We start from the raw sequence: 72,089 nt of genomic DNA, 5'->3' as shown, positions 1-72,089 counted from the left end.
CTTCCAGCTAGTAAGGATCACATAATTCCTAACAAAGTTTTGACACAGATTCCCAATTCGGGCATTCAGAACATATAGCACGTTGCTGTAAGCAAGCACATTCTCATTCAAAGATGCAAGTTACTATGTAGGAACAAGTTTGTATAGGTATTTCAAAGATGCCCAGAACTGAGCTAAACTTGGTATGTGTCCAACTCCTAGAAATAACTTCATGCTCCATCTCCCTTACTTCCAGCTTGTAAGGATCACATAATTCCTAACAAAGTTTTGACACAGATTCCCAAATCGGGCATTCAGAACATATAGCACGTTGCTGCAAGCAAGCACATTCTCATTCAAAGTTGCAAGTTACTATGTAGGAACAAGTTTGTATAGGTATTTCAAAGATGCCCAGAACTGAGATAAACTTGGTATGTCTCCAACTCCAAGAAATAACTTCATGCCCCATCTCCCTTACTTCCAGCTAGTAAGGATCACATAATTCCTAACAAAGTTTTGACACAGATTCCCAAATCGGGCATTCAGAACATATAGCACGTTGCTGCAAGCAAGCACATTCTCATTCAAAGTTGCAAGTTACTATGTAGGAACAAGTTTGTATAGGTATTTCAAAGATGCCCAGAACTGAGCTAAACTTGGTATGTCTCCAACTCCTAGAAATAACTTCATAACCCATCTCCCTTACTTCCAGCTAGTAAGAATCACATAATTCCTAACAAAGTTTTGACACAGATTCCCAATTCGGGCATTCAGAACATATAGCACGTTGCTGTAAGCAAGCACATTCTCATTCAAAGTTGCAAGTTACTATGTAGGAACAAGTTTGTATAGGTATTTCAAAGATGCCCAGAACTGAGCTAAACTTGGTATGTGTCCAACTCCTAGAAATAACTTCATGCCCCATCTCCCTTACTTCCAGCTAGTAAGGATCACATAATTCCTAACAAAGTTTTGACACAGATTCCCAATTCGGGCATTCAGAACATATAGCACGTTGCTGTAAGCAAGCACATTCTCATTCAAAGATGCTAGTTACTATGTAGGAACAAGTTTGTGTAGGTATTTCAAAGATGCCCAGAACTGAGCTAAACTTGGTATGTGTCCAACTCCTAGAAATAACTTCATGCCCCATCTCCCTTACTTCCAGCTAGTAAGGATCACATAATTCCTAACAAAGTTTTGACACAGATTCCCAATTCGGGCATTCAGAACATATAGCACGTTGCTGTAAGCAAGCAGATTCTCATTTAAAGATGCAAGTTACTATGTAGGAACAAGTTTGTATAGGTATTTCAAAGATGCCCAGAACTGAGCTAAACTTGGTATGTGTCCAACTCCTAGAAATAACTTCATGCCCCATCTCCCTTACTTCCAGCTAGTAAGGATCACATAATTCCTAACAAAGTTTTGACACAGATTCCCAATTCGGGCATTCAGAACATATAGCCCGTTGCTGTAAGCAAGCACATTCTCATTCAAAGTTGCAAGTTACTATGTATTAACAAGTTTGTATAGGTATTTCAAAGATGCCCAGAACTGAGCTAAACTTGGTATGTGTCCAACTCCTAGAAATAACTTCATGCCCCATCTCCCTTACTTCCAGCTAGTAAGGATCACATAATTCCTAACACAGTTTTGACACAGATTGCCAATTCGGGCATTCAGAACATATAGCACGTTGCTGTAAGCAAGCAGATTCTCATTCAATGATGCAAGTTACTATGTAGGAACAAGTTTGTATAGGTATTTCAAAGATGCCCAGAACTGAGCTAAACTTGGTATGTGTCCAACTCCTAGAAATAACTTCATGCCCCATCTCCCTTATTTCCTGCTAGTAAGGATCACATAATTCCTAACAAAATTTTGACACAGATTGCCAATTCGGGCATTCAGAATATATAGCACGTTGCTGTAAGCAAGCACATTCTCATTCAAAGATGCAAGTTACTATGTAGGAACAAGTTTGTATAGGTATTTCAAAGATGCCCAGAACTGAGCTAAACTTGGTATGTGTCCAACTCCTAGAAATAACTTCATGCCCCATCTCCCTTACTTCCAGCTAGTAAGGATCACATAATTCCTAACAAAGTTTTGACACAGATTCCCAATTCGGGCATTCAGAACATATAGCACGTTGCTGTAAGCAAGCACATTCTCATTCAAAGATGCAAGTTACTATGTAGGAACAAGTTTGTATAGGTATTTCAAAGATGCCCAGAACTGAGCTAAACTTGGTATGTCTCCAACTCCAAGAAATAACTTCATGCCCCATCTCCCTTACTTCCAGCTAGTAAGGATCACATAATTCCTAACAAAGTTTTGACACAGATTCCCAATTCGGGCATTCAGAACATATAGCACGTTGCTGTAAGCAAGCACATTCTCATTCAAAGTTGCAAGTTACTATGTAGGAACAAGTTTGTATAGGTATTTCAAAGATGCCCAGAACTGAGCTAAACTTGGTATGTGTCCAACTCCTAGAAATAACTTCATGCCCCATCTCCCTTACTTCCAGCTAGTAAGGATCACATAATTCCTAACAAAGTTTTGACACAGATTCCCAATTCGGGCATTCAGAACATATAGCACGTTGCTGTAAGCAAGCACATTCTCATTCAAAGTTGCAAGTTACTATGTAGGAACAAGTTTGCATAGGTATTTCAAAGATGCCCAGAACTGAGCTAAACTTGGTATGTGTCCAACTCCTAGAAATAACTTCATGCCCCATCTCCCTTACTTCCAGCTAGTAAGGATCACATAATTCCTAACACAGTTTTGACACAGATTGCCAATTCGGGCATTCAGAACATATAGCACGTTGCTGTAAGCAAGCAGATTCTCATTCAATGATGCAAGTTACTATGTAGGAACAAGTTTGTATAGGTATTTCAAAGATGCCCAGAACTGAGCTAAACTTGGTATGTGTCCAACTCCTAGAAATAACTTCATGCCCCATCTCCCTTATTTCCTGCTAGTAAGGATCACATAATTCCTAACAAAATTTTGACACAGATTGCCAATTCGGGCATTCAGAATATATAGCACGTTGCTGTAAGCAAGCACATTCTCATTCAAAGATGCAAGTTACTATGTAGGAACAAGTTTGTATAGGTATTTCAAAGATGCCCAGAACTGAGCTAAACTTGGTATGTGTCCAACTCCTAGAAATAACTTCATGCCCCATCTCCCTTACTTCCAGCTAGTAAGGATCACATAATTCCTAACAAAGTTTTGACACAGATTCCCAATTCGGGCATTCAGAACATATAGCACGTTGCTGTAAGCAAGCACATTCTCATTCAAAGATGCAAGTTACTATGTAGGAACAAGTTTCTATAGGTATTTCAAAGATGCCCAGAACTGAGCTAAACTTGGTATGTCTCCAACTCCAAGAAATAACTTCATGCCCCATCTCCCTTACTTCCAGCTAGTAAGGATCACATAATTCCTAACAAAGTTTTGACACAGATTCCCAATTCGGGCATTCAGAACATATAGCACGTTGCTGTAAGCAAGCACATTCTCATTCAAAGTTGCAAGTTACTATGTAGGAACAAGTTTGTGTAGGTATTTCAAAGATGCCCAGAACTGAGCTAAACTTGGTATGTGTCCAACTCCTAGAAATAACTTCATGCCCCATCTCCCTTACTTCCAGCTAGTAAGGATCACATAATTCCTAACAAAGTTTTGACACAGATTCCCAATTCGGGCATTCAGAACATATAGCACGTTGCTGTAAGCAAGCAGATTCTCATTCAAAGATGCAAGTTACTATGTAGGAACAAGTTTGTATAGGTATTTCAAAGATGCCCAGAACTGAGCTAAACTTGGTATGTGTCCAACTCCTAGAAATAACTTCATGCCCCATCTCCCTTACTTTCAGCTAGTAAGGATCACATAATTCCTAACAAAGTTTTGACACAGATTCCCAATTCGGGCATTCAGAACATATAGCACGTTGCTGTAAGCAAGCACATTCTCATTCAAAGTTGCAAGTTACTATGTAGGAACAAGTTTGTATAGGTATTTCAAAGATGCCCAGAACTGAGCTAAACTTGGTATGTGTCCAACTCCTAGAAATAACTTCATGCCCCATCTCCCTTACTTCCAGCTAGTAAGGATCACATAATTCCTAACACAGTTTTGACACAGATTGCCAATTCGGGCATTCAGAACATATAGCACGTTGCTGTAAGCAAGCAGATTCTCATTCAATGATGCAAGTTACTATGTAGGAACAAGTTTGTATAGGTATTTCAAAGATGCCCAGAACTGAGCTAAACTTGGTATGTGTCCAACTCCTAGAAATAACTTCATGCCCCATCTCCCTTATTTCCTGCTAGTAAGGATCACAAAATTCCTAACAAAATTTTGACACAGATTGCCAATTCGGGCATTCAGAACATATAGCACGTTGCTGTAAGCAAGCACATTCTCATTCAAAGATGCAAGTTACTATGTAGGAACAAGTTTGTATAGGTATTTCAAAGATGCCCAGAACTGAGCTAAACTTGGTATGTGTCCAACTCCTAGAAATAACTTCATGCTCCATCTCCCTTACTTCCAGCTAGTAAGGATCACATAATTCCTAACAAAGTTTTGACACAGATTGCCAATTCGGGCATTCAGAACATATAGCACGTTGCTGCAAGCAAGCACATTCTCATTCAAAGATGCAAGTTACTATGTAGGAACAAGTTTGTATAGGTATTTCAAAGATGCACAGAACTGAGCTAAACTTGGTATGTGTCCAACTCCTAGAAATAACTTCATGCCCCATCTCCCTTACTTCCAGCTAGTAAGGATCACATAATTCCTAACAAAGTTTTGACACAGATTCCCAATTCGGGCATTCAGAACATATAGCACGTTGCTGTAAGCAAGCACATTCTCATTCAAAGATGCAAGTTACTATGTAGGAACAAGTTTGTATAGGTATTTCAAAGATGCCCAGAACTGAGCTAAACTTGGTATGTGTCCAACTCCTAGAAATAACTTCATGCTCCATCTCCCTTACTTCCAGGTAGTAAGGATCACATAATTCCTAACAAAGTTTTGACACAGATTGCCAATTCGGGCATTCAGAACATATAGCACGTTGCTGCAAGCAAGCACATTCTCATTCAAAGATGCAAGTTACTATGTAGGAACAAGTTTGTATAGGTATTTCAAAGATGCCCAGAACTGAGCTAAACTTGGTATGTGTCCAACTCCTAGAAATAACTTCATGCCCCATCTCCCTTACTTCCAGCTAGTAAGGATCACATAATTCCTAACAAAGTTTTGACACAGATTGCCAATTCGGGCATTCAGAACATATAGCACGTTGCTGCAAGCAAGCACATTCTCATTCAAAGATGCAAGTTACTATGTAGGAACAAGTTTTTATAGGTATTTCAAAGATGCCCAGAACTGAGCTAAACTTGGTATGTGTCCAACTCCTAGAAATAACTTCATGCTCCATCTCCCTTACTTCCAGCTAGTAAGGATCACATAATTCCTAACAAAGTTTTGACACAGATTCCCAATTCGTGCATTCAGAACATATAGCACGTTGCTGTAAGCAAGCACATTCTCATTCAAAGTTGCAAGTTACTATGTAGTAACAAGTTTGTATAGGTATTTCAAAGAAGCCCAGAACTGAGCTAAACTTGGTATGTGTCCAACTCCTAGAAATAATTTCATGCCCCATCTCCCTTACTTCCAGCTAGTAAGGATCACATAATTCCTAACAAAGTTTTGACACAGATTCCCAATTCGGGAATTCAGAACATATAGCACGTTGCTGTAAGCAAGCACATTTTCATTCAAAGATGCAAGTTACTATGTAGGAACAAGTTTGTATAGGTATTTTAAAGATGCCCAGAAGTGAGCTAAACTTGATATGTGTCCAACTCCAAGAAATAACTTCATGCCCCATCTCCCTTACTTCCAGCTAGTAAGGATCACATAATTCCTAACAAAGTTTTGACACAGATTCCCAATTCGGGCATTCAGAACATATAGCACGTTGCTGTAAGCAAGCACATTCTCATTCAAAGATGCAAGTTACTATGTAGGAACAAGTTTGTATAGGTATTTCAAAGATGCCCAGAACTGAGCTAAACTTGGTATGTCTCCAACTCCAAGAAATAACTTCATGCCCCATCTCCCTTACTTCCAGCTAGTAAGGATCACATAATTCCTAACAAAGTTTTGACACAGATTCCCAATTCGGGCATTCAGAACATATAGCACGTTGCTGTAAGCAAGCACATTCTCATTCAAAGTTGCAAGTTACTATGTGGGAACAAGTTTGTATAGGTATTTCAAAGATGCCCAGAACTGAGCTAAACTTGGTATGTGTCCAACTCCTAGAAATAACTTCATGCCCCATCTCCCTTACTTCCAGCTAGTAAGGATCACATAATTCCTAACAAAGTTTTGACACAGATTCCCAATTCGGGCATTCAGAACATATAGCACGTTGCTGTAAGCAAGCACATTTTCATTCAAAGTTGCAAGTTACTATGTAGGAGCAAGTTTGTATAGGTATTTCAAAGATGCCCAGAACTGAGCTAAACTTGGTATGTGTCCAACTCCTAGAAATAACTTCATGCCCCATCTCCCTTACTTCCAGCTAGTAAGGATCACATAATTCCTAACAAAGTTTTGACACAGATTCCCAATTCGGCATTCAGAACATATAGCACGTTGCTGTAAGCAAGCACATTCTCATTCAAAGTTGCAAGTTACTATGTAGGAACAAGTTTGTATAGGTATTTCAAAGATGCCCAGAACTGAGCTAAACTTGGTATGTGTCCAACTCCTAGAAATAACTTCATGCCCCATCTCCCTTACTTCCAGCTAGTAAGGATCACATAATTCCTAACAAAGTTTTGACACAGATTCCCAATTCGGGCATTCAGAACATATAGCACGTTGCTGCAAGCAAGCAGATTCTCATTCAAAGATGCAAGTTACTATGTAGGAACAAGTTTGTATAGGTATTTCAAAGATGCCCAGAACTGAGCTAAACTTGGTATGTGTCCAACTCCTAGAAATAACTTCATGCCCCATCTCCCTTACTTCCAGCTAGTAAGGATCACATAATTCCTAACAAAGTTTTGACACAGATTCCCAATTCGGGCATTCAGAACATATAGCACGTTGCTGTAAGCAAGCACATTCTCATTCAAAGATGCAAGTTACTATGTAGGAACAAGTTTGTATAGGTATTTCAAAGATGCCCAGAACTGAGCTAAACTTGGTATGTGTCCAACTCCTAGAAATAACTTCATGCTCCATCTCCCTTACTTCCAGCTTGTAAGGATCACATAATTCCTAACAAAGTTTTGACACAGATTCCCAAATCGGGCATTCAGAACATATAGCACGTTGCTGCAAGCAAGCACATTCTCATTCAAAGTTGCAAGTTACTATGTAGGAACAAGTTTGTATAGGTATTTCAAAGATGCCCAGAACTGAGATAAACTTGGTATGTCTCCAACTCCAAGAAATAACTTCATGCCCCATCTCCCTTACTTCCAGCTAGTAAGGATCACATAATTCCTAACAAAGTTTTGACACAGATTCCCAAATCGGGCATTCAGAACATATAGCACGTTGCTGCAAGCAAGCACATTCTCATTCAAAGTTGCAAGTTACTATGTAGGAACAAGTTTGTATAGGTATTTCAAAGATGCCCAGAACTGAGCTAAACTTGGTATGTCTCCAACTCCTAGAAATAACTTCATGCTCCATCTCCCTTACTTCCAGCTTGTAAGGATCACATAATTCCTAACAAAGTTTTGACACAGATTCCCAAATCGGGCATTCAGAACATATAGCACGTTGCTGCAAGCAAGCACATTCTCATTCAAAGTTGCAAGTTACTATGTAGGAACAAGTTTGTATAGGTATTTCAAAGATGCCCAGAACTGAGATAAACTTGGTATGTCTCCAACTCCAAGAAATAACTTCATGCCCCATCTCCCTTACTTCCAGCTAGTAAGGATCACATAATTCCTAACAAAGTTTTGACACAGATTCCCAATTCGGGCATTCAGAACATATAGCCCGTTGCTGTAAGCAAGCACATTCTCATTCAAAGTTGCAAGTTACTATGTATTAACAAGTTTGTATAGGTATTTCAAAGATGCCCAGAACTGAGCTAAACTTGGTATGTGTCCAACTCCTAGAAATAACTTCATGCCCCATCTCCCTTACTTCCAGCTAGTAAGGATCACATAATTCCTAACACAGTTTTGACACAGATTGCCAATTCGGGCATTCAGAACATATAGCACGTTGCTGTAAGCAAGCAGATTCTCATTCAATGATGCAAGTTACTATGTAGGAACAAGTTTGTATAGGTATTTCAAAGATGCCCAGAACTGAGCTAAACTTGGTATGTGTCCAACTCCTAGAAATAACTTCATGCCCCATCTCCCTTATTTCCTGCTTGTAAGGATCACATAATTCCTAACAAAATTTTGACACAGATTGCCAATTCGGGCATTCAGAATATATAGCACGTTGCTGTAAGCAAGCACATTCTCATTCAAAGATGCAAGTTACTATGTAGGAACAAGTTTGTATAGGTATTTCAAAGATGCCCAGAACTGAGCTAAACTTGGTATGTGTCCAACTCCTAGAAATAACTTCATGCCCCATCTCCCTTACTTCCAGCTAGTAAGGATCACATAATTCCTAACAAAGTTTTGACACAGATTCCCAATTCGGGCATTCAGAACATATAGCACGTTGCTGTAAGCAAGCACATTCTCATTCAAAGATGCAAGTTACTATGTAGGAACAAGTTTGTATAGGTATTTCAAAGATGCCCAGAACTGAGCTAAACTTGGTATGTCTCCAACTCCAAGAAATAACTTCATGCCCCATCTCCCTTACTTCCAGCTAGTAAGGATCACATAATTCCTAACAAAGTTTTGACACAGATTCCCAATTCGGGCATTCAGAACATATAGCACGTTGCTGTAAGCAAGCACATTCTCATTCAAAGTTGCAAGTTACTATGTAGGAACAAGTTTGTATAGGTATTTCAAAGATGCCCAGAACTGAGCTAAACTTGGTATGTGTCCAACTCCTAGAAATAACTTCATGCCCCATCTCCCTTACTTCCAGCTAGTAAGGATCACATAATTCCTAACAAAGTTTTGACACAGATTCCCAATTCGGGCATTCAGAACATATAGCACGTTGCTGTAAGCAAGCACATTCTCATTCAAAGTTGCAAGTTACTATGTAGGAACAAGTTTGTATAGGTATTTCAAAGATGCCCAGAACTGAGCTAAACTTGGTATGTGTCCAACTCCTAGAAATAACTTCATGCCCCATCTCCCTTACTTCCAGCTAGTAAGGATCACATAATTCCTAACACAGTTTTGACACAGATTGCCAATTCGGGCATTCAGAACATATAGCACGTTGCTGTAAGCAAGCAGATTCTCATTCAATGATGCAAGTTACTATGTAGGAACAAGTTTGTATAGGTATTTCAAAGATGCCCAGAACTGAGCTAAACTTGGTATGTGTCCAACTCCTAGAAATAACTTCATGCCCCATCTCCCTTATTTCCTGCTAGTAAGGATCACATAATTCCTAACAAAATTTTGACACAGATTGCCAATTCGGGCATTCAGAATATATAGCACGTTGCTGTAAGCAAGCACATTCTCATTCAAAGTTGCAAGTTACTATGTAGGAACAAGTTTGTATAGGTATTTCAAAGATGCCCAGAACTGAGCTAAACTTGGTATGTGTCCAACTCCTAGAAATAACTTCATGCCCCATCTCCCTTACTTCCAGCTAGTAAGGATCACATAATTCCTAACAAAGTTTTGACACAGATTCCCAATTCGGGCATTCAGAACATATAGCACGTTGCTGTAAGCAAGCACATTCTCATTCAAAGATGCAAGTTACTATGTAGGAACAAGTTTCTATAGGTATTTCAAAGATGCCCAGAACTGAGCTAAACTTGGTATGTCTCCAACTCCAAGAAATAACTTCATGCCCCATCTCCCTTACTTCCAGCTAGTAAGGATCACATAATTCCTAACAAAGTTTTGACACAGATTCCCAATTCGGGCATTCAGAACATATAGCACGTTGCTGTAAGCAAGCACATTCTCATTCAAAGTTGCAAGTTACTATGTAGGAACAAGTTTGTGTAGGTATTTCAAAGATGCCCAGAACTGAGCTAAACTTGGTATGTGTCCAACTCCTAGAAATAACTTCATGCCCCATCTCCCTTACTTCCAGCTAGTAAGGATCACATAATTCCTAACAAAGTTTTGACACAGATTCCCAATTCGGGCATTCAGAACATATAGCACGTTGCTGTAAGCAAGCAGATTCTCATTCAAAGATGCAAGTTACTATGTAGGAACAAGTTTGTATAGGTATTTCAAAGATGCCCAGAACTGAGCTAAACTTGGTATGTGTCCAACTCCTAGAAATAACTTCATGCCCCATCTCCCTTACTTTCAGCTAGTAAGGATCACATAATTCCTAACAAAGTTTTGACACAGATTCCCAATTCGGGCATTCAGAACATATAGCACGTTCCTGTAAGCAAGCACATTCTCATTCAAAGTTGCAAGTTACTATGTAGGAACAAGTGTGTATAGGTATTTCAAAGATGCCCAGAACTGAGCTAAACTTGGTATGTGTCCAACTCCTAGAAATAACTTCATGCCCCATCTCCCTTACTTCCAGCTAGTAAGGATCACATAATTCCTAACACCGTTTTGACACAGATTGCCAATTCGGGCATTCAGAACATATAGCACGTTGCTGTAAGCAAGCAGATTCTCATTCAATGATGCAAGTTACTATGTAGGAACAAGTTTGTATAGGTATTTCAAAGATGCCCAGAACTGAGCTAAACTTGGTATGTGTCCAACTCCTAGAAATAACTTCATGCCCCATCTCCCTTATTTCCTGCTAGTAAGGATCACAAAATTCCTAACAAAATTTTGACACCGATTGCCAATTCGGGCATTCAGAATATATAGCACGTTGCTGTAAGCAAGCACATTCTCATTCAAAGATGCAAGTTACTATGTAGGAACAAGTTTGTATAGGTATTTCAAAGATGCCCAGAACTGAGCTAAACTTGGTATGTGTCCAACTCCTAGAAATAACTTCATGCCCCATCTCCCTTATTTCCTGCTTGTAAGGATCACATAATTCCTAACAAAATTTTGACACAGATTGCCAATTCGGGCATTCAGAATATATAGCACGTTGCTGTAAGCAAGCACATTCTCATTCAAAGATGCAAGTTACTATGTAGGAACAAGTTTGTATAGGTATTTCAAAGATGCCCAGAACTGAGCTAAACTTGGTATGTGTCCAACTCCTAGAAATAACTTCATGCCCCATCTCCCTTACTTCCAGCTAGTAAGGATCACATAATTCCTAACAAAGTTTTGACACAGATTCCCAATTCGGGCATTCAGAACATATAGCACGTTGCTGTAAGCAAGCACATTCTCATTCAAAGATGCAAGTTACTATGTAGGAACAAGTTTGTATAGGTATTTCAAAGATGCCCAGAACTGAGCTAAACTTGGTATGTCTCCAACTCCAAGAAATAACTTCATGCCCCATCTCCCTTACTTCCAGCTAGTAAGGATCACATAATTCCTAACAAAGTTTTGACACAGATTCCCAATTCGGGCATTCAGAACATATAGCACGTTGCTGTAAGCAAGCACATTCTCATTCAAAGTTGCAAGTTACTATGTAGGAACAAGTTTGTATAGGTATTTCAAAGATGCCCAGAACTGAGCTAAACTTGGTATGTGTCCAACTCCTAGAAATAACTTCATGCCCCATCTCCCTTACTTCCAGCTAGTAAGGATCACATAATTCCTAACAAAGTTTTGACACAGATTCCCAATTCGGGCATTCAGAACATATAGCACGTTGCTGTAAGCAAGCACATTCTCATTCAAAGTTGCAAGTTACTATGTAGGAACAAGTTTGTATAGGTATTTCAAAGATGCCCAGAACTGAGCTAAACTTGGTATGTGTCCAACTCCTAGAAATAACTTCATGCCCCATCTCCCTTACTTCCAGCTAGTAAGGATCACATAATTCCTAACACAGTTTTGACACAGATTGCCAATTCGGGCATTCAGAACATATAGCACGTTGCTGTAAGCAAGCAGATTCTCATTCAATGATGCAAGTTACTATGTAGGAACAAGTTTGTATAGGTATTTCAAAGATGCCCAGAACTGAGCTAAACTTGGTATGTGTCCAACTCCTAGAAATAACTTCATGCCCCATCTCCCTTATTTCCTGCTAGTAAGGATCACATAATTCCTAACAAAATTTTGACACAGATTGCCAATTCGGGCATTCAGAATATATAGCACGTTGCTGTAAGCAAGCACATTCTCATTCAAAGTTGCAAGTTACTATGTAGGAACAAGTTTGTATAGGTATTTCAAAGATGCCCAGAACTGAGCTAAACTTGGTATGTGTCCAACTCCTAGAAATAACTTCATGCCCCATCTCCCTTACTTCCAGCTAGTAAGGATCACATAATTCCTAACAAAGTTTTGACACAGATTCCCAATTCGGGCATTCAGAACATATAGCACGTTGCTGTAAGCAAGCACATTCTCATTCAAAGATGCAAGTTACTATGTAGGAACAAGTTTCTATAGGTATTTCAAAGATGCCCAGAACTGAGCTAAACTTGGTATGTCTCCAACTCCAAGAAATAACTTCATGCCCCATCTCCCTTACTTCCAGCTAGTAAGGATCACATAATTCCTAACAAAGTTTTGACACAGATTCCCAATTCGGGCATTCAGAACATATAGCACGTTGCTGTAAGCAAGCACATTCTCATTCAAAGTTGCAAGTTACTATGTAGGAACAAGTTTGTGTAGGTATTTCAAAGATGCCCAGAACTGAGCTAAACTTGGTATGTGTCCAACTCCTAGAAATAACTTCATGCCCCATCTCCCTTACTTCCAGCTAGTAAGGATCACATAATTCCTAACAAAGTTTTGACACAGATTCCCAATTCGGGCATTCAGAACATATAGCACGTTGCTGTAAGCAAGCAGATTCTCATTCAAAGATGCAAGTTACTATGTAGGAACAAGTTTGTATAGGTATTTCAAAGATGCCCAGAACTGAGCTAAACTTGGTATGTGTCCAACTCCTAGAAATAACTTCATGCCCCATCTCCCTTACTTTCAGCTAGTAAGGATCACATAATTCCTAACAAAGTTTTGACACAGATTCCCAATTCGGGCATTCAGAACATATAGCACGTTCCTGTAAGCAAGCACATTCTCATTCAAAGTTGCAAGTTACTATGTAGGAACAAGTGTGTATAGGTATTTCAAAGATGCCCAGAACTGAGCTAAACTTGGTATGTGTCCAACTCCTAGAAATAACTTCATGCCCCATCTCCCTTACTTCCAGCTAGTAAGGATCACATAATTCCTAACACCGTTTTGACACAGATTGCCAATTCGGGCATTCAGAACATATAGCACGTTGCTGTAAGCAAGCAGATTCTCATTCAATGATGCAAGTTACTATGTAGGAACAAGTTTGTATAGGTATTTCAAAGATGCCCAGAACTGAGCTAAACTTGGTATGTGTCCAACTCCTAGAAATAACTTCATGCCCCATCTCCCTTATTTCCTGCTAGTAAGGATCACAAAATTCCTAACAAAATTTTGACACCGATTGCCAATTCGGGCATTCAGAATATATAGCACGTTGCTGTAAGCAAGCACATTCTCATTCAAAGATGCAAGTTACTATGTAGGAACAAGTTTGTATAGGTATTTCAAAGATGCCCAGAACTGAGCTAAACTTGGTATGTGTCCAACTCCTAGAAATAACTTCATGCCCCATCTCCCTTACTTCCATCTAGTAAGGATCACATAATTCCTAACAAAGTTTTGACACAGATTCCCAATTCGGGCATTCAGAACATATAGCACGTTGCTGTAAGCAAGCACATTCTCATTCAAAGATGCAAGTTACTATGTAGGAACAAGTTTGTATAGGTATTTCAAAGATGCCCAGAACTGAGCTAAACTTGGTATGTCTCCAACTCCAAGAAATAACTTCATGCCCCATCTCCCTTACTTCCAGCTAGTAAGGATCACATAATTCCTAACAAAGTTTTGACACAGATTCCGAATTCGGGCATTCAGAACATATAGCACGTTGCTGTAAGCAAGCACATTCTCATTCAAAGTTGCAAGTTACTATGTAGGAACAAGTTTGTATAGGTATTTCAAAGATGCCCAGAACTGAGCTAAACTTGGTATGTGTCCAACTCCTAGAAATAACTTCATGCCCCATCTCCCTTACTTCCAGCTAGTAAGGATCACATAATTCCTAACAAAGTTTTGACACAGATTGCCAATTCGGGCATTCAGAACATATAGCACGTTGCTGTAAGCTAGCACATTTTCATTCAAAGTTGCAAGTTACTATGTAGGAACAAGTTTGTATAGGTATTTCAAAGATGCCCAGAACTGAGCTAAACTTGGTATGTGTCCAACTCCTAGAAATAACTTCATGCCCCATCTCCCTTACTTCCAGCTAGTAAGGATCACATAATTCCTAACAAAGTTTTGACACAGATTCCCATTTCGGGCATTCAGAACATATAGCACGTTGCTGTAAGCAAGCACATTCTCATTCAAAGTTGCAAGTTGCTATGTAGGAACAAGTTTGTATAGGTATTTCAAAGATGCCCAGAACTGAGCTAAACTTGGTATGTCTCCAACTCCAAGAAATAACTTCATGCCCCATCTCCCTTACTTCCAGCTAGTAAGGATCACATAATTCCTAACAAAGTATTGACACAGATTCCCAATTCGGGCATTCAGAACATATAGCACGTTGCTGTAAGCAAGCACATTCTCATTCAAAGTTGCAAGTTACTATGTAGGAACAAGTTTGTATAGGTATTTCAAAGATGCCCAGAACTGAGCTAAACTTGGTATGTGTCCAACTCCTAGAAATAACATCATGCCCCATCTCCCTTACTTCCAGCTAGTAAGGATCACATAATTCCTAACAAAGTTTTGACACAGATTCCCAATTCGGGCATTCAGAACATATAGCACGTTGCTGTAAGCAAGCACATTCTCATTCAAAGATGCTAGTTACTATGTAGGAACAAGTTTGTCTAGGTATTTCAAAGATGCCCAGAACTGAGCTAAACTTGGTATGTGTCCAACTCCTAGAAATAACTTCATGCCCCATCTCCCTTACTTCCAGCTAGTAAGGATCACATAATTCCTAACAAAGTTTTGACACAGATTCCCAATTCGGGCATTCAGAACATATAGCACGTTGCTGTAAGCAAGCACATTCTCATTCAAAGATGCAAGTTACTAGGTAGGAACAAGTTTGTATAGGTATTTCAAAGATGCCCAGAACTGAGCTAAACTTGGTATGTGTCCAACTCCTAGAAATAACTTCATGCCCCATCTCCCTTACTTCCAGCTAGTAAGGATCACATAATTCCTAACAAAGTTTTGACACAGATTCCCATTTCGGGCATTCAGAACATATAGCACGTTGCTGTAAGCAAGCACATTCTCATTCAAAGTTGCAAGTTACTATGTAGGAACAAGTTTGTATAGGTATTTCAAAGATGCCCAGAACTGAGCTAAACTTGGTATGTCTCCAACTCCAAGAAATAACTTCATGCCCCATCTCCCTTACTTCCAGCTAGTAAGGATCACATAATTCCTAACAAAGTTTTGACACAGATTCCCAATTCGGGCATTCAGAACATATAGCACGTTGCTGTAAGCAAGCACATTCTCATTCAAAGTTGCAAGTTACTATGTAGGAACAAGTTTGTATAGGTATTTCAAAGATGCCCAGAACTGAGCTAAACTTGGTATGTGTCCAACTCCTAGAAATAACATCATGCCCCATCTCCCTTACTTCCAGCTAGTAAGGTTCACATAATTCCTAACAAAGTTTTGACACAGATTCCCAATTCGGGCATTCAGAACATATAGCACGTTGCTGTAAGCAAGCACATTCTCATTCAAAGATGCTAGTTACTATGTAGGAACAAGTTTGTGTAGGTATTTCAAAGATGCCCAGAACTGAGCTAAACTTGGTATGTGTCCAACTCCTAGAAATAACTTCATGCCCCATCTCCCTTACTTCCAGCTAGTAAGGATCACATAATTCCTAACAAAGTTTTGACACAGATTCCCAATTCGGGCATTCAGAACATATAGCACGTTGCTGTAAGCAAGCATATTCTCATTCAAAGATGCAAGTTACTATGTAGGAACAAGTTTGTATAGGTATTTCAAAGATGCCCAGAACTGAGCTAAACTTGGTATGTGTCCAACTCCTAGAAATAACTTCATGCCCCATCTCCCTTACTTCCAGCTAGTAAGGATCACATAATTCCTAACAAAGTTTTGACACAGATTCCCAATTCGGGCATTCAGAACATATAGCACGTTGCTGTAAGCAAGCACATTCTCATTCAAAGTTGCAAGTTACTATGTAGGAACAAGTTTGTATAGGTATTTCAAAGATGCCCAGAACTGAGCTAAACTTGGTATGTGTCCAACTCCTAGAAATAACTTCATGCCCCATCTCCCTTACTTCCAGCTAGTAAGGATCACATAATTCCTAACACAGTTTTGACACAGATTGCCAATTCGGGCATTCAGAACATATAGCACGTTGCTGTAAGCAAGCAGATTCTCATTCAATGATGCAAGTTACTATGTAGGAACAAATTTGTATAGGTATTTCAAAGATGCCCAGAACTGAGCTAAACTTGGTATGTGTCCAACTCCTAGAAATAACTTCATGCCCCATCTCCCTTATTTCCTGCTAGTAAGGATCACATAATTCCTAACAAAATTTTGACACAGATTGCCAATTCGGGCATTCAGAATATATAGCACGTTGCTGTAAGCAAGCACATTCTCATTCAAAGATGCAAGTTACTATGTAGGAACAAGTTTGTATAGGTATTTCAAAGATGCCCAGAACTGAGCTAAACTTGGTATGTGTCCAACTCCTAGAAATAACTTCATGCCCCATCTCCCTTACTTCCAGCTAGTAAGGATCACATAATTCCTAACAAAGTTTTGACACAGATTCCCAATTCGGGCATTCAGAACATATAGCACGTTGCTGTAAGCAAGCACATTTTCATTCAAAGTTGCAAATTACTATGTAGGAACAAGTTTGTATAGGTATTTCAAAGATGCCCAGAACTGAGCTAAACTTGGTATGTGTCCAACTCCTAGAAATAACTTCATGCCCCATCTCCCTTACTTCCAGCTAGTAAGGATCACATAATTCCTAACAAAGTTTTGACACAGATTCCCAATTCGGGCATTCAGAACATATAGCACGTTGCTGTAAGCAAGCACATTCTCATTCAAAGATGCAAGTTACTATGTAGGAACAAGTTTGTATAGGTATTTTAAAGATGCCCAGAACTGAGCTAAACTTGGTATGTGTCCAACTCCTAGAAATAACTTCATGCCCCATCTCCCTTACTTTCAGCTAGTAAGGATCACATAATTCCTAACAAAGTTTTGACACAGATTGCCAATTCGGGCATTCAGAACATACAGCACGTTGCTGTAAGCAAGCACATTCTCATTCAAAGATGCAAGTTACTATGTAGGAACAAGTTTGTATAGGTATTTCAAAGATGCCCAGAACTGAGCTAAACTTGGTATGTGTCCAACTCCTAGAAATAACTTCATGCCCCATCTCCCTTACTTCCAGCTAGTAAGGATCACATAATTTCTAACAAAGATTTGACACAGATTCCCAGTTCGGCATTCAGAACATATAGCACGTTGCTGTAAGCAAGAACATTCTCATTCAAAGTTGCAAGTTACTATGTAGGAACAAGTTTGTATAGGTATTTCAAAGATGCCCAGAACTGAGCTAAACTTGGTATGTGTCCAACTCCTAGAAATAACTTCATGCCCCATCTCCCTTACTTCCAGCTAGTAAGGATCACATAATTCCTAACAAAGTTTTGACACAGATTCCCAATTCGGGCATTCAGAACATATAGCACGTTGCTGTAAGCAAGCAGATTCTCATTCAAAGATGCAAGTTACTAGGTAGGAACAAGTTTGTATAGGTATTTCAAAGATGCCCAGAACTGAGCTAAACTTGGTATGTGTCCAACTCCTAGAAATAACTTCATGCCCCATCTCCCTTACTTCCAGCTAGTAAGGATCACATAATTCCTAACAAAGTTTTGACACAAATTCCCAATTCGGGCATTCAGAACATATAGCACGTTGCTGTAAGCAAGCACATTCTCATTCAAAGATGCTAGTTACTATGTAGGAACAAGTTTGTATAGGTATTTCAAAGATCCACAGAACTGAGCTAAACTTGGTATGTGTCCAACTCCTAGAAATAACTTCATGCCCCATCTCCCTTACTTCCAGCTAGTAAGGATCACATAATTCCTAACAAAGTTTTGACACAGATTCCCAATTCGGGCATTCAGAACATATAGCACGTTGCTGTAAGCAAGCACATTTTCATTCAAAGTTGCAAGTTACTATGTAGGAACAAGTTTGTATAGGTATTTCAAAGATGCCCAGAACTGAGCTAAACTTGGTATGTGTCCAACTCCTAGAAATAACTTCATGCCCCATCTCCCTTACTTCCAGCTAGTAAGGATCACATAATTCCTAACAAAGTTTTGACACAGATTCCCAATTCGGGCATTCAGAACATATAGCACGTTGCTGTAAGCAAGCACATTTTCATTCAAAGTTGCAAGTTACTATGTAGGAACAAGTTTGTATAGGTATTTCAAAGATGCCCAGAACTGAGCTAAACTTGGTATGTGTCCAACTCCTAGAAATAACTTCATGCCCCATCTCCATTACTTCCAGCTAGTAAGGATCACATAATTTCTAACAAAGTTTTGACACAGATTCCCAATTTGGGCATTCAGAACATATAGCACGTTGCTGTAAGCAAGCACATTCTCATTCAAAGATGCAAGTTACTATGTAGGAACAAGTTTGTATAGGTATTTCAAAGATGGCCAGAACTGAGCTAAACTTGGTATGTCTGCAACTCCAAGAAATAACTTCATGCCCCATCTCACTTACTTCCAGCTAGTAAGGATCACATAATTCGTAACAAAGTTTTGACACAGATTCCCCATTCGGGCATTCAGAACATATAGCACGTTGCTGTAAGCAAGCACATTCTCATTCAAAGTTGCAAGTTACTATGTAGGAACAAGTTTGTATAGGTATTTCAAAGATGCCCAGAACTGAGCTAAACTTGGTATGTGTCCAACTCCTAGAAATAACTTCATGCCCCATCTCCCTTACTTCCAGCTAGTAAGGATCACATAATTCCTAACAAAGTTTTGACACAGATTCCCAATTCGGGCATTCAGAACATATAGCACGTTGCTGTAAGCAAGCACATTCTCATTCAAAGTTGCAAATTACTATGTAGGAACAAGTTTGTATAGGTATTTCAAAGATGCCCAGAACTGAGCTAAACTTGGTATGTGTCCAACTCCTAGAAATAACTTCATGCCCCATCTCCCTTACTTCCAGCTAGTAAGGATCACATAATTCCTAACAAAGTTTTGACACAGATTCCCAATTCGGGCATTCAGAACATATAGCACGTTGCTGTAAGCAAGCACATTCTCATTCAAAGATGCAAGTTACTATGTAGGAACAAGTTTGTATAGGTATTTTAAAGATGCCCAGAACTGAGCTAAACTTGGTATGTGTCCAACTCCTAGAAATAACTTCATGCCCCATCTCCCTTACTTTCAGCTAGTAAGGATCACATAATTCCTAACAAAGTTTGACACAGATTGCCAATTCGGGCATTCAGAACATACAGCACGTTGCTGTAAGCAAGCACATTCTCATTCAAAGATGCAAGTTACTATGTAGGAACAAGTTTGTATAGGTATTTCAAAGATGCCCAGAACTGAGCTAAACTTGGTATGTGTCCAACTCCTAGAAATAACTTCATGCTCCATCTCCCTTACTTCCAGCTAGTAAGGATCACATAATTCCTAACAAAGTTTTGACACAGATTCCCAATTCGGGCATTTAGAACACATAGCACGTTGCTGTAAGCACGCACATTCTCATTCAAAGTTGCAAGTTACTATGTAGGAACAAGTTTGTATAGGTATTTCAAAGATGCCCAGAACTGAGCTAAACTTGGTATGTCGCCAACTCCTAGAAATAAATTCATGCCCCATCTCCCTTACTTCAGGCTAGTAAGGATCACATAATTCCTAACAAAGTTTTGACACAGATTCCCAATTCGGGCATTCAGAACATATAGCACGTTGCTGTAAGCAAGCACATTCTCATTCAAAGTTGCAAGTTACTATGTAGGAACAAGTTTGTATAGGTATTTCAAAGATGCCCAGAACTGTGCTAAACTTGGTATGTGTCCAACTCCTAGAAATACCTTCATGCCCCAACTCCCTTACTTCCATCTAGTAAGGATCACATAATTTCTAACAAAGTTTTGACACAGATTCCCTATTCGGGCATTTAGAACATATAGCACGTTGCTGTAAGCAAGCACATTCTCATTCAAAGTTGCAAGTTACTATGTAGGAACAAGTTTGTATAGGTATTTCAAAGATGCCCAGAACTGAGCTAAACGTTGTATGTCTCCAACTCCTAGAAATAACTTCATGCCCCATCTCACTTACTTCCAGCTAGTAAGGATCACATAATTCCTAACAAAGTTTTGACACAGATTCCCAATTCGGCCATTCAGAGCATATAGCACGTTGCTGCAAGCAAGCACATTCTCATTCAAAGTTGCAAGTTACTATGTAGGAACAAGTTTGTATAGGTATTTCAAAGATGCCCAGAACTGAGCTAAAAGTTGTATGTCTCCAACTCCTAGAAATAACTTCATGCCCCATCTCCCTTACTTCCAGCTAGTAAGGATCACATAATTCCTAACAAAGTTTTGACACAGATTCCCAATTCGGGCATTCAGAACATATAGCACGTTGCTGTAAGCAAGCACATTCTCATTCAAAGTTGCAAGTTACTATGTAGGAACAAGTTTGTATAGGTATTTCAAAGATGCCCAGAACTGAGCTAAACTTGGTATGTGTCCAACTCCTAGAAATAACTTCATGCCCCATCTCCCTTACTTCCAGCTCGTAAGGATCACATAATTCCTAACAAAGTTTTGACACAGATTCCAATTCGGGCATTCAGAACATATAGCACGTTGCTGTAAGCAAGCACATTCTCATTCAAAGTTGCAAGTTACTATGTAAGAACAAGTTTGTATAGGTATTTCAAAGATGCCCAGAACTGAGCTAAACGTTGTATGTCTCCAACTCCTAGAAATAACTTCATGTCCCATCTCCCTTACTTCCAGCTAGTAAGGATCACATAATTCCTAACAAATTTTGACACAGATTCCCAATTCGGGCATTCAGAACATATAGCACGTTGCTGTAAGCAAGCACATTCTCATTCAAAGATGCAAGTTACTATGTAGGAACAAGTTTGTACAGGTATTTCAAAGATGCCCAGAACTGAGCTAAACTTGGTATGTGTCCAACTCCTGGAAACAACTTCATGCTCCATCTCCCTTACTTCCAGCTAGTAAGGATCACATAATTCCTAACAAAGTTTTGACACAGATTCCCATTTCGGGCATTCAGAACATATAGCACGTTGCTGCAAGCAAGCACATTCTCATTCAAAGTTGCAAGTTACTATGTAGGAACAAGTTTGTATAGGTATTTCAAAGATGCCCAGAACTGAGCTAAACTTGGTATGTCTCCAACTCCTAGAAATAACTTCATGCCCCATCTCACTTACTTCCAGCTAGTAAGGATCACATAATTCCTAACAAAGTTTTGACACAGATTCCCTTTTCGGGCATTCAGGGCATATAGCACGTTGCTGTAAGCAAGCACATTCTCATTCAAAGTTGCAAGTTACTATGTAGGAACAAGTTTGTATAGGTAATTCAAAGATGCCCAGAACTGAGATATCTTGGTATGAGTCCAATTCCTAGAAATACCTTCATGCCCCAACTCCCTTACTTCCAGCTAGTAAGGATCACATAATTACTAACAAATTTTGACACAGATTCCCAATTCGGGCATTCAGAACATATAGCACGTTGCTGTAAGCAAGCACATTCTCATTCAAAGTTGCAAGTTACTATGTAGGAACAAGTTTGTATAGGTATTTCAAAGATGCCCAGAACTGAGCTAAACTTGGTATGTGTCCAATCCTAGAAATAACTTCATGCCCCATCTCACTTACTTCCAGCTATTAAGGATCACATAATTCCTAACAAAGTTTTGACACAGATTCCCAATTCGGGCATTCAGAACATATAGCACGTTGCTGCAAGCAAGCACATTCTCATTCAAAGTTGCAAGTTACTATGTAGGAACAAGTTTGTATAGGTATTTCAAAGATGCCCAGAACTGAGCTAAACGTTGTATGTCTCCAACTCCTAGAAATAACTCCATGCCCCATCTCACTTACTTCCAGCTAGTAAGGATCACATATCTCCTAACAAAGTTTTGACACAGATTTCCTTTTAGGGCATTCAGAGCATATAGCACGTTGCTGTAAGCAAGCACATTCTCATTCAAAGTTGCAAGTTACTATGTAGGAACAAGTTTGTATAGGTATTTCTAAGATGCCCAGAACTGAGCTAAACGTTGTATGTCTCCAACTCCTAGAAATAACTTCATGCCCCATCTCAATTACTTCCAGCTAGTAAGGATCACATAATTCCTAACAAAGTTTTGACACAGATTCTCAAATCGGGCATTCAGAACATATAGCACGTTGCTGCAAGCAAGCACATTCTCATTCAAAGTTGCAAGTTACTATGTAGGAACAAGTTTGTATAGGTATTTCAAAGATGCTCAGAACTGTGCTAAACTTGGTATGTGTCCAACTCCTAGAAATACCTTCATGCCCCAACTCCCTTACTTCCATCTAGTAAGGATCACATAATTCCTAACAAAGTTTTGACACATATTCCCAATTCGCGCATTCAGAACATATAGCACGTTGCTGTAAGCAAGGACATTTTCATTCAAAGTTGCAAGTTACTGTGTAGGAACAAGTTTGTATAGGTATTTCAAAGATGCCCAGAACTGAGCTAAACTTGGTATGTGTCCAACTCCTAGAAATAACTTCATGCCCCATCTCCCTTACTTCCAGCTAGTAAGGATCACATAATTCCTAACAAAGTTTTGACACAGATTCCCAATTCGGGCATTCAGAACATATAGCACGTTGCTGTAAGCAAGCAGATTCTCATTCAAAGAGGCAAGTTACTATGTAGGAACAAGTTTGTATAGGTATTTCAAAGATGCCCAGAACTGAGCTAAGCTTGGTATGTGTCCAACTCCTTGAAATAACTTCATGCCCCATCTCCCCTACTTCCAGCTAGTAAGGATCACATAATTCCTAACAAAGTTTTGACACAGATTCCCTTTTCGGGCATTCAGGGCATATAGCACGTTGCTGTAAGCAAGCACATTCTCATTCAAAGTTGCAAGTTACTATGTAGGAACAAGTTTGTATAGGTATTTCAAAGATGCCCAGAACTGAGATAACTTGGTATGAGTCCAACTCCTAGAAATACCTTCATGCCCCAACTCCCTTACTTCCAGCTAGTAAGGATCACATAATTCCTAACAAATTTTGACACAGATTCCCAATTCGGGCATTCAGAACATATAGCACGTTGCTGTAAGCAAGCACATTCTCATTCAAAGTTGCAAGTTACTATGTAGGAACAAGTTTGTATAGGTATTTCAAAGATGCCCAGAACTGAGCTAAACTTGGTATGTGTCCAATCCTAGAAATAACTTCATGCCCCATCTCACTTACTTCCAGCTAGTAAGGATCACATAATTCCTAACAAAGTTTTGACACAGATTCCCAATTCGGGCATTCAGAACATATAGCACGTTGCTGCAAGCAAGCACATTCTCATTCAAAGTTGCAAGTTACTATGTAGGAACAAGTTTGTATAGGTATTTCAAAGATGCCCAGAACTGAGCTAAACGTTGTATGTCTCCAACTCCTAGAAATAACTCCATGCCCCATCTCACTTACTTCCAGCTAGTAAGGATCACATAATTCCTAACAAAGTTTTGACACAGATTTCCTTTTAGGGCATTCAGAGCATATAGCACGTTGCTGTAAGCAAGCACATTCTCATTCAAAGTTGCAAGTTACTATGTAGGAACAAGTTTGTATAGGTATTTCAAAGATGCCCAGAACTGAGCTAAACGTTGTATGTCTCCAACTCCTAGAAATAACTTCATGCCCCATCTCCCTTACTTCCAGCTAGTAAGGATCACATAATTCCTAACAAAGTTTTGACACAGATTCCCAAATCGGGCATTCAGAACATATAGCACGTTGCTGCAAGCAAGCACATTCTCATTCAAAGTTGCAAGTTACTATGTAGGAACAAGTTTGTATAGGTATTTCAAAGATGCCCAGAACTGTGCTAAACTTGGTATGTGTCCAACTCCTAGAAATAAGTTCATGCCCCAACTCCCTTACTTCCATCTAGTAAGGATCACATAATTTCTAACAAAGTTTTGACACAGATTCCCAATTCGGGCATTCAGAACATATAGCACGTTGCTGTAAGCAAGCACATTCTCATTCAAAGTTGCAAGTTACTATGTAGGAACAAGTTTGTATAGGTATTTCAAAGATGCCCAGAACTGAGCTAAACGTTGTATGTCTCCAACTCCTAGAAATAACTTCATACCCCATCTCACTTACTTTCATCTATTAAAGATCACATAATTACTAACAAAGTTTTGACACAGATTCCCAATTCGGGCATTCAAAACATATAGCACGTTGCTGTAAGCAAGCACATTCTCATTCAAAGTTGCAAGTTACTATGTAGGAACAAGTTTGTATAGGTATTTCAAAGATGCCCAGAACTGAGCTAAACTTGGTATGTGTCCAACTCCTAGAAATAACTTCATGCCCCATCTCCCTTACTTCCAGCTAGTAAGGATCACATAATTCCTAACAAAGTTTTGACACAGATTCCCTTTTCGGGCATTCAGAGCATATAGCACGTTGCTGTAAGCAAGCACATTCTCATTCAAAGTTGCAAGTTACTATGTAGGAACAAGTTTGTATAGGTATTTCAAAGATGCCCAGAACTGAGCTAAACTTGGTATGTCTCCAACTCCAAGAAATAACTTCATGCCCCATCTCCCTTACTTCCGGCTAGTAAGGATCACATAATTCCTAACAAATTTTGACACAGATTCCCAATTCGGGCATTCAGAACATATAGCACGTTGCTGTAAGCAAGCACATTCTCATTCAAAGATGCAAGTTACTATGTAGGAACAAGTTTGTATAGGTATTTCAAAGATGCCCAGAACTGAGCTAAACTTGGTATGTGTCCAACTCCTAGAAATAACTTCATGCCCCATCTCCCTTACTTCCAGCTAGTAAGGATCACATAATTCCTAACAAAGTTTTGACACAGATTCCCAATTCGGGCATTCAGAACATATAGCACGTTGCTGTAAGCAAGCACATTCCCATTCAAAGTTGCAAGTTACTATGTAGGAACAAGTTGTATAGGTATTTCAAAGATGCCCAGAACTGTGCTAAACTTGGTATGTGTCCAACTCCTAGAAATACCTTCATGCCCCAACTCCCTTACTTCCATCTAGTAAGGGTCACATATTTCCTAACAAAGTTTTGACACAGATTCCCAATTCGGGCATTCAGAACATATAGCACGTTGCTGTAAGCAAGCACATTCTCATTCAAAGTTGAAAGTTACTATGTAGGAACAAGTTTGTATAGGCATTTCAAAGATGCCCAGAACTGAGCTAAACTTGGTATGTGTCCAACTCCTAGAAATAACTTCATGCCCCATCTCCCTTACTTCCAGCTAGTAAGGATCACATAATTCCTAACAATGTTTTGACACAGATTCCCAATTCGGGCATTCAGAACATATAGCACGTTGCTGTAAGCAAGCACATTTTCATTCAAAGTTGCAAGTTCCTATGTAGGAACAAGTTTGTATAGGTATTTCAAAGATGCCCAGAACTGAGCAAAACTTGGTATGTGTCCAACTCCTAGAAATAACTTCATGCCCCATCTCCCTTACTTCCAGCTAGTAAGGATCACATCATTCCTAACAAAGATTTGACACAGATTCCCAATTCGGGCATTCAGAACATATAGCACGTTGCTGTAAGCAAGCAGATTCTCTTTCAAAGATGCAAGTTACTATGTAGGAACAAGTTTGTATAGGTATTTCAAAGATGCGCAGAATTGAGCTAAACTTGGTATGTGTCCAACTCCTAGAAATAACTTCATGCCCCATCTCCCTTACTTCCAGCTAGTAAGGATCACATCATTCCTGACAAAGTTTTGACACAGATTCCCAATTCGGGCATTCAGAACATATAGCACGTTGCTGTAAGCAAGCACATTCTCATTCAAAGTTGCAAGTTACTATGTAGGAACAAGTTTGTATAGGTATTTCAAAGATGCCCAGAACTGAGCTAAACTTGGTATGTGTCCAACTCCTAGAAATAACTTCATGCCCCATCTCCCTTACTTCCAGCTAGTAAGGATCACATCATTCCTGACAAAGTTTTGACACAGATTCCCAATTCGGGCATTGAGAACATATAGCACGTTGCTGTAAGCAAGCACATTTTCATTCAAAGTTGCAAGTTACTATGTAGGAACAAGTTTGTATAGGTATTTCAAAGATGCCCAGAACTGTGCTAAACTTGGTATGTGTCCAACTCCTAGAAATACCTTCATTCACGAACTCCCTTACTTCCATCTAGTAAGGATCACATAATTCCTAACAAAGTTTTGACACAGATTCCCAATTCGGGCATTCAGAACATATAGCACGTTGCTGTAAGCAAGCACATTTTCATTCAAAGTTGCAAGTTACTATGTAGGAACAAGTTTGTATACGTATTTCAAAGATGCCCAGAACTGAGCTAAACTTGGTATGTGGCCAACTCCTAGAAATAACTTCATGCCCCATCTCACTTACTTCCAGCTAGTAAGGATCACATAATTCCTAACAAAGTTTTGACACAGATTCCCAATTCGGGCATTCAGAACATATAGCACGTTGCTGTAAGCAAGCAGATTCTCATTCAAAGATGCAAGTTACTATGTAGGAACAAGTTTGTATAGGTATTTCAAAGATGCCCAGAACTGAGCTAAACTTGGTATGTGTCCAACTCCTAGAAATAACTTCATGCCCCATCTCCCTTACTTCCAGCTAGTAAGGATCACATAATTCCTAACAAAGTTTTGACACAGATTGCCAATTCGGGCATTCAGAACATATAGCACGTTGCTGTAAGCAAGCACATTCTCATTCAAAGATGCAAGTTACTATGTAGGAACAAGTTTGTATAGGTATTTCAAAGATGCACAGAACTGAGCTAAACTTGGTATGTGTCCAACTCCTATAAATAACTTCATGCCCCATCTCCCTTACTTCCAGCTAGTAAGGATCACATAATTCCTAACAAAGTTTTGACACAGATTCCCAATTCGGGCATTCAGAACATATAGCACGTTGCTGTAAGCAAGCACATTTTCATTCAAAGTTGCAAGTTACTATGTAGGAACAAGTTTGTATAGGTATTTCAAAGATGCCCAGAACTGAGCTAAACTTGGTATGTGTCCAACTCCTAGAAATACCTTCATGCCCCATCTCCCTTACTTCCAGCTAGTAAGGATCACATAATTCCTAACAAAGTTTTGACACAGATTCCCAATTCGGGCATTCAGAACATATAGCACGTTGCTGTAAGCAAGCACATTCTCATTCAAAGTTGCAAGTTACTATGTAGGAACAAGTTTGTATAGGTATTTCAAAGATGCCCAGAACTGAGCTAAACTTGGTATGTGTCCAACTCCTAGAAATAACTTCATGCCCCATCTCCCTTACTTCCAGCTAGTAAGGATCACATAATTCCTAACAAAGTTTTGACACAGATGCCCAATTCGGGCATTCAGAACATATAGCACGTTGCTGTAAGCAAGCACATTTTCATTCAAAGTTGCAAGTTACTATGTAGGAACAAGGTTGTATAGGTATTTCAAAGATGCCCAGAACTGAGCTAAACTTGGTATGTGTCCAACTCCTAGAAATAACTTCATGCCCCATCTCCCTTACTTCCAGCTAGTAAGGATCACATAATTCCTAACAAAGTTTTGACACAGATTCCCAATTCGGCATTCAGAACATATAGCACGTTGCTGTAAGCAAGCACATTTTCATTCAATGTTGCAAGTTACTATGTAGGAACAAGTTTGTATAGGTATTTCAAAGATGCCCAGAACTGAGCTAAACTTGGTATGTGTCCAACTCCTAGAAATAACTTCATGCCCCATCTCCCTTACTTCCAGCTAGTAAGGATCACATAATTCCTAACAATGTTTTGACACAGATTCCCAATTCGGGCATTCAGAACATATAGCACGTTGCTGTAAGCAAGCACATTCTCATTCAAAGATGCAAGTTACTATGTAGGAACAAGTTTGTATAGGTATTTCAAAGATGCCCAGAACTGAGCTAAACTTGGTATGTGTCCAACTCCTAGAAATAACTTCATGCCCCATCTCCCTTACTTCCAGCTAGTAAGGATCACATAATTCCTAACAAAGTTTGACACAGATTGCCAATTCGGGCATTCAGAACATATAGCACGTTGCTGTAAGCAAGCACATTCTCATTCAAAGATGCAAGTTACTAGGTAGGAACAAGTTTGTATAGGTATTTCAAAGATGCCCAGAACTGAGCTAAACTTGGTATGTGTCAAACTCCTAGAAATAACTTCATGCCCCGTCTCCCTTACTTCCAGCTAGTAAGGATCACATAATTCCTAACAAAGTTTTGACACAGATTGCCAATTCGGGCATTCAGAACATATAGCACGTTGCTGTAAGCAAGCACATTCTCATTCAAAGATGCAAGTTACTATGTAGGAACAAGTTTGTATAGGTATTTCAAAGATGCACAGAACTGAGCTAAACTAGGTATGTGTCCAACTCCTAGAAATAACTTCATGCCCCATCTCCCTTACTTCCAGCTAGTAAGGATCACATAATTCCTAACAAAGTTTTGACACAGATTCCCAAATCGGGCATTTAGAACATATAGCACGTTGCTGCAAGCAAGCACATTCTCATTCAAAGTTGCAAGTTACTATGTAGGAACAAGTTTGTATAGGTACTTCAAAGATGCCCAGAACTGAGCTAAACTAGGTATGTCTCCAACTCCAAGAAATAACTTCATGCCCCATCTCCCTTACTTCCAGCTAGTAAGGATCACATAATTCCTAACAAAGTTTTGACACAGATTCCCAATTCGGGCATTCAGAACATATAGCACGTTGCTGTAAGCAAGCACATTCTCATTCAAAGTTGCAAGTTACTATGTAGGAACAAGTTTGTATAGGTATTTCAAAGATGCCCAGAACTGAGCTAAACTTGGTATGTGTCCAACTCCTAGAAATAACTTCATGCCCCATCTCCCTTACTTCCAGCTAGTAAGGGTCACATCATTCCTAACAAAGTTTTGACACAGATTCCCAATTCGGGCATTCAGATCATATAGCACGTTGCTGTAAGCAAGCACATTCTCATTCAAAGATGCAAGTTACTATGTAGGAACAAGTTTGTATAGGTATTTCAAAGATGCCCAGAACTGAGCTAAACTTGGTATGTGTCCAACTCCTATAAATAACTTCATGCCCCATCTCCCTTACTTCCAGCTAGTAAGGATCACATCATTCCTGACAAAGTTTTGACACAGATTCCCAATTCGGGCATTCAGAACATATAGCACGTTGCTGTAAGCAAGCACATTCTCATTCAAAGTTGCAAGTTACTATGTAGGAACAAGTTTGTATAGGTATTTCAAAGATGCCCAGAACTGAGCTAAACTTGGTATGTGTCCAACTCCTAGAAATAACTTCATGCCCCATCTCCCTTACTTCCAGCTAGTAAGGATCACATCATTCCTGACAAAGTTTTGACACAGATTCCCAATTCGGGCATTGAGAACATATAGCACGTTGCTGTAAGCAAGCACATTTTCATTCAAAGTTGCAAGTTACTATGTAGGAACAAGTTTGTATAGGTATTTCAAAGATGCCCAGAACTGTGCTAAACTTGGTATGTGTCCAACTCCTAGAAATACCTTCATTCACGAACTCCCTTACTTCCATCTAGTAAGGATCACATAATTCCTAACAAAGTTTTGACACAGATTCCCAATTCGGGCATTCAGAACATATAGCACGTTGCTGTAAGCAAGCACATTTTCATTCAAAGTTGCAAGTTACTATGTAGGAACAAGTTTGTATACGTATTTCAAAGATGCCCAGAACTGAGCTAAACTTGGTATGTGGCCAACTCCTAGAAATAACTTCATGCCCCATCTCACTTACTTCCAGCTAGTAAGGATCACATAATTCCTAACAAAGTTTTGACACAGATTCCCAATTCGGGCATTCAGAACATATAGCACGTTGCTGTAAGCAAGCAGATTCTCATTCAAAGATGCAAGTTACTATGTAGGAACAAGTTTGTATAGGTATTTCAAAGATGCCCAGAACTGAGCTAAACTTGGTATGTGTCCAACTCCTAGAAATAACTTCATGCCCCATCTCCCTTACTTCCAGCTAGTAAGGATCACATAATTCCTAACAAAGTTTTGACACAGATTGCCAATTCGGGCATTCAGAACATATAGCACGTTGCTGTAAGCAAGCACATTCTCATTCAAAGATGCAAGTTACTATGTAGGAACAAGTTGGTATAGGTATTTCAAAGATGCACAGAACTGAGCTAAACTTGGTATGTGTCAAACTCCTAGAAATAACTTCATGCCCCGTCTCCCTTACTTCCAGCTAGTAAGGATCACATAATTCCTAACAAAGTTTTGACACAGATTGCCAATTCGGGCATTCAGAACATATAGCACGTTGCTGTAAGCAAGCACATTCTCATTCAAAGATGCAAGTTACTATGTAGGAACAAGTTTGTATAGGTATTTCAAAGATGCACAGAACTGAGCTAAACTTGGTATGTGTCCAACTCCTAGAAATAACTTCATGCCCCATCTCCCTTACTTCCAGCTAGTAAGGATCACATAATTCCTAACAAAGTTTTGACACAGATTCCCAAATCGGGCATTTAGAACATATAGCACGTTGCTGCAAGCAAGCACATTCTCATTCAAAGTTGCAAGTTACTATGTAGGAACAAGTTTGTATAGGTATTTCAAAGATGCCCAGAACTGAGCTAAACTAGGTATGTCTCCAACTGCAAGAAATAACTTCATGCCCCATCTCCCTTACTTCCAGCTAGTAAGGATCACATAATTCCTAACAAAGTTTTGACACAGATTCCCAATTCGGGCATTCAGAACATATAGCACGTTGCTGTAAGCAAGCACATTCTCATTCAAAGTTGCAAGTTACTATGTAGGAACAAGTTTGTATAGGTATTTCAAAGATGCCCAGAACTGAGCTAAACTTGGTATGTGTCCAACTCCTAGAAATAACTTCATGCCCCATCTCCCTTACTTCCAGCTAGTAAGGGTCACATCATTCCTAACAAAGTTTTGACACAGATTCCCAATTCGGGCATTCAGATCATATAGCACGTTGCTGTAAGCAAGCACATTCTCATTCAAAGATGCAAGTTACTATGTAGGAACAAGTTTGTATAGGTATTTCAAAGATGCCCAGAACTGAGCTAAACTTGGTATGTGTCCAACTCCTATAAATAACTTCATGCCCCATCTCCCTTACTTCCAGCTAGTAAGGATCACATCATTCCTGACAAAGTTTTGACACAGATTCCCAATTCGGGCATTCAGAACATATAGCACGTTGCTGTAAGCAAGCACATTCTCATTCAAAGTTGCAAGTTACTATGTAGGAACAAGTTTGTATAGGTATTTCAAAGATGCCCAGAACTGAGCTAAACTTGGTATGTGTCCAACTCCTAGAAATAACTTCATGCCCCATCTCCCTTACTTCCAGCTAGTAAGGATCACATCATTCCTGACAAAGTTTTGACACAGATTCCCAATTCGGGCATTGAGAACATATAGCACGTTGCTGTAAGCAAGCACATTTTCATTCAAAGTTGCAAGTTACTATGTAGGAACAAGTTTGTATAGGTATTTCAAAGATGCCCAGAACTGTGCTAAACTTGGTATGTGTCCAACTCCTAGAAATACCTTCATTCACGAACTCCCTTACTTCCATCTAGTAAGGATCACATAATTCCTAACAAAGTTTTGACACAGATTCCCAATTCGGGCATTCAGAACATATAGCACGTTGCTGTAAGCAAGCACATTTTCATTCAAAGTTGCAAGTTACTATGTAGGAACAAGTTTGTATACGTATTTCAAAGATGCCCAGAACTGAGCTAAACTTGGTATGTGGCCAACTCCTAGAAATAACTTCATGCCCCATCTCACTTACTTCCAGCTAGTAAGGATCACATAATTCCTAACAAAGTTTTGACACAGATTCCCAATTCGGGCATTCAGAACATATAGCACGTTGCTGTAAGCAAGCAGATTCTCATTCAAAGATGCAAGTTACTATGTAGGAACAAGTTTGTATAGGTATTTCAAAGATGCCCAGAACTGAGCTAAACTTGGTATGTGTCCAACTCCTAGAAATAACTTCATGCCCCATCTCCCTTACTTCCAGCTAGTAAGGATCACATAATTCCTAACAAAGTTTTGACACAGATTCCCAAATCGGGCATTTAGAACATATAGCACGTTGCTGCAAGCAAGCACATTCTCATTCAAAGTTGCAAGTTACTATGTAGGAACAAGTTTGTATAGGTATTTCAAAGATGCCCAGAACTGAGCTAAACTAGGTATGTCTCCAACTGCAAGAAATAACTTCATGCCCCATCTCCCTTACTTCCAGCTAGTAAGGATCACATAATTCCTAACAAAGTTTTGACACAGATTCCCAATTCGGGCATTCAGAACATATAGCACGTTGCTGTAAGCAAGCACATTCTCATTCAAAGTTGCAAGTTACTATGTAGGAACAAGTTTGTATAGGTATTTCAAAGATGCCCAGAACTGAGCTAAACTTGGTATGTGTCCAACTCCTAGAAATAACTTCATGCCCCATCTCCCTTACTTCCAGCTAGTAAGGGTCACATCATTCCTAACAAAGTTTTGACACAGATTCCCAATTCGGGCATTCAGATCATATAGCACGTTGCTGTAAGCAAGCACATTCTCATTCAAAGATGCAAGTTACTATGTAGGAACAAGTTTGTATAGGTATTTCAAAGATGCCCAGAACTGAGCTAAACTTGGTATGTGTCCAACTCCTATAAATAACTTCATGCCCCATCTCCCTTACTTCCAGCTAGTAAGGATCACATCATTCCTGACAAAGTTTTGACACAGATTCCCAATTCGGGCATTCAGAACATATAGCACGTTGCTGTAAGCAAGCACATTCTCATTCAAAGTTGCAAGTTACTATGTAGGAACAAGTTTGTATAGGTATTTCAAAGATGCCCAGAACTGAGCTAAACTTGGTATGTGTCCAACTCCTAGAAATAACTTCATGCCCCATCTCCCTTACTTCCAGCTAGTAAGGATCACATCATTCCTGACAAAGTTTTGACACAGATTCCCAATTCGGGCATTGAGAACATATAGCACGTTGCTGTAAGCAAGCACATTTTCATTCAAAGTTGCAAGTTACTATGTAGGAACAAGTTTGTATAGGTATTTCAAAGATGCCCAGAACTGTGCTAAACTTGGTATGTGTCCAACTCCTAGAAATACCTTCATTCACGAACTCCCTTACTTCCATCTAGTAAGGATCACATAATTCCTAACAAAGTTTTGACACAGATTCCCAATTCGGGCATTCAGAACATATAGCACGTTGCTGTAAGCAAGCACATTTTCATTCAAAGTTGCAAGTTACTATGTAGGAACAAGTTTGTATACGTATTTCAAAGATGCCCAGAACTGAGCTAAACTTGGTATGTGGCCAACTCCTAGAAATAACTTCATGCCCCATCTCACTTACTTCCAGCTAGTAAGGATCACATAATTCCTAACAAAGTTTTGACACAGATTCCCAATTCGGGCATTCAGAACATATAGCACGTTGCTGTAAGCAAGCAGATTCTCATTCAAAGATGCAAGTTACTATGTAGGAACAAGTTTGTATAGGTATTTCAAAGATGCCCAGAACTGAGCTAAACTTGGTATGTGTCCAACTCCTAGAAATAACTTCATGCCCCATCTCCCTTACTTCCAGCTAGTAAGGATCACATAATTCCTAACAAAGTTTTGACACAGATTGCCAATTCGGGCATTCAGAACATATAGCACGTTGCTGTAAGCAAGCACATTCTCATTCAAAGATGCAAGTTACTATGTAGGAACAAGTTGGTATAGGTATTTCAAAGATGCACAGAACTGAGCTAAACTTGGTATGTGTCCAACTCCTAGAAATAACTTCATGCCCCATCTCCCTTACTTCCAGCTAGTAAGGATCACATAATTCCTAACAAAGTTTTGACACAGATTCCCAATTCGGGCATTCAGAACATATAGCACGTTGCTGTAAGCAAGCACATTTTCATTCAAAGTTGCAAGTTACTATGTAGGAACAAGTTTGTATAGGTATTTCAAAGATGCCCAGAACTGAGCTAAACTTGGTATGTGTCCAACTCCTAGAAATACCTTCATGCCCCATCTCCCTTACTTCCAGCTAGTAAGGATCACATAATTCCTAACAAAGTTTTGACACAGATTCCCAATTCGGGCATTCAGAACATATAGCACGTTGCTGTAAGCAAGCACATTCTCATTCAAAGTTGCAAGTTACTATGTAGGAACAAGTTTGTATAGGTATTTCAAAGATGCCCAGAACTGAGCTAAACTTGGTATGTGTCCAACTCCTAGAAATAACTTCATGCCCCATCTCCCTTACTTCCAGCTAGTAAGGATCACATAATTCCTAACAAAGTTTTGACACAGATGCCCAATTCGGGCATTCAGAACATATAGCACGTTGCTGTAAGCAAGCACATTTTCATTCAAAGTTGCAAGTTACTATGTAGGAACAAGGTTGTATAGGTATTTCAAAGATGCCCAGAACTGAGCTAAACTTGGTATGTGTCCAACTCCTAGAAATAACTTCATGCCCCATCTCCCTTACTTCCAGCTAGTAAGGATCACATAATTCCTAACAAAGTTTTGACACAGATTCCCAATTCGGCATTCAGAACATATAGCACGTTGCTGTAAGCAAGCACATTTTCATTCAATGTTGCAAGTTACTATGTAGGAACAAGTTTGTATAGGTATTTCAAAGATGCCCAGAACTGAGCTAAACTTGGTATGTGTCCAACTCCTAGAAATAACTTCATGCCCCATCTCCCTTACTTCCAGCTAGTAAGGATCACATAATTCCTAACAATGTTTTGACACAGATTCCCAATTCGGGCATTCAGAACATATAGCACGTTGCTGTAAGCAAGCACATTCTCATTCAAAGATGCAAGTTACTATGTAGGAACAAGTTTGTATAGGTATTTCAAAGATGCCCAGAACTGAGCTAAACTTGGTATGTGTCCAACTCCTAGAAATAACTTCATGCCCCATCTCCCTTACTTCCAGCTAGTAAGGATCACATAATTCCTAACAAAGTTTGACACAGATTGCCAATTCGGGCATTCAGAACATATAGCACGTTGCTGTAAGCAAGCACATTCTCATTCAAAGATGCAAGTTACTAGGTAGGAACAAGTTTGTATAGGTATTTCAAAGATGCCCAGAACTGAGCTAAACTTGGTATGTGTCCAACTCCTAGAAATAACTTCATGCCCCATCTCCCTTACTTCCAGCTAGTAAGGATCACATAATTCCTAACAAAGTTTTGACATAGATTCCCAAATCGGGCATTCAGAACATATAGCACGTTGCTGCAAGCAAGCACATTGTCATTCAAAGTTGCAAGTTACTATGTAGGAACAAGTTTGTATAGGTATTTCAAAGATGCCCAGAACTGAGCTAAACTTGGTATGTGTCCAACTCCTAGAAATAACTTCATGCCCCATCTCCCTTACTTCCAGCTAGTAAGGATCACATAATTCCTAACAAAGTTTTGACACAGATTGCCAATTCGGGCATTTAGAACATATAGCACGTTGCTGTAAGCAAGCACATTCTCATTCAAAGATGCAAGTTACTATGTAGGAACAAGTTTGTATAGGTATTTCAAAGATGCCCAGAACTGAGCTAAACTTGGTATGTGTCAAACTCCTAGAAATAACTTCATGCCCCGTCTCCCTTACTTCCAGCTAGTAAGGATCACATAATTCCTAACAAAGTTTTGACACAGATTGCCAATTCGGGCATTCAGAACATATAGCACGTTGCTGTAAGCAAGCACATTCTCATTCAAAGATGCAAGTTACTATGTAGGAACAAGTTTGTATAGGTATTTCAAAGATGCACAGAACTGAGCTAAACTTGGTATGTGTCCAACTCCTAGAAATAACTTCATGCCCCATCTCCCTTACTTCCAGCTAGTAAGGATCACATAATTCCTAACAAAGTTTTGACACAGATTCCCAAATCGGGCATTTAGAACATATAGCACGTTGCTGCAAGCAAGCACATTCTCATTCAAAGTTGCAAGTTACTATGTAGGAACAAGTTTGTATAGGTATTTCAAAGATGCCCAGAACTGAGCTAAACTAGGTATGTCTCCAACTCCAAGAAATAACTTCATGCCCCATCTCCCTTACTTCCAGCTAGTAAGGATCACATAATTCCTAACAAAGTTTTGACACAGATTCCCAATTCGGGCATTCAGAACATATAGCACGTTGCTGTAAGCAAGCACATTCTCATTCAAAGTTGCAAGTTACTATGTAGGAACAAGTTTGTATAGGTATTTCAAAGATGCCCAGAACTGAGCTAAACTTGGTATGTGTCCAACTCCTAGAAATAACTTCATGCCCCATCTCCCTTACTTCCAGCTAGTAAGGGTCACATCATTCCTAACAAAGTTTTGACACAGATTCCCAATTCGGGCATTCAGATCATATAGCACGTTGCTGTAAGCAAGCACATTCTCATTCAAAGATGCAAGTTACTATGTAGGAACAAGTTTGTATAGGTATTTCAAAGATGCCCAGAACTGAGCTAAACTTGGTATGTGTCCAACTCCTATAAATAACTTCATGCCCCATCTCCCTTACTTCCAGCTAGTAAGGATCACATCATTCCTGACAAAGTTTTGACACAGATTCCCAATTCGGGCATTCAGAACATATAGCACGTTGCTGTAAGCAAGCACATTTTCATTCAAAGTTGCAAGTTACTATGTAGGAACAAGTTTGTATAGGTATTTCAAAGATGCCCAGAACTGAGCTAAACTTGGTATGTGTCCAACTCCTAGAAATAACTTCATGCCCCATCTCCCTTACTTCCAGCTAGTAAGGATCACATAATTCCTAACAAAGTTTTGACACAGATTGCCAATTCGGGCATTCAGAACATAAGGCACGTTGCTGTAAGCAAGCACATTCTCATTCAAAGATGCAAGTTACTATGTAGGAACAAGTTTGTATAGGTATTTCAAAGATGCACAGAACTGAGCTAAACTTGGTATGTGTCCAACTCCTAGAAATAACTTCATGCCCCATCTCCCTTACTTCCAGCTAGTAAGGATCACATAATTCCTAACAAAGTTTTGACACAGATTCCAATTCGGGCATTCAGAACATATAGCACGTTGCTGTAAGCAAGCACATTTTCATTCAAAGTTGCAAGTTACTATGTAGGAACAAGTTTGTATAGGTATTTCAAAGATGCCCAGAACTGAGCTAAACTTGGTATGTGTCCAACTCCTAGAAATACCTTCATGCCCCATCTCCCTTACTTCCAGCTAGTAAGGATCACATAATTCCTAACAAAGTTTTGACACAGATTCCCAATTCGGGCATTCAGAACATATAGCACTTTGCTGTAAGCAAGCACATTTTCATTCAAAGTTGCAAGTTACTATGTAGGAACAAGTTTGTATAGGTATTTCAAAGATGCCCAGAACTGAGCTAAACTTGGTATGTGTCCAACTCCTAGAAATACCTTCATGCCCCATCTCCCTTACTTCCAGCTAGTAAGGATCACATAATTCCTAACAAAGTTTTGACACAGATGCCCAATTCGGGCATTCAGAACATATAGCACGTTGCTGTAAGCAAGCACATTTTCATTCAAAGTTGCAAGTTACTATGTAGGAACAAGGTTGTATAGGTATTTCAAAGATGCCCAGAACTGAGCTAAACTTGGTATGTGTCCAACTCCTAGAAATAACTTCATGCCCCATCTCCCTTACTTCCAGCTAGTAAGGATCACATAATTCCTAACAAAGTTTTGACACAGATTCCCAATTCGGCATTCAGAACATATAGCACGTTGCTGTAAGCAAGCACATTTTCATTCAAAGTTGCAAGTTACTATGTAGAAACAAGGTTGTATAGGTATTTCAAAGATGCCCAGAACTGAGCTAAACTTGGTATGTGTCCAACTCCTAGAAATAACTTCATGCCCCATCTCCCTTACTTCCAGCTAGTAAGGATCACATAATTCCTAACAATGATTTGACACAGATTCCCAATTCGGGCATTCAGAACATATAGCACGTTGCTGTAAGCAAGCACATTCTCATTCAAAGTTGCAAGTTACTATGTAGGAACAAGTTTGTATAGGTATTTCAAAGATGCCCAGAACTGAGCTAAACTTGGTATGTGTCCAACTCCTAGAAATAACTTCATGCCCCATCTCCCTTACTTCCAGCTAGTAAGGATCACATAATTCCTAACAAAGTTTTGACACAGATTGCCAATTCGGGCATTCAGAACATATAGCACGTTGCTGTAAGCAAGCACATTCTCATTCAAAGATGCAAGTTACTAGGTAGGAACAAGTTTGTATAGGTATTTCAAAGATGCCCAGAACTGAGCTAAACTTGGTATGTGTCCAACTCCTAGAAATAACTTCATGCCCCATCTCCCTTACTTCCAGCTAGTAAGGATCACATAATTCCTAACAAAGTTTTGACACAGATTCCCAATTCGGGCATTCAGAACATATAGCACGTTGCTGCAAGCAAGCACATTCTCATTCAAAGTTGCAAGTTACTATGTAGGAACAAGTTTGTATAGGTATTTCAAAGATGCCCAGAACTGAGCTAAACTTGGTATGTGTCCAACTCCTAGAAATAACTTCATGCCCCATCTCCCTTACTTCCAGCTAGTAAGGATCACATAATTCCTAACAAAGTTTTGACACAGATTGCCAATTCGGGCATTTAGAACATATAGCACGTTGCTGTAAGCAAGCACATTCTCATTCAAAGATGCAAGTTACTATGTAGGAACAAGTTTGTATAGGTATTTCAAAGATGCCCAGAACTGAGCTAAACTTGGTATGTGTCCAACTCCTAGAAATAACTTCATGCCCCGTCTCCCTTACTTCCAGCTAGTAAGGATCACATAATTCCTAACAAAGTTTTGACACAGATTGCCAATTCGGGCATTCAGAACATATAGCACGTTGCTGTAAGCAAGCACATTCTCATTCAAAGATGCAAGTTACTATGTAGGAACAAGTTTGTATAGGTATTTCAAAGATGCACAGAACTGAGCTAAACTTGGTATGTGTCCAACTCCTAGAAATAACTTCATGCCCCATCTCCCTTACTTCCAGCTAGTAAGGATCACATAATTCCTAACAAAGTTTTGACACAGATTCCCAAATCGGGCATTTAGAACATATAGCACGTTGCTGCAAGCAAGCACATTCTCATTCAAAGTTGCAACTTACTATGTAGGAACAAGTTTGTATAGGTATTTCAAAGATGCCCAGAACTGAGCTAAACTAGGTATGTCTCCAACTCCAAGAAATAACATCATGCCCCATCTCCCTTACTTCCAGCTAGTAAGGATCACATAATTCCTAACAAAGTTTTGACACAGATTCCCAATTCGGGCATTCAGAACATATAGCACGTTGCTGTAAGCAAGCACATTCTCATTCAAAGTTGCAAGTTACTATGTAGGAACAAGTTTGTATAGGTATTTCAAAGATGCCCAGAACTGAGCTAAACTTGGTATGTGTCCAACTCCTAGAAATCACTTCATGCCCCATCTCCCTTACTTCCAGCTAGTAAGGGTCACATCATTCCTAACAAAGTTTTGACACAGATTCCCAATTCGGGCATTCAGAACATATAGCACGTTGCTGTAAGCAAGCACATTCTCATTCAAAGATGCAAGTTACTGTGTAGGAACAAGTTTGTATAGGTATTTCAAAGATGCCCAGAACTGAGCTAAACTTGGTATGTGTCCAACTCCTAGAAATAACTTCATGCCCCATCTCCCTTACTTCCAGCTAGTAAGGATCACATCATTCCTAACAAAGTTTTGACACAGATTCCCAATTCGGGCATTCAGAACATATAGCACGTTGCTGTAAGCAAGCACATTCTCATTCAAAGTTGCAAGTTACTATGTAGGAACAAGTTTGTATAGGTATTTCAAAGATGCCCAGAACTGAGCTAAACTTGGTATGTGTCCAACTCCTAGAAACAACTTCATGCCCCATCTCCCTTACTTCCAGCTAGTAAGGATCACATCATTCCTAACAAAGTTTTGACACAGATTCCCAATTCGGGCATTCAGAACATATAGCACGTTGCTGTAAGCAAGCACATTCTCACTCAAAGATGCAAGTTACTATGTAGGAACAAGTTTGTATAGGTATTTCAAAGATGCCCAGAACTGAGCTAAACTTGGTATGTCTCCAACTCCAAGAAATAACTTCATGGCCCATCTCCCTTACTTCCAGCTAGTAAGGATCACATAATTCCTAACAAAGTTTTGACACAGATTGCCAATTCGGGCATTCAGAACATATAGCACGTTGCTGTAAGCAAGCACATTCTCATTCAAAGATGCAAGTTACTATGTAGGAACAAGTTTGTATAGGTATTTCAAAGATGCCCAGAACTGAGCTAACTTGTTATGTGTCCAACTCCTAGAAATAACTTCATGCTCCATCTCCCTTTCTTCCAGCTAGTAAGGATCACATAATTCCTAACAAAGTTTTGACACAGATTCCCAAATCGGGCATTCAGAACATATAGCACGTTGCTGCAAGCAAGCACATTCTCATTCAAAGTTGCAAGTTACTATGTAGGAACAAGTTTGTATAGGTATTTCAAAGATGCCCAGAACTGAGCTAAACTTGGTATGTGTCCAACTCCAAGAAATAACTTCATGCCCCATCTCCCTTACTTCCAGCTAGTAAGGATCACATAATTCCTAACAAAGTTTTGAAACAGATTCCCAATTCGGGCATTCAGAACATATAGCACGTTGCTGTAAGCAAGCACATTCTCATTCAAAGTTGCAAGTTACTATGTAGGAACAAGTTTGTATAGGTATTTCAAAGATGCCCAGAACTGAGCTAAACTTGGTATGTGTCCAACTCCTAGAAATAACTTCATGCCCCATCTCCCTTACTTCCAGCTAGTAAGGATCACATAATTCCTAACAAAGTTTTGACACAGATTCCCAATTCGGGCATTCAGAACATATAGCACGTTGCTGTAAGCAAGCACATTCTCATTAAAAGTTGCAAGTTACTATGTAGGAACAAGTTTGTATAGGTATTTCAAAGATGCCCAGAACTGAGCTAAACTTGGTATGTGTCCAACTAATAGAAATAACTTCATGGCCCATCTCACTTACTTCCAGCTAGTAAGGATCACATAATTCCTAACAAAGTTTTGACACAGATTCCCAATTCGGGCATTCAGAACATATAGCACGTTGCTGTAAGCAAGCACATTTTCATTCAAAGTTGCAAGTTACTATGTAGGAACAAGTTTGTATAGGTATTTCAAAGATGCCCAGAACTGAGCTAAACTTGGTATGTGTCCAACTCCTAGAAATAACTTCATGCCCCATCTCCCTTACTTCCAGCTAGTAAGAATCACATAATTCCTAACAAAGTTTTGACACAGATTCCCATTTCGGCTTTCAGAACATATAGCACGTTGCTGTAAGCAAGCACATTTTCATTCAAAGTTGCAAGTTACTATGTAGGAACAAGTTTGTATAGGTATTTCAAAGATGCCCAGAACTGAGCTAAACTTGGTATGTGTCCAACTCCTAGAAATAACTTCATGCCCCATCTCCCTTACTTCCAGCTAGTAAGGATCACATAATTCCTAACAAAGTTTTGACACAGATTCCCAATTCGGGCATTCAGAACATATAGCACGTTGCTGTAAGCAAGCACATTCTCATTCAAAGATGCAAGTTACTGTGTAGGAACAAGTTTGTATAGGTATTTCAAAGATGCCCAGAACTGAGCTAAACTTGGTATGTGTCCAACTCCTAGAAATAACTTCATGCCCCATCTCCCTTACTTCCAGCTAGTAAGGATCACATCATTCCTAACAAAGTTTTGACACAGATTCCCAATTCGGGCATTCAGAACATATAGCACGTTGCTGTAAGCAAGCACATTCTCATTCAAAGTTGCAAGTTACTATGTAGGAACAAGTTTGTATAGGTATTTCAAAGATGCCCAGAACTGAGCTAAACTTGGTATGTGTCCAACTCCTAGAAATAACTTCATGCCCCATCTCCCTTACTTCCAGCTAGTAAGGATCACATCATTCCTAACAAAGTTTTGACACAGATTGCCAATTCGGGCATTCAGAACATATAGCACGTTGCTGTAAGCAAGCACATTCTCACTCAAAGATGCAAGTTACTATGTAGGAACAAGTTTGTATAGGTATTTCAAAGATGCCCAGAACTGAGCTAAACTTGGTATGTCTCCAACTCCAAGAAATAACTTCATGCCCCATCTCCCTTACTTCCAGCTAGTAAGGATCACATAATTCCTAACAAAGTTTTGACACAGATTCCCAATTCGGGCATTCAGAACATATAGCACGTTGCTGTAAGCAAGCACATTCTCATTCAAAGTTGCAAGTTACTATGTAGGAACAAGTTTGTATAGGTATTTCAAAGATGCCCAGAACTGAGCTAGACTTGGTATGTGTCCAACTCCTAGAAATAACTTCATGCCCCATCTCCCTTACTTCCAGCTAGTAAGGATCACATAATTCCTAACAAAGTTTTGACACAGATTCCCAATTCGGGCATTCAGAACATATAGCACATTGCTGTAAGCAAGCACATTTTCATTCAAAGTTGCAAGTTACTATGTAGGAACAAGTTTGTATAGGTATTTCAAAGATGCCCAAAACTGAGCTAAACTTGGTATGTGTCCAACTCCTAGAAACAACTTCATGCCCCATCTCCCTTATTTCCAGCTAGTAAGGATCACATAATTCCTAACAAAGTTTTGACACAGATTCCCAATTCGGCATTCAGAACATATAGCACGTTGCTGTAAGCAAGCACATTTTCATTCAAACTTGCAAGTTACTATGTAGAAACAAGGTTGTATAGGTATTTCAAAGATGCCCAGAACTGAGCTAAACTTGGTATGTGTCCAACTCCTAGAAATAAATTCATGCCCCATCTCCCTTACTTCCAGCTAGTAAGGATCACATAATTCCTAACAATGATTTGACACAGATTCCCAATTCGGGCATTCAGAACATATAGCACGTTGCTGTAAGCAAGCACATTCTCATTCAAAGTTGCAAGTTACTATGTAGGAACAAGTTTGTATAGATATTTCAAAGATGCCCAGAACTGAGCTAAACTTGGTATGTGTCCAACTCCTAGAAATAACTTCATGCCCCATCTCCCTTACTTCCAGCTAGTAAGGATCACATAATTCCTAACAAAGTTTTGACACAGATTGCCAATTCGGGCATTCAGAACATATAGCACGTTGCTGTAAGCAAGCACATTCTCATTCAAAGATGCAAGTTACTAGGTAGGAACAAGTTTGTATAGGTATTTCAAAGATGCCCAGAACTGAGCTAAACTTGGTATGTGTCCAACTCCTAGAAATAACTTCATGCCCCATCTCCCTTACTTCCAGCTAGTAAGGATCACATAATTCCTAACAAAGTTTTGACACAGATTCCCAATTCGGGCATTCAGAACATATAGCACGTTGCTGCAAGCAAGCACATTCTCATTCAAAGTTGCAAGTTACTATGTAGGAACAAGTTTGTATAGGTATTTCAAAGATGCCCAGAACTGAGCTAAACTTGGTATGTGTCCAACTCCTAGAAATAACTTCATGCCCCATCTCCCTTACTTCCAGCTAGTAAGGATCACATAATTCCTAACAAAGTTTTGACACAGATTGCCAATTCGGGCATTTAGAACATATAGCACGTTGCTGTAAGCAAGCACATTCTCATTCAAAGATGCAAGTTACTATGTAGGAACAAGTTTGTATAGGTATTTCAAAGATGCCCAGAACTGAGCTAAACTTGGTATGTGTCCAACTCCTAGAAATAACTTCATGCCCCGTCTCCCTTACTTCCAGCTAGTAAGGATCACATAATTCCTAACAAAGTTTTGACACAGATTGCCAATTCGGGCATTCAGAACATATAGCACGTTGCTGTAAGCAAGCACATTCTCATTCAAAGATGCAAGTTACTATGTAGGAACAAGTTTGTATAGGTATTTCAAAGATGCACAGAACTGAGCTAAACTTGGTATGTGTCCAACTCCTAGAAATAACTTCATGCCCCATCTCCCTTACTTCCAGCTAGTAAGGATCACATAATTCCTAACAAAGTTTTGACACAGATTCCCAAATCGGGCATTTAGAACATATAGCACGTTGCTGCAAGCAAGCACATTCTCATTCAAAGTTGCAACTTACTATGTAGGAACAAGTTTGTATAGGTATTTCAAAGATGCCCAGAACTGAGCTAAACTAGGTATGTCTCCAACTCCAAGAAATAACATCATGCCCCATCTCCCTTACTTCCAGCTAGTAAGGATCACATAATTCCTAACAAAGTTTTGACACAGATTCCCAATTCGGGCATTCAGAACATATAGCACGTTGCTGTAAGCAAGCACATTCTCATTCAAAGTTGCAAGTTACTATGTAGGAACAAGTTTGTATAGGTATTTCAAAGATGCCCAGAACTGAGCTAAACTTGGTATGTGTCCAACTCCTAGAAATAACTTCATGCCCCATCTCCCTTACTTCCAGCTAGTAAGGGTCACATCATTCCTAACAAAGTTTTGACACAGATTCCCAATTCGGGCATTCAGAACATATAGCACGTTGCTGTAAGCAAGCACATTCTCATTCAAAGATGCAAGTTACTGTGTAGGAACAAGTTTGTATAGGTATTTCAAAGATGCCCAGAACTGAGCTAAACTTGGTATGTGTCCAACTCCTAGAAATAACTTCATGCCCCATCTCCCTTACTTCCAGCTAGTAAGGATCACATCATTCCTAACAAAGTTTTGACACAGATTCCCAATTCGGGCATTCAGAACATATAGCACGTTGCTGTAAGCAAGCACATTCTCATTCAAAGTTGCAAGTTACTATGTAGGAACAAGTTTGTATAGGTATTTCAAAGATGCCCAGAACTGAGCTAAACTTGGTATGTGTCCAACTCCTAGAAATAACTTCATGCCCCATCTCCCTTACTTCCAGCTAGTAAGGATCACATCATTCCTAACAAAGTTTTGACACAGATTGCCAATTCGGGCATTCAGAACATATAGCACGTTGCTGTAAGCAAGCACATTCTCACTCAAAGATGCAAGTTACTATGTAGGAACAAGTTTGTATAGGTATTTCAAAGATGCCCAGAACTGAGCTAAACTTGGTATGTCTCCAACTCCAAGAAATAACTTCATGGCCCATCTCCCTTACTTCCAGCTAGTAAGGATCACATAATTCCTAACAAAGTTTTGACACAGATTCCCAATTCGGGCATTCAGAACATATAGCACGTTGCTGTAAGCAAGCACATTCTCATTCAAAGTTGCAAGTTACTATGTAGGAACAAGTTTGTATAGGTATTTCAAAGATGCCCAGAACTCAGCTAGACTTGGTATGTGTCCAACTCCTAGAAATAACTTCATGCCCCATCTCCCTTACTTCCAGCTAGTAAGGATCACATAATTCCTAACAAAGTTTTGAAACAGATTCCCAATTCGGGCATTCAGAACATATAGCACATTGCTGTAAGCAAGCACATTTTCATTCAAAGTTGCAAGTTACTATGTAGGAACAAGTTTGTATAGGTATTTCAAAGATGCCCAAAACTGAGCTAAACTTGGTATGTGTCCAACTCCTAGAAACAACTTCATGCCCCATCTCCCTTACTTCCAGCTAGTAAGGATCACATAATTCCTAACAAAGTTTTGACACAGATTCCCAATTCGGGCATTCAGAACATATAGCACGTTGCTGTAAGCAAGCAGATTCTCATTCAAAGATGCAAGTTACTATGTAGGAACAAGTTTGTATAGGTATTTCAAAGATGCCCAGAACTGAGCTAAACTTGGTATGTGTCCAACTCCTAGAAATAACTTCATGCCCCATCTCCCTTACTTCCAGCTAGTAAGGATCACATAATTCCTAACAAAGTTTTGACACAGATTGCCAATTCGGGCATTCAGAACATATAGCACGTTGCTGTAAGCAAGCACATTCTCATTCAAAGATGCAAGTTACTATGTAGGAACAAGTTTGTATAGGTATTTCAAAGATGCCCAGAACTGAGCTAACTTGTTATGTGTCCAACTCCTAGAAATAACTTCATGCTCCATCTCCCTTACTTCCAGCTAGTAAGGATCACATAATTCCTAACAAAGTTTTGACACAGATTCCCAAATCGGGCATTCAGAACATATAGCACGTTGCTGCAAGCAAGCACATTCTCATTCAAAGTTGCAAGTTACTATGTAGGAACAAGTTTGTATAGGTATTTCAAAGATGCCCAGAACTGAGCTAAACTTGGTATGTGTCCAACTCCAAGAAATAACTTCATGACCCATCTCCCTTACTTCCAGCTAGTAAGGATCACATAATTCCTAACAAAGTTTTGAAACAGATTCCCAATTCGGGCATTCAGAACATATAGCACGTTGCTGTAAGCAAGCACATTCTCATTCAAAGTTGCAAGTTACTATGTAGGAACAAGTTTGTATAGGTATTTCAAAGATGCCCAGAACTGAGCTAAACTTGGTATGTGTCCAACTCCTAGAAATAACTTCATGCCCCATCTCCCTTACTTCCAGCTAGTAAGGATCACATAATTCCTAACAAAGTTTTGACACAGATTCCCAATTCGGGCATTCAGAACATATAGCACGTTGCTGTAAGCAAGCACATTCTCATTAAAAGTTGCAAGTTACTATGTAGGAACAAGTTTGTATAGGTATTTCAAAGATGCCCAGAACTGAGCTAAACTTGGTATGTGTCCAACTAATAGAAATAACTTCATGGCCCATCTCACTTACTTCCAGCTAGTAAGGATCACATAATTCCTAACAAAGTTTTGACACAGATTCCCAATTCGGGCATTCAGAACATATAGCACGTTGCTGTAAGCAAGCACATTTTCATTCAAAGTTGCAAGTTACTATGTAGGAACAAGTTTGTATAGGTATTTCAAAGATGCCCAGAACTGAGCTAAACTTGGTATGTGTCCAACTCCTAGAAATAACTTCATGCCCCATCTCCCTTACTTCCAGCTAGTAAGAATCACATAATTCCTAACAAAGTTTTGACACAGATTCCCATTTCGGCATTCAGAACATATAGCACGTTGCTGTAAGCAAGCACATTTTCATTCAAAGTTGCAAGTTACTATGTAGGAACAAGTTTGTATAGGTATTTCAAAGATGCCCAGAACTGAGCTAAACTTGGTATGTGTCCAACTCCTAGAAATAACTTCATGCCCCATCTCCCTTACTTCCAGCTAGTAAGGATCACATCATTCCTAACAAAGTTTTGACACAGATTGCCAATTCGGGCATTCAGAACATATAGCACGTTGCTGTAAGCAAGCACATTCTCACTCAAAGATGCAAGTTACTATGTAGGAACAAGTTTGTATAGGTATTTCAAAGATGCCCAGAACTGAGCTAAACTTGGTATGTCTCCAACTCCAAGAAATAACTTCATGCCCCATCTCCCTTACTTCCAGCTAGTAAGGATCACATAATTCCTAACAAAGTTTTGACACAGATTCCCAATTCGGGCATTCAGAACATATAGCACGTTGCTGTAAGCAAGCACATTCTCATTCAAAGTTGCAAGTTACTATGTAGGAACAAGTTTGTATAGGTATTTCAAAGATGCCCAGAACTGAGCTAGACTTGGTATGTGTCCAACTCCTAGAAATAACTTCATGCCCCATCTCCCTTACTTCCAGCTAGTAAGGATCACATAATTCCTAACAAAGTTTTGACACAGATTCCCAATTCGGGCATTCAGAACATATAGCACATTGCTGTAAGCAAGCACATTTTCATTCAAAGTTGCAAGTTACTATGTAGGAACAAGTTTGTATAGGTATTTCAAAGATGCCCAAAACTGAGCTAAACTTGGTATGTGTCCAACTCCTAGAAACAACTTCATGCCCCATCTCCCTTACTTCCAGCTAGTAAGGATCACATAATTCCTAACAAAGTTTTGACACAGATTCCCAATTCGGGCATTCAGAACATATAGCACGTTGCTGTAAGCAAGCAGATTCTCATTCAAAGATGCAAGTTACTATGTAGGAACAAGTTTGTATAGGTATTTCAAAGATGCCCAGAACTGAGCTAAACTTGGTATGTGTCCAACTCCTAGAAATAACTTCATGCCCCATCTCCCTTACTTCCAGCTAGTAAGGATCACATAATTCCTAACAAAGTTTTGACACAGATTGCCAATTCGGGCATTCAGAACATATAGCACGTTGCTGTAAGCAAGCACATTCTCATTCAAAGATGCAAGTTACTATGTAGGAACAAGTTTGTATAGGTATTTCAAAGATGCCCAGAACTGAGCTAACTTGTTATGTGTCCAACTCCTAGAAATAACTTCATGCTCCATCTCCCTTACTTCCAGCTAGTAAGGATCACATAATTCCTAACAAAGTTTTGACACAGATTCCCAAATCGGGCATTCATAACATATAGCACGTTGCTGCAAGCAAGCACATTCTCATTCAAAGTTGCAAGTTACTATGTAGGAACAAGTTTGTATAGGTATTTCAAAGATGCCCAGAACTGAGCTAAGCTTGGTATGTGTCCAACTCCTTGAAATAACTTCATGCCCCATCTCCCCTACTTCCAGCTAGTAAGGATCACATAATTCCTAACAAAGTTTTGACACAGATTCCATTTTCGGGCATTCAGGGCATATAGCACGTTGCTGTAAGCAAGCACATTCTCATTCAAAGTTGCAAGTTACTATGTAGGAACAAGTTTGTATAGGTATTTCAAAGATGCCCAGAACTGAGATAACTTGGTATGAGTCCAACTCCTAGAAATACCTTCATGCCCCAACTCCCTTACTTCCAGCTAGTAAGGATCACATAATTCCTAACAAATTTTGACACAGATTCCCAATTCGGGCATTCAGAACATATAGCACGTTGCTGTAAGCAAGCACATTCTCATTCAAAGATGCAAGTTACTATGTAGGAACAAGTTTGTATAGGTATTTCAAAGATGCACAGAACTGAGCTAAACTTGGTATGTGTCCACCTCCTAGAAATAACTTCATGCCCCATCTCCCTTACTTCCAGCTAGTAAGGATCACATAATTCCTAACAAAGTTTTGACACAGATTCCCAAATCGGGCATTTAGAACATATAGCACGTTGCTGCAAGCAAGCACATTCTCATTCAAAGTTGCAACTTACTATGTAGGAACAAGTTTGTATAGGTATTTCAAAGATGCCCAGAACTGAGCTAAACTAGGTATGTCTCCAACTCCAAGAAATAACATCATGCCCCATCTCCCTTACTTCCAGCTAGTAAGGATCACATAATTCCTAACAAAGTTTTGACACAGATTCCCAATTCGGGCATTCAGAACATATAGCACGTTGCTGTAAGCAAGCACATTCTCATTCAAAGTTGCAAGTTACTATGTAGGAACAAGTTTGTATAGGTATTTCAAAGATGCCCAGAACTGAGCTAAACTTGGTATGTGTCCAACTCCTAGAAATAACTTCATGCCCCATCTCCCTTACTTCCAGCTAGTAAGGGTCACATCATTCCTAACAAAGTTTTGACACAGATTCCCAATTCGGGCATTCAGAACATATAGCACGTTGCTGTAAGCAAGCACATTCTCATTCAAAGATGCAAGTTACTGTGTAGGAACAAGTTTGTATAGGTATTTCAAAGATGCCCAGAACTGAGCTAAACTTGGTATGTGTCCAACTCCTAGAAATAACTTCATGCCCCATCTCCCTTACTTCCAGCTAGTAAGGATCACATCATTCCTAACAAAGTTTTGACACAGATTCCCAATTCGGGCATTCAGAACATATAGCACGTTGCTGTAAGCAAGCACATTCTCATTCAAAGTTGCAAGTTACTATGTAGGAACAAGTTTGTATAGGTATTTCAAAGATGCCCAGAACTGAGCTAAACTTGGTATGTGTCCAACTCCTAGAAATAACTTCATGCCCCATCTCCCTTACTTCCAGCTAGTAAGGATCACATCATTCCTAACAAAGTTTTGACACAGATTGCCAATTCGGGCATTCAGAACATATAGCACGTTGCTGTAAGCAAGCACATTCTCACTCAAAGATGCAAGTTACTATGTAGGAACAAGTTTGTATAGGTATTTCAAAGATGCCCAGAACTGAGCTAAACTTGGTATGTCTCCAACTCCAAGAAATAACTTCATGGCCCATCTCCCTTACTTCCAGCTAGTAAGGATCACATAATTCCTAACAAAGTTTTGACACAGATTCCCAATTCGGGCATTCAGAACATATAGCACGTTGCTGTAAGCAAGCACATTCTCATTCAAAGTTGCAAGTTACTATGTAGGAACAAGTTTGTATAGGTATTTCAAAGATGCCCAGAACTCAGCTAGACTTGGTATGTGTCCAACTCCTAGAAATAACTTCATGCCCCATCTCCCTTACTTCCAGCTAGTAAGGATCACATAATTCCTAACAAAGTTTTGAAACAGATTCCCAATTCGGGCATTCAGAACATATAGCACATTGCTGTAAGCAAGCACATTTTCATTCAAAGTTGCAAGTTACTATGTAGGAACAAGTTTGTATAGGTATTTCAAAGATGCCCAAAACTGAGCTAAACTTGGTATGTGTCCAACTCCTAGAAACAACTTCATGCCCCATCTCCCTTACTTCCAGCTAGTAAGGATCACATAATTCCTAACAAAGTTTTGACACAGATTCCCAATTCGGGCATTCAGAACATATAGCACGTTGCTGTAAGCAAGCAGATTCTCATTCAAAGATGCAAGTTACTATGTAGGAACAAGTTTGTATAGGTATTTCAAAGATGCCCAGAACTGAGCTAAACTTGGTATGTGTCCAACTCCTAGAAATAACTTCATGCCCCATCTCCCTTACTTCCAGCTAGTAAGGATCACATAATTCCTAACAAAGTTTTGACACAGATTGCCAATTCGGGCATTCAGAACATATAGCACGTTGCTGTAAGCAAGCACATTCTCATTCAAAGATGCAAGTTACTATGTAGGAACAAGTTTGTATAGGTATTTCAAAGATGCCCAGAACTGAGCTAACTTGTTATGTGTCCAACTCCTAGAAATAACTTCATGCTCCATCTCCCTTACTTCCAGCTAGTAAGGATCACATAATTCCTAACAAAGTTTTGACACAGATTCCCAAATCGGGCATTCAGAACATATAGCACGTTGCTGCAAGCAAGCACATTCTCATTCAAAGTTGCAAGTTACTATGTAGGAACAAGTTTGTATAGGTATTTCAAAGATGCCCAGAACTGAGCTAAACTTGGTATGTGTCCAACTCCAAGAAATAACTTCATGCCCCATCTCCCTTACTTCCAGCTAGTAAGGATCACATAATTCCTAACAAAGTTTTGAAACAGATTCCCAATTCGGGCATTCAGAACATATAGCACGTTGCTGTAAGCAAGCACATTCTCATTCAAAGTTGCAAGTTACTATGTAGGAACAAGTTTGTATAGGTATTTCAAAGATGCCCAGAACTGAGCTAAACTTGGTATGTGTCCAACTCCTAGAAATAACTTCATGCCCCATCTCCCTTACTTCCAGCTAGTAAGGATCACATAATTCCTAACAAAGTTTTGACACAGATTCCCAATTCGGGCATTCAGAACATATAGCACGTTGCTGTAAGCAAGCACATTCTCATTAAAAGTTGCAAGTTACTATGTAGGAACAAGTTTGTATAGGTATTTCAAAGATGCCCAGAACTGAGCTAAACTTGGTATGTGTCCAACTAATAGAAATAACTTCATGGCCCATCTCACTTACTTCCAGCTAGTAAGGATCACATAATTCCTAACAAAGTTTTGACACAGATTCCCAATTCGGGCATTCAGAACATATAGCACGTTGCTGTAAGCAAGCACATTTTCATTCAAAGTTGCAAGTTACTATGTAGGAACAAGTTTGTATAGGTATTTCAAAGATGCCCAGAACTGAGCTAAACTTGGTATGTGTCCAACTCCTAGAAATAACTTCATGCCCCATCTCCCTTACTTCCAGCTAGTAAGAATCACATAATTCCTAACAAAGTTTTGACACAGATTCCCATTTCGGCATTCAGAACATATAGCACGTTGCTGTAAGCAAGCACATTTTCATTCAAAGTTGCAAGTTACTATGTAGGAACAAGTTTGTATAGGTATTTCAAAGATGCCCAGAACTGAGCTAAACTTGGTATGTGTCCAACTCCTAGAAATAACTTCATGCCCCATCTCCCTTACTTCCAGCTAGTAAGGATCACATAATTCCTAACAAAGTTTTGACACAGATTCCCAATTCGGGCATTCAGAACATATAGCACGTTGCTGTAAGCAAGCACATTCTCATTCAAAGATGCAAGTTACTGTGTAGGAACAAGTTTGTATAGGTATTTCAAAGATGCCCAGAACTGAGCTAAACTTGGTATGTGTCCAACTCCTAGAAATAACTTCATGCCCCATCTCCCTTACTTCCAGGTAGTAAGGATCACATCATTCCTAACAAAGTTTTGACACAGATTCCCAATTCGGGCATTCAGAACATATAGCACGTTGCTGTAAGCAAGCACATTCTCATTCAAAGTTGCAAGTTACTATGTAGGAACAAGTTTGTATAGGTATTTCAAAGATGCCCAGAACTGAGCTAAACTTGGTATGTGTCCAACTCCTAGAAATAACTTCATGCCCCATCTCCCTTACTTCCAGCTAGTAAGGATCACATCATTCCTAACAAAGTTTTGACACAGATTGCCAATTCGGGCATTCAGAACATATAGCACGTTGCTGTAAGCAAGCACATTCTCACTCAAAGATGCAAGTTACTATGTAGGAACAAGTTTGTATAGGTATTTCAAAGATGCCCAGAACTGAGCTAAACTTGGTATGTCTCCAACTCCAAGAAATAACTTCATGCCCCATCTCCCTTACTTCCAGCTAGTAAGGATCACATAATTCCTAACAAAGTTTTGACACAGATTCCCAATTCGGGCATTCAGAACATATAGCACGTTGCTGTAAGCAAGCACATTCTCATTCAAAGTTGCAAGTTACTATGTAGGAACAAGTTTGTATAGGTATTTCAAAGATGCCCAGAACTGAGCTAGACTTGGTATGTGTCCAACTCCTAGAAATAACTTCATGCCCCATCTCCCTTACTTCCAGCTAGTAAGGATCACATAATTCCTAACAAAGTTTTGACACAGATTCCCAATTCGGGCATTCAGAACATATAGCACATTGCTGTAAGCAAGCACATTTTCATTCAAAGTTGCAAGTTACTATGTAGGAACAAGTTTGTATAGGTATTTCAAAGATGCCCAAAACTGAGCTAAACTTGGTATGTGTCCAACTCCTAGAAACAACTTCATGCCCCATCTCCCTTACTTCCAGCTAGTAAGGATCACATAATTCCTAACAAAGTTTTGACACAGATTCCCAATTCGGGCATTCAGAACATATAGCACGTTGCTGTAAGCAAGCAGATTCTCATTCAAAGATGCAAGTTACTATGTAGGAACAAGTTTGTATAGGTATTTCAAAGATGCCCAGAACTGAGCTAAACTTGGTATGTGTCCAACTCCTAGAAATAACTTCATGCCCCATCTCCCTTACTTCCAGCTAGTAAGGATCACATAATTCCTAACAAAGTTTTGACACAGATTGCCAATTCGGGCATTCAGAACATATAGCACGTTGCTGTAAGCAAGCACATTCTCATTCAAAGATGCAAGTTACTATGTAGGAACAAGTTTGTATAGGTATTTCAAAGATGCCCAGAACTGAGCTAACTTGTTATGTGTCCAACTCCTAGAAATAACTTCATGCTCCATCTCCCTTACTTCCAGCTAGTAAGGATCACATAATTCCTAACAAAGTTTTGACACAGATTCCCAAATCGGGCATTCAGAACATATAGCACGTTGCTGCAAGCAAGCACATTCTCATTCAAAGTTGCAAGTTACTATGTAGGAACAAGTTTGTATAGGTATTTCAAAGATGCCCAGAACTGAGCTAAGCTTGGTATGTGTCCAACTCCTTGAAATAACTTCATGCCCCATCTCCCCTACTTCCAGCTAGTAAGGATCACATAATTCCTAACAAAGTTTTGACACAGATTCCATTTTCGGGCATTCAGGGCATATAGCACGTTGCTGTAAGCAAGCACATTCTCATTCAAAGTTGCAAGTTACTATGTAGGAACAAGTTTGTATAGGTATTTCAAAGATGCCCAGAACTGAGATAACTTGGTATGAGTCCAACTCCTAGAAATACCTTCATGCCCCAACTCCCTTACTTCCAGCTAGTAAGGATCACATAATTCCTAACAAATTTTGACACAGATTCCCAATTCGGGCATTCAGAACATATAGCACGTTGCTGTAAGCAAGCACATTCTCATTCAAAGTTGCAAGTTACTATGTAGGAACAAGTTTGTATAGGTATTTCAAAGATGCCCAGAACTGAGCTAAACTTGGTATGTGTCCAATCCTAGAAATAACTTCATGCCCCATCTCACTTACTTCCAGCTAGTAAGGATCACATAATTCCTAACAAAGTTTTGACACAGATTCCCAATTCGGGCATTCAGAACATATAGCACGTTGCTGTAAGCAAGCACATTCTCATTCAAAGTTGCAAGTTACAATGTAGGAACAAGTTTGTATAGGTATTTCAAAGATGCCCAGAACTGAGCTAAACGTTGTATGTCTCCAACTCCTAGAAATAACTCCATGCCCCATCTCACTTACTTCCAGCTAGTAAGGATCACATAATTCCTAACAAAGTTTTGACACAGATTTCCTTTTAGGGCATTCAGAGCATATAGCACGTTGCTGTAAGCAAGCACATTCTCATTCAAAGTTGCAAGTTACTATGTAGGAACAAGTTTGTATAGGTATTTCAAAGATGCCCAGAACTGAGCTAAACGTTGTATGTCTCCAACTCCTAGAAATAACTTCATGCCCCATCTCCCTTACTTCCAGCTAGTAAGGATCACATAATTCCTAACAAAGTTTTGACACAGATTCCCAAATCGGGCATTCAGAACATATAGCACGTTGCTGCAAGCAAGCACATTCTCATTCAAAGTAGCAAGTTACTATGTAGGAACAAGTTTGTATAGGTATTTCAAAGATGCCCAGAACTGTGCTAAACTTGGTATGTGTCCAACTCCTAGAAATAAGTTCATGCCCCAACTCCCTTACTTCCATCTAGTAAGGATCACATAATTTCTAACAAAGTTTTGACACAGATTCCCAATTCGGGCATTCAGAACATATAGCACGTTGCTGTAAGCAAGCACATTCTCATTCAAAGTTGCAAGTTACTATGTAGGAACAAGTTTGTATAGGTATTTCAAAGATGCCCAGAACTGAGCTAAACGTTGTATGTCTCCAACTCCTAGAAATAACTTCATACCCCATCTCACTTACTTTCATCTATTAAATATCACATAATTACTAACAAAGTTTTGACACAGATTCCCAATTCGGGCATTCAAAACATATAGCACGTTGCTGTAAGCAAGCACATTCTCATTCAAAGTTGCAAGTTACTATGTAGGAACAAGTTTGTATAGGTATTTCAAAGATGCCCAGAACTGAGCTAAACTTGGTATGTGTCCAACTCCTAGAAATAACTTCATGCCCCATCTCCCTTACTTCCAGCTAGTAAGGATCACATAATTCCTAACAAAGTTTTGACACAGATTCCCTTTTCGGGCATTCAGAGCATATAGCACGTTGCTGTAAGCAAGCACATTCTCATTCAAAGTTGCAAGTTACTATGTAGGAACAAGTTTGTATAGGTATTTCAAAGATGCCCAGAACTGAGCTAAACTTGGTATGTCTCCAACTCCAAGAAATAACTTCATGCCCCATCTCCCTTACTTCCGGCTAGTATGGATCACATAATTCCTAACAAATTTTGACACAGATTCCCAATTCGGGCATTCAGAACATATAGCACGTTGCTGTAAGCAAGCACATTCTCATTCAAAGATGCAAGTTACTATGTAGGAACAAGTTTGTATAGGTATTTCAAAGATGCCCAGAACTGAGCTAAACTTGGTATGTCTCCAACTCCTAGAAATAACTTCATGCCCCATCTCCCTTACTTCCAGCTAGTAAGGATCACATAATTCCTAACAAAGTTTTGACACAGATTCCCTATTCGGGCATTCAGAACATATAGCACGTTGCTGTAAGCAAGCACATTCCCATTCAAAGTTGCAAGTTACTATGTAGGAACAAGTTGTATAGGTATTTCAAAGATGCCCAGAACTGTGCTAAACTTGGTATGTGTCCAACTCCTAGAAATACCTTCATGCCCCAACTCCCTTACTTCCGTCTAGTAAGGATCACATATTTCCTAACAAAGTTTTGACACATATTCCCAATTCGGGCATTCAGAACATATAGCACGTTGCTGTAAGCAAGCACATTTTCATTCAAAGTTGCAAGTTACTGTGTAGGAACAAGTTTGTATAGGTATTTCAAAGATGCCCAGAACTGAGCTAAACTTGGTATGTGTCCAACTCCTAGAAATATCTTCATGCCCCATCTCCCTTACTTCCAGCTAGTAAGGATCACATAATTCCTAACAAAGTTTTGACACAGATTCCCAATTCGGGCATTCAGAACATATAGCTCGTTGCTGTAAGCAAGCAGATTCTCATTCAAAGATGCAAGTTACTATGTAGGAACAAGTTTGTATAGGTATTTCAAAGATGTCCAGAACTGAGCTAAGCTTGGTATGTGTCCAACTCCTAGAAATAACTTCATGCCCCATCTCCCTTACTTCCAGCTAGTAAGGATCACATAATTCCTAACAAAGTTTTGACACAGATTCCCAATTCGGGCATTCAGAACATATAGCACGTTGCTGTAAGCAAGCACATTCTCATTCAAAGTTGAAAGTTACTATGTAGGAACAAGTTTGTATAGGCATTTCAAAGATGCCCAGAACTGAGCTAAACTTGGTATGTGTCCAACTCCTAGAAATAACGTCATGCCCCATCTCCCTTACTTCCAGCTAGTAAGGATCACATAATTCCTAACAATGTTTTGACACAGATTCCCAATTCGGGCATTCAGAACATATAGCACGTTGCTGTAAGCAAGCACATTTTCATTCAAAGTTACAAGTTCCTATGTAGGAACAAGTTTGTATAGGTATTTCAAAGATGCCCAGAACTGAGCAAAACTTGGTATGTGTCCAACTCCTAGAAATAACTTCATGCCCCATCTCCCTTACTTCCAGCTAGTAAGGATCACATCATTCCTAACAAAGATTTGACACAGATTCCCAATTCGGGCATTCAGAACATATAGCACGTTGCTGTAAGCAAGCAGATTCTCTTTCAAAGATGCAAGTTACTATGTAGGAACAAGTTTGTATAGGTATTTCAAAGATGCCCAGAACTGAGCTAAACTTGGTATGTGTCCAACTCCTAGAAATAACTTCATGCCCCATCTCCCTTACTTCCAGCTAGTAAGGATCACATAATTCCTAACAAAGTTTTGACACAGATTCCCAATTCGGGCATTCAGAACATATAGCACGTTGCTGTAAGCAAGCACATTCTCATTCAAAGTTGCAAGTTACTATGTAGGAACAAGTTTGTATAGGTATTTCAAAGATGCCCAGAACTGAGCTAGACTTGGTATGTGTCCAACTCCTAGAAATAACTTCATGCCCCATCTCCCTTACTTCCAGCTAGTAAGGATCACATAATTCCTAACAAAGTTTTGACACAGATTCCCAATTCGGGCATTCAGAACATATAGCACATTGCTGTAAGCAAGCACATTTTCATTCAAAGTTGCAAGTTACTATGTAGGAACAAGTTTGTATAGGTATTTCAAAGATGCCCAAAACTGAGCTAAACTTGGTATGTGTCCAACTCCTAGAAACAACTTCATGCCCCATCTCCCTTACTTCCAGCTAGTAAGGATCACATAATTCCTAACAAAGTTTTGACACAGATTCCCAATTCGGGCATTCAGAACATATAGCACGTTGCTGTAAGCAAGCAGATTCTCATTCAAAGATGCAAGTTACTATGTAGGAACAAGTTTGTATAGGTATTTCAAAGATGCCCAGAACTGAGCTAAACTTGGTATGTGTCCAACTCCTAGAAATAACTTCATGCCCCATCTCCCTTACTTCCAGCTAGTAAGGATCACATAATTCCTAACAAAGTTTTGACACAGATTGCCAATTCGGGCATTCAGAACATATAGCACGTTGCTGTAAGCAAGCACATTCTCATTCAAAGATGCAAGTTACTATGTAGGAACAAGTTTGTATAGGTATTTCAAAGATGCCCAGAACTGAGCTAACTTGTTATGTGTCCAACTCCTAGAAATAACTTCATGCTCCATCTCCCTTACTTCCAGCTAGTAAGGATCACATAATTCCTAACAAAGTTTTGACACAGATTCCCAAATCGGGCATTCAGAACATATAGCACGTTGCTGCAAGCAAGCACATTCTCATTCAAAGTTGCAAGTTACTATGTAGGAACAAGTTTGTATAGGTATTTCAAAGATGCCCAGAACTGAGCTAAGCTTGGTATGTGTCCAACTCCTTGAAATAACTTCATGCCCCATCTCCCCTACTTCCAGCTAGTAAGGATCACATAATTCCTAACAAAGTTTTGACACAGATTCCATTTTCGGGCATTCAGGACATATAGCACGTTGCTGTAAGCAAGCACATTCTCATTCAAAGTTGCAAGTTACTATGTAGGAACAAGTTTGTATAGGTATTTCAAAGATGCCCAGAACTGAGATAACTTGGTATGAGTCCAACTCCTAGAAATACCTTCATGCCCCAACTCCCTTACTTCCAGCTAGTAAGGATCACATAATTCCTAACAAATTTTGACACAGATTCCCAATTCGGGCATTCAGAACATATAGCACGTTGCTGTAAGCAAGCACATTCTCATTCAAAGTTGCAAGTTACTATGTAGGAACAAGTTTGTATAGGTATTTCAAAGATGCCCAGAACTGAGCTAAACTTGGTATGTGTCCAATCCTAGAAATAACTTCATGCCCCATCTCACTTACTTCCAGCTAGTAAGGATCACATAATTCCTAACAAAGTTTTGACACAGATTCCCAATTCGGGCATTCAGAACATATAGCACGTTGCTGTAAGCAAGCACATTCTCATTCAAAGTTGCAAGTTACAATGTAGGAACAAGTTTGTATAGGTATTTCAAAGATGCCCAGAACTGAGCTAAACGTTGTATGTCTCCAACTCCTAGAAATAACTCCATGCCCCATCTCACTTACTTCCAGCTAGTAAGGATCACATAATTCCTAACAAAGTTTTGACACAGATTTCCTTTAGGGCATTCAGAGCATATAGCACGTTGCTGTAAGCAAGCACATTCTCATTCAAAGTTGCAAGTTACTATGTAGGAACAAGTTTGTATAGGTATTTCAAAGATGCCCAGAACTGAGCTAAACGTTGTATGTCTCCAACTCCTAGAAATAACTTCATGCCCCATCTCCCTTACTTCCAGCTAGTAAGGATCACATAATTCCTAACAAAGTTTTGACACAGATTCCCAAATCGGGCATTCAGAACATATAGCACGTTGCTGCAAGCAAGCACATTCTCATTCAAAGTAGCAAGTTACTATGTAGGAACAAGTTTGTATAGGTATTTCAAAGATGCCCAGAACTGTGCTAAACTTGGTATGTGTCCAACTCCTAGAAATAAGTTCATGCCCCAACTCCCTTACTTCCATCTAGTAAGGATCACATAATTTCTAACAAAGTTTTGACACAGATTCCCAATTCGGGCATTCAGAACATATAGCACGTTGCTGTAAGCAAGCACATTCTCATTCAAAGTTGCAAGTTACTATGTAGGAACAAGTTTGTATAGGTATTTCAAAGATGCCCAGAACTGAGCTAAACGTTGTATGTCTCCAACTCCTAGAAATAACTTCATACCCCATCTCACTTACTTTCATCTATTAAAGATCACATAATTACTAACAAAGTTTTGACACAGATTCCCAATTCGGGCATTCAAAACATATAGCACGTTGCTGTAAGCAAGCACATTCTCATTCAAAGTTGCAAGTTACTATGTAGGAACAAGTTTGTATAGGTATTTCAAAGATGCCCAGAACTGAGCTAAACTTGGTATGTGTCCAACTCCTAGAAATAACTTCATGCCCCATCTCCCTTACTTCCAGCTAGTAAGGATCACATAATTCCTAACAAAGTTTTGACACAGATTCCCTTTTCGGGCATTCAGAGCATATAGCACGTTGCTGTAAGCAAGCACATTCTCATTCAAAGTTGCAAGTTACTATGTAGGAACAAGTTTGTATAGGTATTTCAAAGATGCCCAGAACTGAGCTAAACTTGGTATGTCTCCAACTCCAAGAAATAACTTCATGCCCCATCTCCCTTACTTCCGGCTAGTAAGGATCACATAATTCCTAACAAATTTTGACACAGATTCCCAATTCGGGCATTCAGAACATATAGCACGTTGCTGTAAGCAAGCACATTCTCATTCAAAGATGCAAGTTACTATGTAGGAACAAGTTTGTATAGGTATTTCAAAGATGCCCAGAACTGAGCTAAACTTGGTATGTCTCCAACTCCTAGAAATAACTTCATGCCCCATCTCCCTTACTTCCAGCTAGTAAGGATCACATAATTCCTAACAAAGTTTTGACACAGATTCCCTATTCGGGCATTCAGAACATATAGCACGTTGCTGTAAGCAAGCACATTCCCATTCAAAGTTGCAAGTTACTATGTAGGAACAAGTTGTATAGGTATTTCAAAGATGCCCAGAACTGTGCTAAACTTGGTATGTGTCCAACTCCTAGAAATACCTTCATGCCCCAACTCCCTTACTTCCATCTAGTAAGGATCACATATTTCCTAACAAAGTTTTGACACATATTCCCAATTCGGGCATTCAGAACATATAGCACGTTGCTGTAAGCAAGCACATTTTCATTCAAAGTTGCAAGTTACTGTGTAGGAACAAGTTTGTATAGGTATTTCAAAGATGCCCAGAACTGAGCTAAACTTGGTATGTGTCCAACTCCTAGAAATATCTTCATGCCCCATCTCCCTTACTTCCAGCTATTAAGGATCACATAATTCCTAACAAAGTTTTGACACAGATTCCCAATTCGGGCATTCAGAACATATAGCTCGTTGCTGTAAGCAAGCAGATTCTCATTCAAAGATGCAAGTTACTATGTAGGAACAAGTTTGTATAGGTATTTCAAAGATGTCCAGAACTGAGCTAAGCTTGGTATGTGTCCAACTCCTAGAAATAACTTCATGCCCCATCTCCCTTACTTCCAGCTAGTAAGGATCACATAATTCCTAACAAAGTTTTGACACAGATTCCCAATTCGGGCATTCAGAACATATAGCACGTTGCTGTAAGCAAGCACATTCTCATTCAAAGTTGAAAGTTACTATGTAGGAACAAGTTTGTATAGGCATTTCAAAGATGCCCAGAACTGAGCTAAACTTGGTATGTGTCCAACTCCTAGAAATAACGTCATGCCCCATCTCCCTTACTTCCAGCTAGTAAGGATCACATAATTCCTAACAATGTTTTGACACAGATTCCCAATTCGGGCATTCAGAACATATAGCACGTTGCTGTAAGCAAGCACATTTTCATTCAAAGTTACATGTTCCTATGTAGGAACAAGTTTGTATAGGTATTTCAAAGATGCCCAGAACTGAGCAAAACTTGGTATGTGTCCAACTCCTAGAAATAACTTCATGCCCCATCTCCCTTACTTCCAGCTAGTAAGGATCACATCATTCCTAACAAAGATTTGACACAGATTCCCAATTCGGGCATTCAGAACATATAGCACGTTGCTGTAAGCAAGCAGATTCTCTTTCAAAGATGCAAGTTACTATGTAGGAACAAGTTTGTATAGGTATTTCAAAGATGCCCAGAACTGAGCTAAACTTGGTATGTCTCCAACTCCAAGAAATAACTTCATGCCCCATCTCCCTTACTTCCAGCTAGTAAGGATCACATAATTCCTAACAAAGTTTTGACACAGATTCCCAATTCGGGCATTCAGAACATATAGCACGTTGCTGTAAGCAAGCACATTCTCATTCAAAGTTGCAAGTTACTATGTAGGAACAAGTTTGTATAGGTATTTCAAAGATGCCCAGAACTGAGCTAAACTTGGTATGTGTCCAACTCCTAGAAATAACTTCATGCCCCATCTCCCTTACTTCCAGCTAGTAAGGATCACATCATTCCTGACAAAGTTTTGACACAGATTCCCAATTCGGGCATTGAGAACATATAGCACGTTGCTGTAAGCAAGCACATTTTCATTCAAAGTTGCAAGTTACTATGTAGGAACAAGTTTGTATAGGTATTTCAAAGATGCCCAGAACTGTGCTAAACTTGGTATGTGTCCAACTCCTAGAAATACCTTCATGCACGAACTCCCTTACTTCCATCTAGTAAGGATCACATAATTCCTAACAAAGTTTTGACACAGATTCCCAATTCGGGCATTCAGAACATATAGCACGTTGCTGTAAGCAAGCACATTTTCATTCAAAGTTGCAAGTTACTATGTAGGAACAAGTTTGTATACGTATTTCAAAGATGCCCAGAACTGAGCTAAACTTGGTATGTGGCCAACTCCTAGAAATAACTTCATGCCCCATCTCACTTACTTCCAGCTAGTAAGGATCACATAATTCCTAACAAAGTTTTGACAGAGATTCCCAATTCGGGCATTCAGAACATATAGCACGTTGCTGTAAGCAAGCAGATTCTCATTCAAAGTTGCAAGTTACTATGTAGGAACAAGTTTGTATACGTATTTCAAAGATGCCCAGAACTGAGCTAAACTTGGTATGTGTCCAACTCCTAGAAATAACTTCATGCCCCATCTCCCTTACTTCCAGCTAGTAAGGATCACATAATTCCTAACAAAGTTTTGACACAGATTCCCAATTCGGGCATTCAGAACATATAGCACGTTGCTGTAAGCAAGCACATTCTCATTCAAAGATGCAAGTTACTATGTAGGAACAAGTTTGTATAGGTATTTCAAAGATGCACAGAACTGAGCTAAACTTGGTATGTGTCCAACTCCTAGAAATAACTTCATGCCCCATCTCCCTTACTTCCAGCTAGTAAGGATCACATAATTCCTAACAAAGTTTTGACACAGATTCCCAATTCGGGCATTCAGAACATATAGCACGTTGCTGTAAGCAAGCACATTCTCATTCAAAGATGCAAGTTACTATGTAGGAACAAGTTTGTATAGGTATTTCAAAGATGCCCAGAACTGAGCTAACTTGTTATGTGTCCAACTCCTAGAAATAACTTCATGCTCCATCTCCCTTACTTCCAGCTAGTAAGGATCACATAATTCCTAACAAAGTTTTGACACAGATTCCCAAATCGGGCATTCAGAACATATAGCACGTTGCTGCAAGCAAGCACATTCTCATTCAAAGTTGCAAGTTACTATGTAGGAACAAGTTTGTATAGGTATTTCAAAGATGCCCAGAACTGAGCTAAACTTGGTATGTGTCCAACTCCAAGAAATAACTTCATGCCCCATCTCCCTTACTTCCAGCTAGTAAGGATCACATAATTCCTCACAAAGTTTTGAAACAGATTCCCAATTCGGGCATTCAGAACATATAGCACGTTGCTGTAAGCAAGCACATTCTCATTCAAAGTTGCAAGTTACTATGTAGGAACAAGTTTGTATAGGTATTTCAAAGATGCCCAGAACTGAGCTAAACTTGGTATGTGTCCAACTCCTAGAAATAACTTCATGCCCCATCTCCCTTACTTCCAGCTAGTAAGGATCACATAATTCCTAACAAAGTTTTGACACAGATTCCCAATTCGGGCATTCAGAACATATAGCACGTTGCTGTAAGCAAGCACATTCTCATTAAAAGTTGCAAGTTACTATGTAGGAACAAGTTTGTATAGGTATTTCAAAGATGCCCAGAACTGAGCTAAACTTGGTATGTGTCCAACTAATAGAAATAACTTCATGGCCCATCTCACTTACTTCCAGCTAGTAAGGATCACATAATTCCTAACAAAGTTTTGACACAGATTCCCAATTCGGGCATTCAGAACATATAGCACGTTGCTGTAAGCAAGCACATTTTCATTCAAAGTTGCAAGTTACTATGTAGGAACAAGTTTGTATAGGTATTTCAAAGATGCCCAGAACTGAGCTAAACTTGGTATGTGTCCAACTCCTAGAAATAACTTCATGCCCCATCTCCCTTACTTCCAGCTAGTAAGAATCACATAATTCCTAACAAAGTTTTGACACAGATTCCCATTTCGGCATTCAGAACATATAGCACGTTGCTGTAAGCAAGCACATTTTCATTCAAAGTTGCAAGTTACTATGTAGGAACAAGTTTGTATAGGTATTTCAAAGATGCCCAGAACTGAGCTAAACTTGGTATGTGTCCAACTCCTAGAAATAACTTCATGCCCCATCTCCCTTACTTCCAGCTAGTAAGGATCACATAATTCCTAACAAAGTTTTGACACAGATTCCCAATTCGGGCATTCAGAACATATAGCACGTTGCTGTAAGCAAGCACATTCTCATTCAAAGATGCAAGTTACTGTGTAGGAACAAGTTTGTATAGGTATTTCAAAGATGCCCAGAACTGAGCTAAACTTGGTATGTGTCCAACTCCTAGAAATAACTTCATGCCCCATCTCCCTTACTTCCAGCTAGTAAGGATCACATCATTCCTAACAAAGTTTTGACACAGATTCCCAATTCGGGCATTCAGAACATATAGCACGTTGCTGTAAGCAAGCACATTCTCATTCAAAGTTGCAAGTTACTATGTAGGAACAAGTTTGTATAGGTATTTCAAAGATGCCCAGAACTGAGCTAAACTTGGTATGTGTCCAACTCCTAGAAATAACTTCATGCCCCATCTCCCTTACTTCCAGCTAGTAAGGATCACATCATTCCTAACAAAGTTTTGACACAGATTGCCAATTCGGGCATTCAGAACATATAGCACGTTGCTGTAAGCAAGCACATTCTCACTCAAAGATGCAAGTTACTATGTAGGAACAAGTTTGTATAGGTATTTCAAAGATGCCCAGAACTGAGCTAAACTTGGTATGTCTCCAACTCCAAGAAATAACTTCATGCCCCATCTCCCTTACTTCCAGCTAGTAAGGATCACATAATTCCTAACAAAGTTTTGACACAGATTCCCAATTCGGGCATTCAGAACATATAGCACGTTGCTGTAAGCAAGCACATTCTCATTCAAAGTTGCAAGTTACTATGTAGGAACAAGTTTGTATAGGTATTTCAAAGATGCCCAGAACTGAGCTAGACTTGGTATGTGTCCAACTCCTAGAAATAACTTCATGCCCCATCTCCCTTACTTCCAGCTAGTAAGGATCACATAATTCCTAACAAAGTTTTGACACAGATTCCCAATTCGGGCATTCAGAACATATAGCACATTGCTGTAAGCAAGCACATTTTCATTCAAAGTTGCAAGTTACTATGTAGGAACAAGTTTGTATAGGTATTTCAAAGATGCCCAAAACTGAGCTAAACTTGGTATGTGTCCAACTCCTAGAAACAACTTCATGCCCCATCTCCCTTACTTCCAGCTAGTAAGGATCACATAATTCCTAACAAAGTTTTGACACAGATTCCCAATTCGGGCATTCAGAACATATAGCACGTTGCTGTAAGCAAGCAGATTCTCATTCAAAGATGCAAGTTACTATGTAGGAACAAGTTTGTATAGGTATTTCAAAGATGCCCAGAACTGAGCTAAACTTGGTATGTGTCCAACTCCTAGAAATAACTTCATGCCCCATCTCCCTTACTTCCAGCTAGTAAGGATCACATAATTCCTAACAAAGTTTTGACACAGATTGCCAATTCGGGCATTCAGAACATATAGCACGTTGCTGTAAGCAAGCACATTCTCATTCAAAGATGCAAGTTACTATGTAGGAACAAGTTTGTATAGGTATTTCAAAGATGCCCAGAACTGAGCTAACTTGTTATGTGTCTAACTCCTAGAAATAACTTCATGCTCCATCTCCCTTACTTCCAGCTAGTAAGGATCACATAATTCCTAACAAAGTTTTGACACAGATTCCCAAATCGGGCATTCAGAACATATAGCACGTTGCTGCAAGCAAGCACATTCTCATTCAAAGTTGCAAGTTACTATGTAGGAACAAGTTTGTATAGGTATTTCAAAGATGCCCAGAACTGAGCTAAGCTTGGTATGTGTCCAACTCCTTGAAATAACTTCATGCCCCATCTCCCCTACTTCCAGCTAGTAAGGATCACATAATTCCTAACAAAGTTTTGACACAGATTCCATTTTCGGGCATTCAGGGCATATAGCACGTTGCTGTAAGCAAGCACATTCTCATTCAAAGTTGCAAGTTACTATGTAGGAACAAGTTTGTATAGGTATTTCAAAGATGCCCAGAACTGAGATAACTTGGTATGAGTCCAACTCCTAGAAATACCTTCATGCCCCAACTCCCTTACTTCCAGCTAGTAAGGATCACATAATTCCTAACAAATTTTGACACAGATTCCCAATTCGGGCATTCAGAACATATAGCACGTTGCTGTAAGCAAGCACATTCTCATTCAAAGTTGCAAGTTACTATGTAGGAACAAGTTTGTATAGGTATTTCAAAGATGCCCAGAACTGAGCTAAACTTGGTATGTGTCCAATCCTAGAAATAACTTCATGCCCCATCTCACTTACTTCCAGCTAGTAAGGATCACATAATTCCTAACAAAGTTTTGACACAGATTCCCAATTCGGGCATTCAGAACATATAGCACGTTGCTGTAAGCAAGCACATTCTCATTCAAAGTTGCAAGTTACAATGTAGGAACAAGTTTGTATAGGTATTTCAAAGATGCCCAGAACTGAGCTAAACGTTGTATGTCTCCAACTCCTAGAAATAACTCCATGCCCCATCTCACTTACTTCCAGCTAGTAAGGATCACATAATTCCTAACAAAGTTTTGACACAGATTTCCTTTTAGGGCATTCAGAGCATATAGCACGTTGCTGTAAGCAAGCACATTCTCATTCAAAGTTGCAAGTTACTATGTAGGAACAAGTTTGTATAGGTATTTCAAAGATGCCCAGAACTGAGCTAAACGTTGTATGTCTCCAACTCCTAGAAATAACTTCATGCCCCATCTCCCTTACTTCCAGCTAGTAAGGATCACATAATTCCTAACAAAGTTTTGACACAGATTCCCAAATCGGGCATTCAGAACATATAGCACGTTGCTGCAAGCAAGCACATTCTCATTCAAAGTAGCAAGTTACTATGTAGGAACAAGTTTGTATAGGTATTTCAAAGATGCCCAGAACTGTGCTAAACTTGGTATGTGTCCAACTCCTAGAAATAAGTTCATGCCCCAACTCCCTTACTTCCATCTAGTAAGGATCACATAATTTCTAACAAAGTTTTGACACAGATTCCCAATTCGGGCATTCAGAACATATAGCACGTTGCTGTAAGCAAGCACATTCTCATTCAAAGTTGCAAGTTACTATGTAGGAACAAGTTTGTATAGGTATTTCAAAGATGCCCAGAACTGAGCTAAACGTTGTATGTCTCCAACTCCTAGAAATAACTTCATACCCCATCTCACTTACTTTCATCTATTAAATATCACATAATTACTAACAAAGTTTTGACACAGATTCCCAATTCGGGCATTCAAAACATATAGCACGTTGCTGTAAGCAAGCACATTCTCATTCAAAGTTGCAAGTTACTATGTAGGAACAAGTTTGTATAGGTATTTCAAAGATGCCCAGAACTGAGCTAAACTTGGTATGTGTCCAACTCCTAGAAATAACTTCATGCCCCATCTCCCTTACTTCCAGCTAGTAAGGATCACATAATTCCTAACAAAGTTTTGACACAGATTCCCTTTTCGGGCATTCAGAGCATATAGCACGTTGCTGTAAGCAAGCACATTCTCATTCAAAGTTGCAAGTTACTATGTAGGAACAAGTTTGTATAGGTATTTCAAAGATGCCCAGAACTGAGCTAAACTTGGTATGTCTCCAACTCCAAGAAATAACTTCATGCCCCATCTCCCTTACTTCCGGCTAGTAAGGATCACATAATTCCTAACAAATTTTGACACAGATTCCCAATTCCGGCATTCAGAACATATAGCACGTTGCTGTAAGCAAGCACATTCTCATTCAAAGATGCAAGTTACTATGTAGGAACAAGTTTGTATAGGTATTTCAAAGATGCCCAGAACTGAGCTAAACTTGGTATGTCTCCAACTCCTAGAAATAACTTCATGCCCCATCTCCCTTACTTCCAGCTAGTAAGGATCACATAATTCCTAACAAAGTTTTGACACAGATTCCCTATTCGGGCATTCAGAACATATAGCACGTTGCTGTAAGCAAGCACATTCCCATTCAAAGTTGCAAGTTACTATGTAGGAACAAGTTGTATAGGTATTTCAAAGATGCCCAGAACTGTGCTAAACTTGGTATGTGTCCAACTCCTAGAAATACCTTCATGCCCCAACTAACTTACTTCCGTCTAGTAAGGATCACATATTTCCTAACAAAGTTTTGACACATATTCCCAATTCGGGCATTCAGAACATATAGCACGTTGCTGTAAGCAAGCACATTTTCATTCAAAGTTGCAAGTTACTGTGTAGGAACAAGTTTGTATAGGTATTTCAAAGATGCCCAGAACTGAGCTAAACTTGGTATGTGTCCAACTCCTAGAAATATCTTCATGCCCCATCTCCCTTACTTCCAGCTAGTAAGGATCACATAATTCCTAACAAAGTTTTGACACAGATTCCCAATTCGGGCATTCAGAACATATAGCTCGTTGCTGTAAGCAAGCAGATTCTCATTCAAAGATGCAAGTTACTATGTAGGAACAAGTTTGTATAGGTATTTCAAAGATGTCCAGAACTGAGCTAAGCTTGGTATGTGTCCAACTCCTAGAAATAACTTCATGCCCCATCTCCCTTACTTCCAGCTAGTAAGGATCACATAATTCCTAACAAAGTTTTGACACAGATTCCCAATTCGGGCATTCAGAACATATAGCACGTTGCTGTAAGCAAGCACATTCTCATTCAAAGTTGAAAGTTACTATGTAGGAACAAGTTTGTATAGGCATTTCAAAGATGCCCAGAACTGAGCTAAACTTGGTATGTGTCCAACTCCTAGAAATAACGTCATGCCCCATCTCCCTTACTTCCAGCTAGTAAGGATCACATAATTCCTAACAATGTTTTGACACAGATTCCCAATTCGGGCATTCAGAACATATAGCACGTTGCTGTAAGCAAGCACATTTTCATTCAAAGTTACAAGTTCCTATGTAGGAACAAGTTTGTATAGGTATTTCAAAGATGCCCAGAACTGAGCAAAACTTGGTATGTGTCCAACTCCTAGAAATAACTTCATGCCCCATCTCCCTTACTTCCAGCTAGTAAGGATCACATCATTCCTAACAAAGATTTGACACAGATTCCCAATTCGGGCATTCAGAACATATAGCACGTTGCTGTAAGCAAGCAGATTCTCTTTCAAAGATGCAAGTTACTATGTAGGAACAAGTTTGTATAGGTATTTCAAAGATGCCCAGAACTGAGCTAAACTTGGTATGTGTCCAACTCCTAGAAATAACTTCATGCCCCATCTCCCTTACTTCCAGCTAGTAAGGATCACATAATTCCTAACAAAGTTTTGACACAGATTCCCAATTCGGGCATTCAGAACATATAGCACGTTGCTGTAAGCAAGCACATTCTCATTCAAAGTTGCAAGTTACTATGTAGGAACAAGTTTGTATAGGTATTTCAAAGATGCCCAGAACTGAGCTAGACTTGGTATGTGTCCAACTCCTAGAAATAACTTCATGCCCCATCTCCCTTACTTCCAGCTAGTAAGGATCACATAATTCCTAACAAAGTTTTGACACAGATTCCCAATTCGGGCATTCAGAACATATAGCACATGGCTGTAAGCAAGCACATTTTCATTCAAAGTTGCAAGTTACTATGTAGGAACAAGTTTGTATAGGTATTTCAAAGATGTCCAAAACTGAGCTAAACTTGGTATGTGTCCAACTCCTAGAAACAACTTCATGCCCCATCTCCCTTACTTCCAGCTAGTAAGGATCACATAATTCCTAACAAAGTTTTGACACAGATTCCCAATTCGGGCATTCAGAACATATAGCACGTTGCTGTAAGCAAGCAGATTCTCATTCAAAGATGCAAGTTACTATGTAGGAACAAGTTTGTATAGGTATTTCAAAGATGCCCAGAACTGAGCTAAACTTGGTATGTGTCCAACTCCTAGAAATAACTTCATGCCCCATCTCCCTTACTTCCAGCTAGTAAGGATCACATAATTCCTAACAAAGTTTTGACACAGATTGCCAATTCGGGCATTCAGAACATATAGCACGTTGCTGTAAGCAAGCACATTCTCATTCAAAGATGCAAGTTACTATGTAGGAACAAGTTTGTATAGGTATTTCAAAGATGCCCAGAACTGAGCTAACTTGTTATGTGTCCAACTCCTAGAAATAACTTCATGCTCCATCTCCCTTACTTCCAGCTAGTAAGGATCACATAATTCCTAACAAAGTTTTGACACAGATTCCCAAATCGGGCATTCAGAACATATAGCACGTTGCTGCAAGCAAGCACATTCTCATTCAAAGTTGCAAGTTACTATGTAGAAACAAGTTTGTATAGGTATTTCAAAGATGCCCAGAACTGAGCTAAGCTTGGTATGTGTCCAACTCCTTGAAATAACTTCATGCCCCATCTCCCCTACTTCCAGCTAGTAAGGATCACATAATTCCTAACAAAGTTTTGACACAGATTCCATTTTCGGGCATTCAGGGCATATAGCACGTTGCTGTAAGCAAGCAGATTCTCATTCAAAGTTGCAAGTTACTATGTAGGAACAAGTTTGTATAGGTATTTCAAAGATGCCCAGAACTGAGATAACTTGGTATGAGTCCACCTCCTAGAAATACCTTCATGCCCCAACTCCCTTACTTCCAGCTAGTAAGGATCACATAATTCCTAACAAATTTTGACACAGATTCCCAATTCGGGCATTCAGAACATATAGCACGTTGCTGTAAGCA

Source organism: Diceros bicornis, chromosome 39 (assembly GCF_020826845.1).
Source record: "Diceros bicornis minor isolate mBicDic1 chromosome 39, mDicBic1.mat.cur, whole genome shotgun sequence".
Lineage (NCBI taxonomy): Eukaryota > Metazoa > Chordata > Mammalia > Perissodactyla > Rhinocerotidae > Diceros > Diceros bicornis.
The sequence above is the reverse complement of the archived record's forward strand: the minus strand, read 5'-3'. Positions refer to the sequence as shown.